General features: G+C 45.1%; 2 protein-coding genes across 3 annotated transcripts; both read right to left on the bottom strand.

Annotated features, from left to right (window-relative positions):
* Positions 1–4332: 4332 nt before the first annotated feature.
* Positions 4333–9899, bottom strand: LOC127313890 (zinc finger BED domain-containing protein RICESLEEPER 2). 2 transcript variants are annotated; one of them, XM_051344380.2, is made up of 9 exons: positions 9596–9899; positions 9509–9565; positions 8636–8749; positions 8209–8524; positions 7658–8125; positions 5754–7571; positions 5621–5676; positions 5114–5171; positions 4333–4711 (listed from the first exon to the last, which is right to left on the bottom strand). In XM_051344380.2, exons 1-8 carry the CDS (start codon positions 9803–9805, stop codon positions 5118–5120), a joined length of 3093 nt encoding a protein of 1030 aa, XP_051200340.1. In that variant the 5' UTR covers positions 9806–9899; the 3' UTR covers positions 4333–4711; positions 5114–5117. The 2 variants fall into 2 exon arrangements, with proteins under 2 accessions (XP_051200340.1, XP_051200332.1); XM_051344372.2 differs by having other exon boundaries at positions 9509–9898.
* A 13156-nt stretch (positions 9900–23055) lies between these two features.
* Positions 23056–24386, bottom strand: LOC127305617 (putative F-box/LRR-repeat protein 9). Its single transcript, XM_051336151.2, has 2 exons — positions 23874–24386; positions 23056–23786 (listed from the first exon to the last, which is right to left on the bottom strand). The coding sequence occupies exons 1-2, from the start codon at positions 24311–24313 to the stop codon at positions 23222–23224; spliced, it is 1005 nt and encodes a 334-aa protein (XP_051192111.1). The 5' UTR covers positions 24314–24386; the 3' UTR covers positions 23056–23221.
* Positions 24387–60948: the final 36562 nt, after the last annotated feature.

Genomic DNA, 60948 nt, shown 5'->3' with positions numbered 1-60948 from the left:
TCAGCATCCCTACTTGTCACCCTTATACTGGTCAACCTAGTCAACTCTAGCCATGGTGGTCAACATCAAAGTTACTCACCTTGACATGGTCTTGGATGACATGGCTTTGGTTGACCAAGTTTAGTTCAAGAAATGAGAAAGCCAGAGGGGTAAAGTAGTGAAGAAATTATTTTGGTGACAAGTGACCATTATCATATGTATGTAAGAATTTTGATTTCCTTGTGTTTGATTCTTGATCCAAAGATGCAATGGTGTTAGTTTATCATATTGAAGTATTTTACAAGCAAGGGAGCAAGCAATTATGGCCTAGGGTGAGGATTTGCAATTTGGCATATTGTGTATGTAAGTGAATTATGGGTTTTTCCCATTTTCTTCTTTTCTCCTCAATTTAGGGTTTGATGATCTTTGTTAGGGTTTAAATAACAATTGTTAATCATACTAACACTCATCATGGCAATTGCACAAAAGAAATTCACTCAAATGCATGAACCTATATGTGGCACTATATGCATAGAAAAAGTTTTTGTTAATTGCAAAATTTTGACTTTGGGGAAATTGTCTTTCTTGTTTATTATTGTTGAAACTTGGGATGTTACAGGCCATATCCTTGATTGGTGATGCAAGGCCCACCACTACCAACTCGACTGCTTCTTTTTCAGTCACACGAGCCGAATAACATCGGTTCCTAACAAGTCTGAAGCGCTGGACGTATTCTGCCACAGTTTCTCCACGCTTCTGACGTACTTGTGCTAGATCGGCAATGCCGGCCTCGGAAGCCTCTGAGTGATACTGCATGTGGAACTGCTCTTCCAACTGCTTCCACGTCCGGATTGAGTCTGGTGGCAGCGATGTGTACCACCCGAAATCCGATCCTGTGAGGGACTGTGCGAAGAACCTCACACGCAGCTCATCTGCTGCTGAGATCGTGCCCAGCTGTGCCAAATATCGGCTCACATGCTCGATGGAGCTGGAACCATCTGATCCATTAAACTTGGAGAAATCAGGGAGCCGATATTTGGGTGGTAGCGGGATCAACTCGTACTCGTTGGGGTACGGCTTGGAATAGCCGATTGTCCTCCTTTTCGGCACCATGCCGAACTGGTCTCTCAGGATGGTACTGATTTGATCCGCGGTGCTGGCTGCAGGAGTCGAACTCTGAAGATTCGCCGGAGTGGCATACTTAGCCAGCCATGCGTGCTTTTCCAGCTCTGAGCCAACTGCAGGAGCTGAGCTCTGGAGGTTTGTCGGAGTGGCATACTTAGCTAGCCACGTCTGCTTCTCAAGATCTGTTCCCGAAGTCCCTCCTGTTGTTCCAGGAGGTCCCCGTCGTTGCGATCTGGTTTGTGAGTGCCCGATTCTGCGATGGCACGTATGTGCACGTGTATCCGTGAGGGATCTCCTTCGGCGCCTCATGCAAGAACTGGTAGTCACTAGGGTAACCACCGATCTTGTAGACGACGTATGCCGGTGAACTCGGCACTTCTGGTGCTGCCAACGCGAATGGCAGCGGTGGACGGGACTGGAGTGGCATCTCTCCTTGGTAAGTCCCGAGAGCTGGTCCTGACGGAGAGTGCGATGCCTCATGATTTCCTGGATCACCCGAAGAGCGACACGCTCCAAAGTGTTCACCAGAGCTCTCGAGAATGGCGGTGTAGCGAATGAGCTACCATGAAGTTAACCTCCCGACGCGGGGACCTGGTGCGTTCTTCGACGGGCGGACAGGTCCACTCCATCGAGCGCCTTCGGGTGAGAACCCTTTCCACGATGCCATGTGAGCGGGTTACGTGAAAAGAGCCGATGAGGTCGGCTTCGAGGATCGCTTTGACCTCGTCATACTTCTTCTTGAGCTCCTCGGTCAGATCCTCGTACGTGACTGGGGTGCCGTCCGCCATCTCAGATGTAGATGGCGATGCGGTTGATGTCGAAGACTGTCCCACCGGGCGTGCCTGAATGTGTTGCGGTCAGAAACCCACCGGCGAGCAGCGACGGGCAACACAGTAGAGCCGGGAGGCTCCCAGGACTGCGGCTGGCCCTGGTCCCTCTGAGCGACGGCCCGCAAAGACTCGGCACGCACGTCCGATGCTGGTGCAAGGGCGTGCCACCTGACCTATACCTGGTCAGGAAGGTGATGGAGATGCCTCGCTTAGTTTCCTGCATGGCATACACGTAAACATTAAATACGAGCCTCGATCGGCTCTCAGGTTGTCCTGTGAATCGGCTCAAAGAGCCGATCCACCCATGATTCGCACGAGGTGTACGAATATATGGTGGTCCTGCTTGATCAATATAAAGCTAAAACGATCTACTACGATTTAGGGTTTTCACCACATAATCGAAACATCCTACTCGTGATTGAGCCTGGCGGCCACGCACGGTGATCGTAAACCGTCCCTAGACAAGGCCTAAAAACCAACACGAGGTTGATCCCCGGAACATCCTGTCTAGGGCCAGCAAACTACACCCTACGCGCCACTGGATCCTTCAATCCGTTTGTAAGGCCTAACTATGCAGATATTAAACTAATCCCTGAAGAACAAGGAGCAATCATGACGGATCGGATCTACTAAATAATGATCAAGCGGGGTGCCGCCCCTACACCTAAGATAGGCGTAAGGGCGGCTAGACGTCTCAGGGTTGCACGACGATAGCATATGATACGATGAACAATGCTAACCTTAACACGTCTAAGATAACTACGTTGCTCGCCATCAAAAAGGCTTCAGTACGAGCAACGCATGAACAGCGAATAAACGTGTACTGCCTAGATCGCAAGATGCGATCTAGGCAGCATGATGCTTACCGGGAAGAAACCCTCGAGACAAGAGAGTTGGCGATGCGCCTAGATTGGTTTGTGGTGAACGTGATTGTTGTTTATTTCATAAACCCTAGATACATATTTATAGTCCGTAGACTTTCTAACGTGGGAATAATCCCAACCGTGCACGAGCCAAACTCTAACTAACCGACACGTATCCTACTATATTACAGATACACGGGCAAACTAGCCCAAACTTTGCATATAAGGCCGATTCACGTATATTCTTCCATGTATATTCTTCAAGCCCATCTTGATCGCGGCCCACCTCTGATTCGGTCAAATTCTGGTGATACTTGTTGGCTATACTCCCTCCATGCCAAGGAACAAGGCGTAAAAATTATGGCGTGATTATTAAGAAAGACATGCAGCGATCAAGTGTTTCCTTCTTTACCCTTGCATGCACGCGCATGATCTCCTTAAATCTCTCCCGTATTAACTATCTGGCAACGGAAGTCTCCTCTTTTCGCTCCTTCCAATTTCACAATAACTTCCTTGTCTCTCCGCATGCACATGCATGGCCAGTAAAATTGCCTCAATAACTGCTCCTCAGCTGATATTTTGGCTCAGCACCCCGCATGCGTCGTGAAAGGCTAATAATAGCCACACAAATTACTTCTCCACTTCCGGTATTTAAGGGGTAGTTTTGGAAGAAACCGTGTAAACTTTACCCTGCGCCTTATCCTATGAAGAAATTTTGAAAAATTATTTACGCCCTATTCCTTGGGATGGAGGGAGTACTGTACTACTCCCTCCATGCCAAGGAACAAGGCGTAAAAATTATGGCGTGATTATTAAGAAAGACATGCAGCGATCAAGTGTTTCCTTCTTTACCCTTGCATGCACGCGCATGATCTCCTTAAATCTCTCCCGTATTAACTATCTGGCAACGGAAGTCTCCTCTTTTCTCTCCTTCCAATTTCACAATAACTTCCTTGTCTCTCCGCATGCACATGCATGGCCAGTAAAATTGCCTCAATAACTGCTCCTCAGCTGATATTTTGGCTCAGCACCCCGCATGCGTCGTGAAAGGCTAATAATAGCCACACAAATTACTTCTCCACTTCCGGTATTTAAGGGGTAGTTTTGGAAGAAACCGTGTAAACTTTACCCTGCGCCTTATCCTATGAAGAAATTTTGAAAAATTATTTACACCCTATTCCTTGGGATGGAGGGAGTAGATGACATGACATCTTGCTTATAGCCAACAACCAACTATACTATTGGGATTGGTATAAGGAGGGCAACCACACAAAGTCCCCAGAATTTCACTGTTGTCGCTAGTTTTCCGTAGCTACTCCCTCCTCTTTCAAAATAAGTGTCCCAGCTTTGTCTGTCTAGATACGGGAAACAGAGGTAGCAGCTGTCAGCCTGTAAATGGGCATGCCGTGGGTGTCCACTAGCTGTCAGCCTGTAAATGGGCATGTTCGCCTGACTAGCACAAGAGCGACGCTTGTGCTCATTTGATTCTTTAGTTTAAGCAGAGTTCATCTGCCCACTTATATCCATCAAATAGATACTGCAAAGCCATACTAGAGGCACATGTTTGACCAGCTACATTACACGACCTAATACACATGGAGAGTACACTGTTAAGCATCTGACAGTTCAACGTTTGGGAATGCCACATACACGACAACTACCAGATTCATATGCTAAGCAGTGTCAGCCTGCCCACTTAAACCCACATGAAAGAGCAACAGCTACACAAAATACATAGGAAAGAGTAGCTAGATTCATCACATAAGTACACTAGCTTCATCAAGAGTGTTAGCTCCATTGCCTTCTGTTAGTGATAACTAATAACATGCTGCAGCTTGGAAGGTGAGACATGAGCAACAGCACAAATTTGACCACAGGCTGCATGCTTGGAAGGACCAATAAAGTGATAATGGCCTGCCAATTAGCAAGTGCAAAAGAGGTAAGCTTCACAATGAATACATTGTAGATGATTTTAAAGCCATGCATGCGCACAATATCAGGATGTGAAAGTATACTATTTCCCCTCACCATAAATACTTATATCAACATTTGAAAACACAAATGACCAATATTTCATGTAAAAGCACAAGTAGACAAGAATTCTTGATGTCACAAAAGGGATATGCTAAAGAAGTGGATTTGTGTGAACAGCATTACTAAATAAGAGATGCTACTGATTGGCTATTTGCATACAAATGACAACATTTCAGCAAGCTTTGGAGCAGGACATCGTCTTGCATTTCTAAACAAAAGATTTCAGACTTCATTAGCACACCATGACACTAGCTAAAAGGTTTCAGGTATCAGAGTATTAACCATGTTATTCTTCACTCCAGTTCTTCTCACCAGCCTGAGCTTTCAGAAGTGTCATTTCCTGTTTCATGCACATAGGTAAAAAAATTAGAGCACAGCCAAGAACACAATCCACTTGTTGATCCATAAAATTGACCATGTTGCTCACTTTCATATGCAAGTGTCTAACTAATTCTTCGCTCCTCTACTATGCAAGTGTATAACAAGTGCATGGTCAGTACAAGCTGACCATGGTCTTGTCTTCTTATACATGTACAGACCATCTATCGTTTGCTACTAAATCTTCTTATACTAGTGCAATGTCAAGTAGCCTACTAAATCAAAGGCATCACAAAATAATAATTCATTGCTACACAAGTGGCAGGAAATGAACCTTCTCACGTGTGGCGGGTTAAACTAGCTGGAAACATGGAATCTCACCATGTCAAACAAGATTGAAACTACTAGCTATATACAAGAACAATCAATATTCCCATTACCATTTTTCGAAATTGTCAATAGCTCACTCACCTCATCAACGGTAGATGGCATCACATGAGGTGTGCTTGCTTTGGAAGAAGAAGATCCTGCAACAATTACAAGTCAAAATATGCCACGTGATACAAATTTATGAAATAGAGTAGATGCTGGAAAAGGTACTTACCGCTAGGTCTAATCCAATCTCCAAAACACATTAATGCCTCAACTGTTTCAGCTGCTAGGCTACTTCTGTGATCTGTAATAACTCTCCGGCACGTGCTAAACGCAGATTCAGAGGCAATACTTGAAGCTGGAACAGGTAGCACATCACGGGCAATGTTGCCAAGTGTTGGGTACCTTGCAGAGTTCACAGCCCACCATTTTAAGATGTCAAAATCTGGTGTACGAGGATGGAAGTCTTCATCAAGGTACCTTTGCAGCTCATCACGGTTTTTAGCTTTCTTAAGCTTTACATGTTCATCCCAATCTGAAAGGGCACTATCAGCCAAAGCAACTTCCTGGCCCTTTCGTTCTTGTGACAAGATATCGACATTATCTTCAAATTCAGCTGCATATTCAGTAAACAGGGCTTCGATAGCTGTCCTCACTTCTTGGATATGTTTATCCGCATCAACTCCAAAATATTGTTTCAATCGGAACTCAACATGTTGCATTTTAAACCTTGGGTCGAGTATCACCGGTATGCAGTTTGTCAGGTATGACTCCATAAAGTACATATGAAATTTCTTCTTCATTTCATTCACCATGATTCTGATTGTACCATTGTCGCTCTTTGCTTGTTCATCTAGAACAAGTTTGACACTCCAAATCTCGAGGAAATAGAGATTAGAGGTTGGGTAATTTGAGCCTGAAATAACATTGGTGGCATGGCAGAATACCTTTAGAAGCTGACAAATCTCTTCAACCATTTTCCATTCCTCATCTGAAGGACCAAATGTATAATTTGGTTCTTGTTCCTCTAATGTCTCAAAGACTTTTCTGAATGGTAATGTGGACTCGAGCATCTGGAATGTGGAGTTCCATCTTGTAGAAACATCTAGTGAAGGCTGGTGTTTACATTTTATTCCAACTTTTGCAACCATTTTGGCAAATTGTTCTTTTCTAAACTGAGAACTTCTGATGTATTTTACATTCTCTCTGATGTTGTCCACAACAGACTTCATGGTTCTCAATCCATCTTGCACTACTAAATTTAGCACATGAGCCGCACAGCGAATGTGTAACAGTTTCCCTTCATGATGGATAAGGTTTCGATCAACAAGATTTTTTCTGAGATGGCTAACCATTTTGGTGTTAACTTCTGCATTATCTGTTGTGAAGCTAAATAGCTTGTTCTCAATGTTCCAATCACGAAGGCTATTTAGTACCACACCAAACATATTCCATGCATCGTGGGGTGTTTCAACTAGGCAAAACCTTATGATTTTGTGCCTAACTTTCCATTTACTATCAATCCAGTGGCATGTGATACAAAGGTATTCAAGTTTTTGGTTCGAAGTCCACATATCACAACTTAGAGATACTCTATAATTGCAATTCTTGAAGAAACTTTCATAGGCATTTTTGTATTGATGGTAAGCGTCCATGCAATCATTTTCGATAGTTACTCTATTGACAGACTTGAACCAGGGATTCAATGATGCACAAAACTTTCTAAAACCATAATACTCGACGAATGAGAAGGGCAGCCCATGCAAGACAATTAACTTAACAAGCTCACTCCTTGCAGCTTCTTGATCAAATTTCCAATCAGGGTCTATTTCATCAGAAGTTTTTATTTGCTGAATCACCCCATCCATTGAATTTTTCACCTCACATACTTTCAAGTGTCTACCAAGTTGACTGGTACCTGAGACCCTAGAGGCTGGAAATACGTTGTTGCAATAATTGCATCGGCCTTGCATCAATACCCCATCAATATATATTGGCTCAGCATCCTTCCAAATGATAGAGGTAAGCTTGCGTTGTTTGCGTTTGGAGCCTACAAGTATGAAAAGTTTCAAATATGGTCATCTTCATAGTATTAGTGCTCGTATTTGAGAACAGTTGATAGAGGTTAAAACTTACCATTTGTAGCAGTGGGTGGTAGATCATGCATAGAAGTTGAAGTACCATTTGTAGGATCAGGTGATAGATCATGCATAGAAGTTGGAGTACAACTTGTAGCAGCGGGTGATAAATCATGCATAGAAGTTGGAGTACCATCTGTAGCATCAGGTGATAGATCATGCATAGAAGTTGGAGTACCATTTGAAGCAGCAGGTGATAATTCACTCCTTACAGCTTCTTGATCAAATTCCCAGTCAGGGACTATTTCAACAGAAGTTTTAATTTGCTTCATCACCCCATCCATTGAATTTTTCACCTCACATACCTTCAAGTGTCTACCAAGTTGACTGGTACCTGTGGCCCTAGATGCTGGAAATACATTGCCGCAATACTTGCATCGGCCTTGCATTAAGAACCTACCAACATATATTGGCTCAGCATCCTTCCAAATTGTAGAGGTAAGCCTGCGTGATTTGCGTGTGGAGCCTACAAGTATGGAAGTTTCAAATGGTCATCTTCATAGTATTAGTGCTCGTATTTGAGAACAGTAGATAGAGGTTAAAACTTGCCATTTGTAGCATCAGGAGATAGATCATGCATAGAAGTTGGAGTACCACTTGTAGCAGCGAGTGATAGATCATGCATAGAAGTTGGAGTACCATTTGTGGCATCATGTGATAGATCATGCATAGAAGTTGGAGTACCACTTGTAGCAGCAGCTGATAGATCATGCAAAGAAGGGGTCTTCGAAGTCCCGGCTAAATTTGGAGAACTTGCATGTGAGTGCGCCCTTTTTCTTGCCATCGTCATAGGAGATCTAGAGACGATTGGAGCCAATTTTCTTCCTACGGTTTTAGAACTGTTTTCCAATTGAGTCATGACAACCTGCATTTACGACAAGAAGACTACATTAGCATCACATTGTCAGTAAAAGCATAATCAATCTTTCATAAATCACTCATGGTCTTATCTAGTATAAGAAGAACACAAGCTCACCTTGGCATTCATAACTTTGGCAGACTTGCTTGCTCTTAAGCTACCACTAGCCTCTGAAAGTGGTCTTTTGCTCCCTGCAGTTGGAGATATTTTTTCTGATTGTGTGACTGTAACCTGCAGACAGGGAATTTGAGACAAAGTAAGATCAAATCCACAACAACAACACACCAAAAAGACAATTAAAGTTCATATTAGGCATACAAAATATTATAACATATACTGAACAGCTATCTTTGTTTCTCTAATAATGCACTTAACAAAGGGAAGTTGTATATTTGACATCACCAATAAAAAATGGGGGTTACGATAATGCAGGGCTGGACAGCACAGAATAAATGGGGGATCCAATAATACTAACATTCTGTCTTCTTATTAAGTTAAGACATTGATACCAGAGCAGAATACCTTCAGAGTTTACACACACCCTCTACTGAAAGAACTGGAAGCTCTGAAGACACCTCACATGTGACAAACATAGCAGAAAGAGAACAAAATGATAACTTAGTTAAATCATTTAGGGGCAGAATATGAAATGGGCTATTGGTGCAGGATCCAAAAATCAGCCAAGACATTGTATATCAAGGTGAATTAGAGAAAATGAAACAAACAATTCAATCACATTCCTTTGAAAAGTAATCATCAGATTACTTATGTATCAGTAAGTTTTGCATTAGTGTACAAAGGTTTATTTTGAATGTACGTCTGCGTGTACTGCCGGTGTGGTGCGTCAGGTCGCTATAATGTCCTCGGAGATTAAGTTGGCGATGCCAAGAATCAACAAAATTCAGGAGACTAAGACTGGAATGCATCACTAGTTTAAGACTAGAATTTGAGCAGGGCATTGCTGCTGGATGAAAAACTAGATCGATGTACCTTCTTGCGGCTCTTTTTCCGCTGGAGCTCGCTGCCGCCCTGCAACTCCCCATGGACCTCGCCGGAGGCGTGCGGCTCCCCACCGACCTCGCCGGACGCGTGCGGATCCCCAAGAACCTCGCCGAACGCCGGCTGCTCCCCACAGATCTCGCCGAACCACTCGAGGGGCGGGATGAACGCGGCCGGAGAAGAGGAGCGGAGGGGGGCAGCGGAGGCTGAGTGACGGAGACCAGAGTCAGGGCCACGGAGCCTCGATGCGGAGGGGGTGAGCGGAGGGTGCGAATTTCTTCCGGCCATGGCGCCCGTCGCCAACGCCGAAGAGCCTCGAAGCGGCGTGGCGGCCGTAGTAGCGGCCGCGCCGCGGGTGTCCGTGATTTTTGTTCGCCTGCCCACGGGTGTCCACTTAGCACAAACCTCTTCATCCTCGTCGGCCTCTTTTTCATACTCGTCGACGGGGGGGTTCGTTAGCGTGGCCATGGCGTATGAAGCCGGTGAGGATCTCGGCGCCGCCGGCAATCTACGCAACAAGTTAACTACTTTGAGTTGCCGACGGTGTCTACGATGCACATAGCACATAAAAAAGAAAGGAAACTCACCTCGTCGTCGCCCATGGACACGTCGGACGCGCTACCGAACACCTCGTGGGCACTCCTGCTCTCGTCGGTGAAGAGGTGGCGGGGGAGGCCGGTGTCGTCAGTCACGTGGCCGTCGATGCTTCCCGGGCGGCGCAGGTCAGTGACGAGTTCAGGTCGACGGGGAAGTGAAAGGCGCCGCTGCCCATCGGCGCTGAATCCAGCGAGAACGACGCGTTGGGGTCGAAGGTCATGTCGATATCGTCGCACTCGAGGGAGTAGCGGGCGCAGCCGTGCATCTGCGACAGATGCATATGCGAGAGCGACGGCCCCTCCGTGTAGTACCCCGGCGACGAGGGTGAGCTCGAGAACCCGCCGCCAAAGTTGCGGCTGGCAGGTTGATGGCTCCCTTCGGGCTGGCCACCGCCCAAGCTGAGGCACACTTCGGTAGCAGCCACCGCTTTCGCGGCTTTGAGAGCGGCGATGCAGTGCCTTCTGCAGTCGGTCATCAAGATGGAGCAGCAGCGTTTCTCCTCCTCCCACGCCTCCTGCGACATGTTCGTCGGCTTCTCCTTCGGCGCCACGGTGCGCGGCTTCGGTGGCACCTTCGCTGCCTTCACCAGAGCCTTTCTCTTCGGCGGCATGGCAGCGGCAAGGGTTATTCGGGTTGGAGCCTGGATGGGAGATGGAGCGGCGGGCGGGAGAAATGAGCGGCGAGGGGAAGGGTTTTGGTGGAAAAGATGTATATTTTTGGAATGTGTGGCTTACAGGCGGCTCCCACGCCCAAAAAATTCGTGCCGCGAGGCGCCGGCAAGCCCGATTTGCATCCTTCGCGAAGGGGCCGGCGCGGGGTTGCCGGTGCTTCTATTTGGCTCGAAATTGCGCCGACACTTTTTGGGCGCGCCGGTATGAGCCCATTTTCGATGCCGCCCCCCAAAATACTATCAGGGACGCCGGTAGAGATGCTCTTAGTTTCCCTTAAACAATGCTCATAAGTAACCTCTATGAAACCCGAGGTCAAGATGTTGTAGTCATGGAAGATTGGTGCTGCAGCGGTTGCTGAAAAGCCCCCTTCTCTAATAGTCTCACCACTAGGACATTATCCGATTGAATGATCAGACGATCGCAACCCATGTGTTGTGCTAAACACAATTCCTCTAGCATAGCATATGCTTTAGCCCATCACATCCGTCACAAAATAAATCTCCTTTATATTGTCCGCGCTGAATTTACCAGCACAACACCAACACTCCCACATCCTCCGCCCTCGCTATAAGCAGCTTCAACATTGATTTTCAAAACATGCTCAGGTGGGCAAGTTGAAGACGCATTTAAAGGAAACTTTCTAGACATACCTACTTCTGAACCCGAGATTACTGAAAGGACACGGATGTCGCCTAAAGGGGGGGTGAATAGGCGATTTAAAACTTTTATGAGATGGGCTTAACAAATGCGGAATAAAACTAGCGTTTACTTTGTCAAGCCCAAAGCCTATATACTATGGTTCACCTATGTGCACCAACAACTTATGCTAAGCAATACAAGTAACTTGTGTGATAGCAAGATATATAACTTCAAGCACGATGGCTATCACAAAGTAAAGTGCATAAGTAAAGAGCTCGGGTATAGGAATAACCGAAGTGACGCGGAGACAACGATGTATCCCGAAGTTCACACTTTTGCGAGTGCTACTCTCCGTTGGAGCGGTGTGGAGGACAAGTCACTCCAAATGCACGAGGGCCAACGTATTCTCCTCGAGAATTCCCACCAAAAGGGATGTCCTCGAACCACTATGTAACCTTAGGGAGGTTACCGAACCCGCACAAAGCTTGGGGCTATCTCCACAACTTAATTGGAGGCTCCCAACAAATTGCCACAAAGGCCTCGCCCTTGAAGAATCTCCACAACTTAATTGGAGTCCCCAAGAACACCACTAAGATGCCACAAAGGTCTTTCCCCTGGAGATTATCCACAACTTAATTGGAGTCCCCAAGAACACCACAAAGATGCCACAAAGGCCTTGCCCTTGAAGATTCTCCACAACTTAATTGGAGTCCCCAAGAACACCACAAAGATGCCACAAAGGCCACTAAGCCGTCTAGGGTCCAAAGACCCAAGAGAAACAACCTTCTTGTTTTCACCACCACGAATCACCGTGGAGAACTCAAACCTATGCACCAAATGCAATGGCAAGAACACCACAAAGATGCTCAAATCCTTCTCTCTCAAATTCCAACAAAGCTACAAAAGCTATTGGGGGAATAAGAGAGGAAGAACAAAGAGGAGAACACAAAATCCTCCAAGATCAAGATCTAGTGGGTTCCCCTCACAAAGAGAGGGATTTGATTGGTGAAGATGTAGATCTAGATCTCCTCTCTCTTTTCCCTCAAGAATATGCAAGAATCATGGGAGGAATCAAGAACTAGGGCAAGCTTTGAAGGACAACAATGGAGGGGGGAGAGAGAGAGAATGAACCCAACCAGCCCAAGGAGGAAGAAGGGGGTCTTATATACCCCCTCCCAACGAAATATGACCGTTTGGGACCTCCCATGCCGGAAAATCCGCCCCCGGGCCGGATTATCCGCCCCCCGAAAACGCCCCTGGACTCGGGCCGGATATTTGGCCGGATATTTGCCCGGAATTGGCATTTGGGCCGGATTATCCGCTCCAACGGGCATAACTTTAGCATCCGGACTCCGATTTTGATGATCTTGGGCTTGTTTTGAAGCTAGGAACAAGCTCTACAAGATCATGCAGGAAACCATCATAGTCCAACAAGGGAGGATAGAAACAAATGATGAAAGGTTTGACCTATCTAAAAAAGACATACCGGTAAAACCTCCAATCTTGAAAATGCAACAAGTTGCTCATGCAAAAACCATTCTCAATGAACTAGAGCTTGTCATGAGAATAATCACAAGCTCTAAAACATCACATGGATAAGATCCAAATAAAACCAAGAAAGATGATGAACCAAACTCGAAAACGCAACAAGTGATCTATGCGAAATCCGTTTTCGATGAACTAGAGCTTGTCATGAGAATAAACACAAGCTCTAAAACATCACATGGATAAGGTCCAAATAACAACCAAGAAAGATGATGCAAGGATGCAAAGGTTTGAGATCTCTCCGAACGATACGATCGAGTTACTTACTCGAGAGCCCTCTTGATAGAACGGCAACTAAACTATAAACCGGTCTCCAACTACACTATGAGACCGGTGAGAAAGAAACCCTATCAAGAGCAAACCTTATACTTGCGCATTCCACTTGAGCTCGATGACGACAATCTTGACCTCAACAAGATGGAACGCCTTTCTTGAATGTGCTTGCTTGACGAAGTCTTGTGGATTGCTCCCCCATAATCCACCATGGGAGAGCTTCTTCTTCGGCGCATCTTCACATATCCATGATCACCATAAGGATGGCAAGACTCAAGCAAAGGATCTCTTCGAGATGGCTCATCTTGAACTTGCACTTCATTTCTTCATTCTTCATCATGTTGATGTCTTGAAGTAACTTGAGGGCTCACTTCATCTTCATCTTCAAGACATACTTGACACTTGATATCCTTCATCAAATTCTTCTTATTGCAACCTTGAAGCCAACATATGGTTCAAGAATTGCCTATGGACAACTCCTACAAATATAACTCAATGCAAACATTAGTCCATAGGGATTGTCATTAATTACCAAAACCACACATGGGGGTTCCATGCACTTTCAATCTGCCCCATTTTGGTAATTGATGACAATCTATTTGAGAGGGTTTATATAAGGAATTGAAGTAACAAACAAGTTGAATATATAGAGCAAACTCCCCCATAATATATGCGTGTGTGAATGATCTTGACTTTCATTGCATATATTGGCATTCAAAGCCTAGTGGAGTTTCCTCTAACTATTCAACTATGCAAAGCAACAAGATGCAATGCAATAAAGGCACATGCTTAAGCACAAAGCAAAGACATAACCAAATTCCCTTAAACCCTCCAAACTTCTCCCCCATTGGCACCAATTGCCGAAATGGGTGAAAAATTTAGAAGGCCAATATAGTGAGAGTTCCTCCATAGCGTGTGCATTTCTCATAATTTGAGTGGAATCAAATGCACGTATCCAATGACGAATATTCGGAAGGAATCACACTATAGATAGGATCAAAGATTGCAAAAAGATAACAAAGACTAGAAGCTTCAACAAATGAAGCAAGCAACCAAATGAACCACAAAGAAGATACCAAAAGAAAGATAGATATTATGATAAGATCAAGAAGATTGCTCTAAATAATATGAGGAAGCTCCCCAAGGTTTGTGCATAAAACTAGACAATTTGCATTGGAGTATAAAGTGCACAAACATGGAATCATCACTCCCATAATATCATTCAAAAACAAAAGATACCAAGTGAATCAAACTCTAATGATCACCAAAAGATAGTGCTCTAAATCAAATGAGGACGCTCCCCAAGGTACATGCATAAAATAAAATGTTGCATTTGAATACAGTATGCATAACATGGAATCCTCACTCCCTCATTACTATTTAAAACACAAACATTTGCAATAGATCATAGATAGAAAATTAAGCTTAACACTTGCAATAAACAAATGATTGAGCAACAAGTAACATGCACCATAATAATAGGCTCAACCAAGAGAATATGTGAAAGGCATGACAAAGCATATTATAAGACTATTATATGGATGAGCAAAAAGCATCATCATAGTCTTCAATGAATTATATTGCTTAGCATGACCAATCAACATGCAACAAAGAAATAAGATATCAAATGGAGATGTATCATCTCTTATGTGTATAAGTTTCTCTAAGTGGACAAAATCACTAAGATATTTATCCATAAAGAAACATGCACACACAAAATAGACACACAAGACATATAGCATGATATCCAAGACGAAGTCATGCAATATACCAATAAGAATTTTTGCTTAATAGCATGGCCAAAGGCTCAATTTTGTCTTATTGTACATTCGTGAACTTCAACCACAAACATCTAAAATACATCACAAATATCAACAAGGGATAGAAGATAGTTGGGATGCATTTGAGAAAGGCAACAAGTATCACAAATGAGGATACCAAAAGAAATAACTAAATTTGCACTTTCATCTATATTGCACACGTGAGAGCCTTGAGGAATTGATATGCAATAAAATTGCTAGATAGGCATAGTTGGGATGGATGAATCATGAGCATGATTTAAAATACTTCCCAACAAATTCACTCATCTCAAATTACTCACATTCACAATAAAGAAGTTTCATAAAAACCTTTTCAAGAAGCACAATATTTGCAAATCAAGAGATTCATGCCAAGATGCAACCATAAGGTTGGATACAAGAAAAGTATGCATGAGAAGATACTTGTTACCAAGATAGCATTGGTGTGGATGTAGTAGATATGTGTTCGTTGACCATCCTAGCTTGCCTCAAGTTACCATTGAGTCACCACTTCTTTCCAAGAGTGAGACAAGCATCCAATGCATATCCATTGTACCTAACACAAAGGTAAGTACAAAATGGTCCCCAAACTAATTGGGTCCGAAGTAGTTAGACACACTACAACATATAGGACAAACTCCACAATTCTATGTGCATATAGATATGAAAATGAATTTCATGCACATCTTAGCCAAATTAGGATTTGATGGAGTTTACCCTATATATTGGATCAAAGAAAGTAACACATGCCATAAGATATACATATATTAAATATGCATGCACAATACTTTCAAGAACCAAAGGAAGATACAATTTGGACAAAACACCAAATAAATCAAGAGACAATGGTTGCCCAAATTATATCAAAGAATCAAATCAACACAAGATTGACTCCAAAGAATTATCTCATTATAAGAAGCTAATTAAACCTAAACACAAAGGAATGAGATAACCAACTCCCAAGAGAGCAAGGTTCCAACAAATAAACCAAACCCTCGAAACTTTTTATGATGACACAAAGTACCAAAAAGAAAATTTATGTCTCCCAAAACCAATTTTTTTGACAATGATCAAGAGAAGTTTAAGCATTATAACAAATATAGGAGAGCTCCCCCAAGATTAGTGCATTATCCAGGATTTAGAATATGGATACAAAATGCACAAAACTAGGATCATCACACTACCTATATCTACTAAAAATGCTAAGAAAGTTTGAATAGACAAATTAGATCCATAAGATGCAAGGAAGACACATGGGAGTCAAAGCACAACAAATTCATGGCAATAAATAAGGCAATTTGAACACAAGAGCCAATGTAAATATGATTAATAAAAATCTACCTCATAATAGATTACCAATTGTCCTTGGATAAGAGGTATTATGAAATATTTCCCGGTGGTAGTTTGTAGGTATACGAAAGATCATATTTACAACAAATAAAGCATATGGTAAAAGATAAGAGTTAACCATCATGCAAAGATAGTTTCTTGATAGCTTCATTTATTCATACCAACATGCAAAGCAATTAATAGTATTCATACCAATATGCAAAGCAATTAATAGTATTCATACCAACATGCAAAGCAATTAATAGTATGACTTGAAGCACATGGTTTTCCAAAAATGTATTGAGGGACACATTGTGAAAGACCATGCCAAGAACAACTTTCACAAATAAGATCCACAAAGATATTAGCAATGAAGCCATTTAAGCAAATTGGAACTTGTTTGAGCAAACATGCCACGTAGGAGAGAGATAATTTACGGTATCAATTCTATGTGACACAACCTCAAATGTTCACATTTCTAGGCTTGTAATATGCACAAAGCTTATTACTCCCCCATAATGTGATAAGGAATTTATTTTCACAAGAGGCAAATAAGATCCAACTAGAGATATTAATGGACATTAGAATTTGAATTTCTCATGAAGATGACATACCACATAGCGACTAGATAATCTCGCAATATCAATTCTAAGTGATATTCCTCATGTACACACATTGTTCAGGATCATGAAATTCCCAAAGGAATATCACTCCCCCAAAATGGGATAGTCCATTAATCACTCATGAGAGCCATATAAGATACAACATGATGCAAAGAGGCTCTAACACAAACACAAATACATGGTGTGCAACCCAACATGCATAGACTTGATTTCTCAAGCAAAACAATTAGGAAGCACAACATATACAAACACATGTTAGGAACAAAACTAACACATGCAAAGGGGCGAGTAACTTTTAATATAAATGAGTTGAGCACATGTTACTGCAAGGAGGAACATTGAATATATGATAGAAGCAAGATAACCAAAAGACTTGGCTTGATATAATATAAATGATGAAGATCCCTTAATTCTTCATTATGTAGCCAAGTCTCCAATGTCCTCCAACAAGCACCTATTGATCAAGTTTTGGATTGTTGGTCCCCAACTAAGTTGGGTCCTAAGAGGTTAGTCACAATAGGCTTGGCAACCCAAATGGTTCTTTTCTTGACACCACTTTGAGCACCAACATATTTGGCAAACACATTGCCACCCTCATCCTTACGAAGAGAATAAACATCATCAATGGTGATAGAGTTGGATGAGGTACCAATAGTGCAAAAGGAGGAGATGTGGCCCTTCTCACGGCATATGTAGCAAGTTCTTTTCTTCTCCTTCTTCTCACTAGATTTCTCCACAATGGGAGCATTGGCTTGATTCTTCTTGGGAAGTGGCATTTCTTCAACTTGAGGTTGAATATGAGTTTGAGCTTGAGGCCGCTTCCCTTTTTGCTTCTTCTTCAAAGGGCAATATCTAACATGATGCCCTTCAATTTTGCACTTGAAGCAAACAATCTTGGCCGGGTCTTTGACTTGTACTTGGCCCTTCTTCTTCTTCTTCTTCTTGTTGTTGTTGGACTTGTTCTTGTTGTTGGATTTGAATCCAAGTCCACTCTTATCATTGGGGGATTGTTGCACACTTAACATCGTGTCAAGTTTGCATTTCCCTTCATGACTCTTTACCAAGTCATTCTTCAAAGAAGTGACTTGGGCCTTGAGCTCTTTGATTTCCTCTACATGGTTAGTAATAACACGAGTACTAGAGGAAGTAGAACCTTCATTGTTAGAGCAACAAGGCAAGGAAAATAATTCATCACAAGATTTAGCAATACTATGAGTGGATGAATTACTAGGACTAGCACATGACAATATAGAATTTTGAGTAGTAGTGCTAGTATCCACATGAGGCTCACAAGGTGTTTCCTTTGATATGATAGCCTCATGAGCTAACTTTAGCCTATCATGGGAGGCTAGAAGATCCTCATGGGAGCTAGAAAGATTTCCATGATTTTCTTCCAACTTCCCATAATTGCTAGTTAGCAATTCAAGTTGAGCCCTTAGCTCAACATTCTCCTTCAAGATAGATGCTTCACAAGAAGTAGAGTTAGTAGCACAAGCATCATCACAAGACATATTAAGAAGAGATGGTAACATAGCATGCTCTTTTAAATAGGAAGCTTGAAGTTGCTCATGGGACTTGGTGAGGATAGAGTGTTCGCTCTCCGAGACCTTGTGGGCCTTGTCTAGATCATCTAGATCCTTAACAAGTTTATCATGACCAACACCAACTTTGGAATTTTACTTTTTAAGCATTTTTACTTGAGCTTTAGCATGGTCTCTTTCCTTAGTGAGTTTAGAAACTATTTGAAGTTGCTCTTCAAGAGAGGCTACGGTCTCTTGTTCTTCTTCAAGATCATTCTTTAGGGATGCTACATCATTGGCATACTCTCGTTCAAGAGCACCCTTTTTATTAATGGTGTTCTCATGCATCCAAATAAGTTTTTGGCTCTCAATAGCGGTAGTCAAGATTTCAAAGAATTGAGAGCTAGCAATTTTATCTTTGCAAAGAACCTTGAATACACTCTTACCCTTATCGCGTAGAGAGACAACCCAATCCTCTTCTTCATATTCATCCTCATCGTTATCATCACGAGAAGTATGAGGTTCCATGGTAGGAGATACCGTGGAACCCTTGGCCATAAGGCACATATGAGAACCGTGAGATAAAGATGAGGAGTTACTTGAGGCTTCTTTCAAGATCTTGTCTTGACCAATAGAATTTTTGGTTTCCTCTACAATGTTAGTCACACAACAACTAGAGGAAATAGAAGCACTTGTATCATGGCCACAAGACAAAGCAAGCATATCATCATTAGATTTATTCAAGCAACTTACACATGATATGCAAGGACTATCAACACAAGCATGTAAATCATTTCTAGTGCTAGATGTGTTTAGTCCAAAGATGAATCATTGCAATGAGATATAGATGAAGGATCATCAATAGTAAGCTCAATATCAACATTGCAATTTCCATCATCACTCACCATATCATTACCTTGTGTCTTGACACACATTGGTGAAGTGTATGAAGATGAGAACTCATCACGGACGGAAGTGGAAGCAATACAATCATCCTCAATAATATTGGACACATCATATTTATCTTGAAGCTTTGTCCATAATTCATGAGAGCTCCCAAAAGGCATGATTGATGAAGTAACTACATTGCTCACAACAATGGAAAACACATGAGAAGCAAGAGCATCGAGGCAAGAGTTTTTCTCATCCTCAAGAGATAAATTTTGAGGATCCTTAGGAGAAGAAAAACCCATGCCAAGAAATCGCTCCATGTCCGGGGACATACCCCGCAAGATTTTAAGCACATAAATTTTCCATAGATTAAAATTTGTGCCATCAAATATAAACAAGTTATTGTGCACTAATCCCCTAACCGACATCTTTACTCTCAAGGCGGTGAAGCCTAAGAATGAGAGACCTTGCTCTGATACCAATTGAAAGGACACGGATGTCGCCTAGAGGGGGGGGGTGAATAGGCGATTTAAAACTTTTATAAGATGGGCTTAACAAATGCGGAATAAAACTAGCGTTTACTTTGTCAAGCCCAAAGCCTATATACTATGGTTCACCTATGTGCACCAACAACTTATGCTAAGCAATACAAGTAACTTGTGTGATAGCAAGATATATAACTTCAAGCACGATGGCTATCACAAAGTAAAGTGCATAAGTAAAGAGCTCGGGTATAGGAATAACCGAAGTGACGCGGAGACAACGATGTATCCCGAAGTTCACACTTTTGCGAGTGTTACTCTCCGTTGGAGCGGTGTGGAGGACAAGTCACTCCAAATGCACGAGGGCCACCGTATTCTCCTCGAGAATTCCCACCAAAAGGGATGTCCTCGAACCACTATGTAACCTTAGGGAGGTTACCGAACCCGCACAAAGCTTGGGGCTGTCTCCACAACTTAATTGGAGGCTCCCAACAAATTGCCACAAAGGCCTCGCCCTTGAAGAATCTCCACAACTTAATTGGAGTCCCCAAGAACACCACTAAGATGCCACAAAGGCCTTTCCCCTGGAGATTATCCACAACTTAATTGGAGTCCCCAAGAACACCACAAAGATGCCACAAAGGCCTTGCCCTTGAAGATTCTCCACAACTTAATTGGAGTCCCCAAGAACACCACAAAGATGCCACAAAGGCCACTAAGCCGTCTAGGGTCCAAAGACCCAAGAGAAACAACCTTCTTGTTTTCACCACCACGAATCACCGTGGAGAACTCAAACCTATGCACCAAATGCAATGGCAAGAACACCACAAAGATGCTCAAATCCTTCTCTCTCAAATTCCAACAAAGCTACAAAAGCTATTGGGGGAATAAGAGAGGAAGAACAAAGAGGAGAACACAAAATCCTCCAAGATCAAGATCTAGTGGGTTCCCCTCACAAAGAGAGAAATTTGATTGGTGAAGATGTAGATCTAGATCTCCTCTCTCTTTTCCCTCAAGAATATGCAAGAATCATGGGAGGAATCAAGAACTAGGGCAAGCTTTGAAGGACAACAATGGAGGGGGGAGAGAGAGAATGAACCCAACCAGCCCAAGGAAGAAGAAGGGGGTCTTATATACCCCCTCCCAACGAAATATGACCGTTTGGAACCTCTCAGGCCGGAAAATCCGCCCCCGGGCCGGATTATCCGCCCCGCGAAAACGCCCCTGGACTCGGGCCGGATATTTGGCCGGATATTTGCCCGGAATTGGCATTCGGGCCGGATTATCCGCCCCCCAGAAAACTGCAGAAACACGAAAACTAAAACGGGCATAACTTTAGCATCCGGACTCCGATTTTGATAATCTTGGGCTTGTTTTGAAGCTAGGAACAAGCTCTACAAGATCATGCAGGAAACCATCATAGTACAACAAGGGAGGATAGAAACAAATGATGAAAGGTTTGACCTATCTAAAAAAGACATACCGGTAAAACCTCCAATCTCGAAAATGCAACAAGTTGCCCATGCAAAAACCATTCTCAATGAACTAGAGCTTGTCATGAGAATAAGCACAAGCTCTAAAACATCACATGGATAAGATCCAAATAAAACCAAGAAAGATGATGAACCAAACTCGAAAATGCAACAAGTGATCTATGCGAAATCCGTTTTCGATGAACTAGAGCTTGTCATGAGAATAAGCACAAGCTCTAAAACATCACATGGATAAGGTCCAAATAACAACCAAGAAAGATGATGCAAGGATGCAAAGGTTTGAGATCTCTCCGAACGATACGATCGAGTTACTTACTCGAGAGCCCTCTTGATAGAACGACAACTAAACTATAAACCGGTCTCCAACTACACTATGAGACCGGTGAGAAAGAAACCCTGTCAAGAGCAAACCTTATACTTGCGCATTCCACTTGAGCTCGATGACGACGATCTTGACCTCAACAAGATGGAACGCCTTTCTTGAATGTGCTTGCTTGACGAAGTCTTGTGGATTGCTCCCCCATAATCCACCATGGGAGAGCTTCTTCTTCGGTGCTTCTTCACATATCCATGATCACCATAAGGATGGCAAGACTCAAGCAAAGGATCTCTTCGAGATGGCTCATCTTGAACTTGCACTTCATTTCTTCATTCTTCATCATGTTGATGTCTTGAAGTAACTTGAGGGCTCACTTCATCTTCATCTTCAAGACATACTTGACACTTGATATCCTTCATCAAATTCTTCTTATTGCAACCTTGAAGCCAACATATGGTTCAAGAATTGCCTATGGACAACTCCTACAAATATAACTCAATGCAAATATTAGTCCATAGGGATTGTCATTAATTACCAAAACCACACATGGGGGTTCCATGCACTTTCAATTACTTAGTCCAAGATTAAGTTATATAGCATATCGACCCCTAAGTTACAGACAAGTTGGGAGGGAAAGTTTCCTTCATATTGTTCATTCAAAACTTGTCATTTTTACCTATGAAACATACTTTTGAATTTGGGTATGAAAATGCCACATGCACATATGTGTATCCTCTACATGCAAAATTTTGTTTGAAATTTTTAGAGGCATGGAAATACGGTTTTGGGCCTAGCCCGTTATCAGGTACTTCGGAATCCAAGCTGCCTATTTTGGCCCCTTCTTCCTCTGTATTGCACTTTGACACTTTGCATATCTGCCACAACATACATATTGTGGTTATAGGAAAAATATGAAGTAACAAAAAAGTTGAAGTGTGGCAAATCAGCAAATATTCCGGTGGTACTGTGGAGCAGCAGTATCAAGATACTGCTACTTGCGGGGAAGAAAGGTAGAGGAGGTTCGAGCGGCACACAGATAAAAAAAAGGTTCGAGCGACACAACAAGTTCTAAAAAAACATTTTTTTGCCAAACTACATGATTGGCAGAGCAGGGTGCCCGTCAGCCCGTGTTCGATTGGGTGCTGGATGGTCGCTGGAGAAACACATCGGCTTCTTAGGGGACATTCTAGGCCCAAATCAAGGCAGAGGCTTCATGCCGAGCACCAACTAAGCGGCCTAGATAATTTTCTCAGTCTTTCTATAATGTGTATTAGCTCCGTTCCAAAATAAGTGTCGCAGCTAGATGCATTTTAATGTGTAGATACATCCTGACACCTATTTTAAAACAGATGAAGTACACCATAAATTCACCTTTTATAATGACAAATCACAGATATCTTCACCAATGTACTATGACAATTAACAAAGGCAGCAGGAGGACGACAATTGTAATTTAGAAAAGAAGAAGAAAGCTATTAAGAACGGTTATATAGATAGATAGCAGCATCCATAGACAAATCGCATCACATCCAGACCTCAGATCTCCAATAAACTAAATTACGATGAAATTCAGTGGCCTGAAAGGTGAAAGCATCAGCGCATGTATCATTATCTTCATAGGAACAGAGCTCCAGCTTCTTGATCCTGGCACACTTTGCTCGCAGGGCGTCGGGGACTTCGAGGTTACAGCAGTCAATCAAACAGAGATGCTCCAGGTGAGGACAGCCGTCGACGACGGCATCCAGTTCCTGGGCATCGATGTCGCTCCCGACGAGTGTAAGCTCCCGCAGCTCGCGCATGGTCTCGATTCTGAGCTCGTACTCGCTCCTTACATACCTCCGGCAGATCCACGTGCCCATGGTAAAGGACAGTGGAGAATGGGAAGAACTCCGTTTCCGTTTGTACAGGACAAGGCGCTTGAGCTGCGGGCATGCCCCTGCGGCGACCGGGCAAGCAATGTCCTCGATGTTATCACAGCCCATTACCGTGAGGTCTTCTAGCAGAGGAGACCTGTCTAGCAGCTCGGTGAATCCTTCGATGGAGACGTCGATGCATGATATCAATCCAAGGCACTTCAGAGAAGGCGATCTGCAAAGATCCAAATTTAATTATCGCTCTACTCTGGGCTACTGACGAAGGCAGTTGCAAGTAAAATCAAGTGCATGCAGCGTTTACCTTTCCCCGATATACTTAAGGAGATCATCCGTGACAAACCCCTCCCCCGTGAATGCCTCCAGCTGCCCACTAGAGCGGTCTACGGCCACCTTGGCCATTGCACACTCCTCCACCAACAGCTTGTAGCACGGCTTGTGAGAATGAGACATGTCAACTTCGCGCCAAAGACACGGCGATTTTGCTGTCTCCAGCCATGACTGGCACACGAGGCCTGCACCCATGAGAATATCCACAGCGCTGAGCTTGGCGAAGAGCAAAGTGAGCGCGGGGAGGGGGATCTCTGACCAGTCCCTAGCATGTAGTTCTGACGCAGGTAGGGCGTCCATCTCGAGGGAAGGAAAATAGTGAAACCGATGCCTACAACTGCATTCAGAAGCAAACAAGAATACAGTGAAGAGTGACAAGATCATACAGCTAGCTATTTGATCTTTTGATCCCATACCTTTGCTGGCACAGTACTGTCGGCCGGAAGATAGGCAGCTCTATCTGAAGTTCTGAACCGATCCTTCCGCCTTTCCCAGTGCATTGTCCTCCACTAGCTTATTGTCCTAGGAAATGGTAGAATTTTAGTGACAACCAAGCCAATGCACTGTCACTTAAGTGTTGTATCCAAGGGGTGTTTCAATCAATTGCTTTGCGGATGTCTACCATTGTAGTCTAGTTGTGGCATGAACTAATCTGATCCATTTTGTTTTTACAAAATGAAGATATGTACTCCCTCCGATTCATATTAATTGACTTCAATATGGAGTATTTAAAGTTTAACAATGTTCATGCAAGAAGTACCAACATATTATCATTACATGAACGTAAATCATTTTCCCAAACCTTCCCAAACTTGGAAGTGATGACAAGGATACAAGCATACCCTAACAAGCATCATATGGTTGACAGAGATATTCTCCGGCAATGGACTAAGATGGAACAGACGTGGACCTTGACCTTGCTTCCAAAGTACCTGGGGTCTGAAGACATGAAAGACTTGAAATCCTGAAATCGTCGAAATTTTCTCTATATATGCTCAGCATCCATATATGTAAACATAATTTGCTGCTAAATTGCCAGTATACAGAGCAACTACACATATACTACATAACTAAATGTATAGAATCAACAGAGCAGAGGTGCTGTTATCAAATTACCACTGATTGGCGCGGGCAGAGTGCGGCTGATGGGACAGTCAGAAGGCTACAGGGGACGGCGCAGTTGGGAAAACTCGGCATCAGCGTGACCGCAGCGGAGTGGAAGCGTCGGGGTAGATGGGGTCGGAGGAGATGAAACTCGGCGACGGCGTGTGGCTGGAGAGGGCGACGGAGTGGAGGTGGCGGTGGTGGTGGCGGAGTGGATCGAGAGACGGCCGGCTGGAGCCAGCGGGGTAGATAGGCCAGGGGAGACCAAACTCGGCGGCGGCGTGGGGCTCAAAGGGGCGACGTACTGCATGCGGCGGTGGAGCTGCCCAGGGGGTGATGCGGTACACCCTCCATTCCGATGAATAATCCGTGCACCGCTGCACGCTTCTTTAATACTCACCATATCTAGGAAAAAGATCACACCATATATAGATAATATTTAATATAGAATTTCTATTATTAGATAATGTTTTAGTAGTATGAATCTTACAGCACTAATAATGTACTATATATTCAAGATGCTCAATTATTTCTATCAGATTTTGAAGTGCATCGTGTGCCTTATTTCATACGAACATACTATGAAGTAGTGAAAACAAACGTTAAACACAATCACGGGGTAGCGAAAGGAGGAACAAAAGCACCGATCCTAAGAAAAAAAGAAAAGGCTTTTTAAAATAAGCTTGAGCAGTTGATTTTGAAAAAAAAAGTTAATAATGAATTAAAGCATGAATCTCGAAGAAAAAATAAGAATGAACAGCTTCAATAAGATAGACACACCCACATACTTGCAATATATAATTACTTTTTCAAGGATTTGTGTGGAAGCCAATTCCCTCATACATATAATTACTTTATCAAACGAAGTCTCATAAACTATCTTTTTTTTAGAAACACAATACAAACGCAAACGCTCACCGACGAATTGGATCTTGAAATTGACGAACTCATCACAGACGCCTCGCTGTCGACGGAAACGTCGCCTCCCACTGAATGAATATTTCAAGTTTATGATACACATAGATGTTAAATCTTAGGTTTGAACCACATGGGTGCAGGCCTCGTGTGCCAGTCATTTTGTGAGAACCAACCACCTGACCTGAGGTTAGGTGGCTTCCTACCTGTAGGAAAAGTGTGGAAATCAAAATCACTCGGGCCTGTCTCAGAGTCCGGCCCCAGGGCCCATGGGCCACGCAGCACGAGCATAGAGATTATGGGACACCCACCAACCGAGATTACGCTGGCCAGTGGCAGGGGCACACGCAGCGCAATGGGCGGCCTGGCCCCGCAGCATATCACCTCCGCCCCATCCAACAAGCGGACAAGCGGTCAGTCCATGGAAGAGAGTACACAGTACCTGCCTGCTACATCGCGGATCAACCACAGCACAGCACAGCACAGGCACAGGACGATCAGGACGACGGGCTGCTGCTGCTGGTGGTGCCTCGAGCGAGCGGTGTGGTCCAGGCCACTCGCGGCCGCAGCGACGATCGCCCGAGCTCGTCCGGCCGAGAGCTCGTCGGCTTTGTTTCCGCGTGGAAGCATCTTTGTTCGGGACATCTCTACCGGGCCCACGTAAACGGAGGTGGAGGACCGTGCACTCGAAAAATGCGTTTGTACTCGATCCTAGCGGTTCAATGCATACTGATTGGCCTGTCTGCCTAGATATAAACGGGACGCTGCGTGGTTAGCATGCGCGCTCCGCACGCTACTCGTATGGGTTTACCTGGCAGCGATCCTGATGCTTCATCTTCAGCGCGTCAGAACTAACGGGCCAACACATTGTAGCTTTCTGTGTCACGTTAATAGCGCACCTCGCCGTTCGTGCGCCTGCGCTGGTGGACGGCGTCGCAACGTCTTGAATGGCAGGGCGTTGAAGGCGAGGTGGCATGCGAGCCTTTTTAAGGGCCGTTGGCCGAGCCATCTTGCCGCCAGATTTGCGCGACGATCCGGCGTTCATGCTGACCTCGTACAACTGGATCTTGTTCAGGGCGCGCGATTTCGACGCGCGCCGCTAAGCGACATACCTCGGCGATGTCAACTTCTTCAACCGCGAGCTCGAGGAAGAAGAGGACGACAACAAGGACGAGTACGAGTACTAGGACGAGGACAAAGACGATAAGGGCGAGGCTGAGGATGACGCCAAGGCAGAGGACACAGACGACGTTCATGTCCTCAGAGCCAGTGTTCATGCCCAACCACCGGACATCGGCGAGGAGGAGACCATTGCCATCGCAATTCCAACAGCGAGCTTGACCAGCTCGCTATGTGGGATGGCATCGGCGTCCAGCTTCGTGAATCCTGGCTGGTGCTGGGGACGCTGGCGACTCCTCCGGCCACGCCAACATGCACCCACGCGCGTGTCGTCTCCTTTTCCATCCACGGGCTAGGATCCGTGGTCGCCGTCACCGCAGGCTCTCCTTCCTCCTCCACCGCCGGTCTACCAACTACCATTGCATACGCCGGAGATCATCGACATGTCAGTGACGATGAACAGTACTCCATTGCTAGGTTTTGGCAGGCCTATAGCCATTTTAATTTTTAAGCTTTTTCTATACTTTTATAATTATGTAAATTATGGGCTTTTAATGAATGAATTTTTTTCACTTTTTATGCGTCAGACCACTGGAAATACCCCTAGACGCAAACGGACGTGCGGTCGATTTCGACCATTTGGACCGACGTAAACTGTCGCAGGCGATCGCTTTTAGTGTGGGAATTGCGGTTGGTCCAGTGGAGATGGCCTTGCACCTAAGAGCATTACATATGCCGGACACGTTTGGGACGCGCCAACGACAATGCCAAAAGTTTTGGGGAGAGGTTCCCACACCGATGCTCAACCCCAATAGAAAAAAAGAGACAGATGTGGGTACGAGATCCTATGGCGGTAAAGGAGACCTTTCAAATACAATAAATGCTCAATGTATCAGCACAGGGTCAAAGAAGCCTGCTAGGTGCCATAGGATGTGCCAAAATGCCTACCGCGCGCATTACTTAGAACAACTAGGAAAGTAAGATAAGATAAGAAAGAAATCAAAATATTCGGAATAGTGGAATAAGAAATGCAAAAATGAAGAGAAGGGAACCTAATCTCACCTCCTTCTGTACCATAAAGAAAAGAACCTTATATTTTTACCCACCCTTATCTAAAAAGAAAAAGAAGTGTCTCTATTTAGCATTCGGAGCTAGGAGCAGAGAAGAGAACAACAGATATGTAGGATAACGTTGCATAGAAAACAAAAATTTTCCTACCGCGAACACGCAATCCAAGCCAAGATGCAATCTAGAAGACGGTAGCAACGAGGGGGTATCGAGTCTCACCCTTGAAGAGATTCCAAAGCCTACAAGATGAGGCTCTTGTTGCTGCGGTAGACGTTCACTTGCCGCTTGCAAAAGCGCGTAGAAGATCTTGATCACGATCGCTTCCGGCGCCACGAACGGGCAGCACCTCCGTACTCGGTCACACGTTCGGTTGTTGATGAAGACGACGTCCACCTCCCCGTTCCAGCGGGCAGCGGAAGTAGTAGCTCCTCTTGAATCCGACAGCACGACGGCGTGGTGTCGGTGGTGGTGGAGAAATCCGGCGGAGCTTCGCTTAAGCGTGCGGGATGTGGTGGAGGAGAGAGACCGCTAGGGTTTGGGGAGAGAGGGGGAGGCTAGGGCGCCGGCCAAGGGCAGCCCTAGGTGGTGCGGCCAAGAGTGGGCAGCCCCCTCCCTCTCCTCCTCATTATATAGGTGGAAATCCCCAAGTGTTGGTATCCAAGTCTTCGAATAAGACCCCAACAATGAAACCTCCCATATGTAGGGAAACCTACCCAAGGTGGGAATCCCACTTGGGGTGGGATTCCCCCTTTCCATGAGGGGGGTTGGCCGGCCACCCTAGAGGAGTCCACCTTGGACTCCTCCCCTTTAGGGTTGGCTGGTCATGCAAGGTGGAGTCCCTCCGGGACTCTACTTTCCATGATGATTTCTTCCGGACTTTTCTAGAACCTTCTAGAACCTGCCATAAATGCACCGGATCATTTCCAAACTTGGAATATGACTTCCTATATATGAATCTTATTCTCCGGACCATTCCGGAACTCCTCGTGATGTCCGGGATCTCATCCGGGACTCCGAACAAATATTCGAACTCCATTCCATATTCAAGTTCTACCATTTCAACATCCAACTTTAAGTGTGTCACCCTACGGTTCGTGAACTATGCGGACATGGTTGAGTACTCACTCCGACCAATAACCAATAGCGGGATCTGGAGATCCATAATGGCTCCCACATATTCAACGATGACTTTAGTGATCGAATGAACCATTCACATACGATACCAATTCCCTTTGTCATGCGATATTTTACTTGTCCGAGGTTTGATCTTCGGTATCACTCTATACCTTGTTCAACCTCGTCTCCTGACAAGTACTCTTTACTCGTACCGTGGTATGTGGTCTCTTATGAACTTATTCATATGCTTGCAAGACATTAGACGGCATTCCACCGAGAGGGCCCAGAGTATATCTATCCGTCATTGGGATGGACAAATCCCACTGTTGATCCATATGCCTCAACTCATACTTTTCGGATACTTAATCCCACCTTTATAACCACCCATTTACGCAGTGGCGTTTGGTGTAATCAAAGTACATTTCCGGTATAAGTGATTTACATGATCTCATGGTCATAAGGACTAGGTAACTATGTATCGAAAGCTTATAGCAAATAACTTAATGACGAGATCTTATGCTATGCTTAATTGAGTGTGTCCATTACATCATTCATATAATGATATAACCTTGTTATTAATAACATCCAATGTTCATGATTATGAAACTAATCATCTATTAATCAACAAGCTAGTTAAGAGGCATACTAGGGACTTCTTTGTTGTCTACATATCACACATGTACTAATGTTTCGGTTAATACAATTATAGCATGATATATAAACATTTATCATAAACATAAAGATATAAATAATAACCACTTTATTATTGCCTCTAGGGCATATCTCCTTCAGTCTCCCACTTGCACTAGAGTCAATAATCTAGTTTACATTTGTAAAGATATAACACCTTGGCCTTCCGGTGCTTTATCATGTTTTGCTCACGGGAGAGGTTTTAGTCAACGGATCTGACACGTTCAGAAACGTATGTATTTTGTAATTCATTTGCGTCTCAACGCATCACTCATTTCCAAATGAGTCGGCATTAAATATGTTTGGTCTTCTGGTGGAACCTTAATTCCGCGGTCTGAAATATGTCACTAATATTGTCACACACAATATAGCTTCAAAGTTCTGACACTATCGGAACTACACCAAGTTCTCAAAGAACTTCTTGACTTAACATCCTTTGTCATTGTCAAAACAATGACATACTCTGCCTTCTTTTGTAGAATCCGTCACAATATTTAGAACTCTTCTAAATCTAGCATAGACAACTTCTAGCTCATTGTGCTACCTTTTAAACAACACTTAGTCTAATTTGAGATTTGAAATTTTATTTTCATATGTGACAAAATTAGTATCGGTGCAACACCTTACAGCGATTTGTTTTGTCATTTCTCCATATAAAACTATATATATATACTTGGTTCTTCTTAAGTACTCAAGAATATTCTTACTGTTTTTCAGTGATCATCACATGAATCATGCTCATAACACTCTTAGAGCATATGATATCTGATTGTGTACATATTATTCGTGATCTATAATCACTCATGTGTTTTTACTCATTGAGTGTGAGATACACTCAAGTCTTGTTAAAAATTCACATGACAAGAACATCTTCTTAATATTTCTATATTGAACTATTTCAATATCCATTCTATGTACTTTGACTTAAACTTATTTTGTGTTTCAATCTATCTTCATAGATCTTGACACTAAATTTGTTTCAGTCCATATCTTTTCATTGAAGTTAATTTCTCAATGAAACCTTTTTAATCAAGTATATAATTACATTATTTATAACCAACTATATGTCACCTACATAAAGTATTATAAATATGTCTTAGCGCTCCCACTTAATTTCTTGCAAATGCAAGCCTCTTCATCGTCTCTGATGAAATCAAAAACTCTTTGACTATTTCATCTGGTGAAGATTCAAACTCCGCGATACTCACTTCATCAAATTGAAGTTTGTATACCTATCTAATATTCCACGGACCAGCAAAACTCTTGGTTGTATCTTGTATACACCTTTAATACATACTTCTGATAAGTAATGTATTTTGCCATCCTACTAGAATAATCCATATAGACTATAAGCATTTATACGGAAGATCTAATCTTATCGTAGTCAACTCTTTGAACTTTGTCGTAAACAATTTTTTGACAAGTCGAGCTTCTTCAAGGATATTTCATCCAAGTCTATAGATCCATTTACTTTCAAAAAGTATTCATCTATTATGGATTTCATGGCGCATGGCCATTTTAACGGAGTCAGGGCCCATCATAACTTCTTTGTTTGTAGTTGGTTTATCATTGTTCAAAATCAATCCTTTGTCCACAAATCATTTATTTGATCACAAAGTAAACCATACCTACAAGGTTCAATATGTACTTCGATCTCCATGACTAAAACACTTTGTAGTCATGGGAGCCATGATCGTTGTGGCCGCTTCCGAAACCAATTCCGATGCTGCGCTACTCTGATCATTATGCTCGTGTGCATAAACCTGATCACAGTATATTGTCCTCCCACTCAAATACATCACTAGAAACAAATTCTCGGAAATAAGAAACATTGACAAACACTTTTGTCTTTGTCTCGTGGGAAGAATTCCCAATCAAATCTCTGGGATAACCAACAAAGACATTCATCCGATTTTGGTTGTAAACTTATTTACTTATGCTATGCATACCAAAATTTAAGAAAAGACTATCAGGTTTCTTACCTATGCCATAACTCGTATGGTGTCATTTCAACGGATCATGATGATGCTCTATTTAGTGTAAAAGCGGTAGTCACTAAAGCATAATCCACAAAAATATAATGGCGTCATAATATTTTTATCTCATCATTAATCCAACAAGGTTTGGATACATATCTTGAATACTATATCATCATTATGATACTCCAAGAAATGTGAGTTGTAGAACAATTTCATAACTCTCTTAGATGTTCGCTAAAACTCGTAATTCAAATATTTCCATCATGATCCAATCATAGATATTTGACTTTTCTATTACGATGATTTCCACTTCATGCTGAAATTTATTTGAATCCATTCAAATGTTTCAAACTTCTTCCTTATTGAATATATCCACATATATATACTCAATTAATTGTTGAAAGTTTTCATGAAGTAGAAGAATCTCCCGCACACAACTATGCCCAGTGAACCACATACATCATCATGTATTTTTCCACTAAGTTAGTTGCCCGTTCAACTTTTGGCCTATGAACGGTATTTTAATCATTCTCTTTAGAAAAGATTTGCAAGCGCCAAATGATTCAAAAATCAAATGACTCAAAAAATCCATTTGCATAGAGTTCCTTCATGTGTTCCTTTCTAACATGACCTAAATGGCGGTTCCATAAATAAGTGGAATTCAAATCATTTGCCTTATGGCATTTTTAGCGTCAGTGTTATGTATGTGTGTTTCACCATTAAGATTTATAATAACTTATCCATTGTATATGGAGTAATATCATAATTTAAACAACTCATTGTTTTCATTTGACCAGAGCAAAATAACAATTATTAAGTTCTTTATTATAAATTCTAAGGGCTAGATAGAATGCTAACGACGAACACAATAACACTTTATTTTGTTCCAGACGTGCATTCCTATCATATTCCTTGTTAGTTACTTAGGCCATTGTATTCTTGTATTGCGTTGTTTTGTATGACACTTCATACCAACCAATATGGTACTTATACCCAAGAATTTCATTGTGTGACTTAACTAGGAATACAACAATAACATGTATATCATTTATATACACCTGAGCTAGACTTTCTAGTCTTTTCTTTTCTTTTTGCCAAAATATCTTTTGCAGTTTCTCTTTTAGCTTTCCTCATTATTCAGAAAAACACTTCAACATCAATAACTTCTAGGTTTGTTGGTCAAATACCAATAACCTTTGAGGTTCTTACTTTGAAGTTGATCATCATATGACAAGTATTCCGGATTTCACTATTAGTAATCTTGTAATATGATGAACAATTTCACTCATAATTTTATCCATTGTATCATGATGACTTTTTGAGACCATGTCTGTACATGCTAGGCTCATAAAGTTTTAACCTTGGTATTCGCATGTGCAAATCTGGCTTGCACCCGTTGTATGCACACGTAGAATCTATAACACCCGATCATCACGTGATGCTTCGATACGACGAGTCTTAGCAACAGTGCATACTAAGGATGATAACTTCATGGATATACGAATATTGTTAGTGCCCCAATAGTTGGAGGATTGGGACGCCTTGCGTCTTCAACCTTCGTACATTCCCATAAAAATTATGAGTTTATGTAGTCTCACCAAATTATATTCTGTCATCTTGCAATAAGGTCTTAGATATCACATATATCTCATACCTTGATTATTTCTGAAAAATAAATTTTTCAGCTCCTTATTTTCAAACAGATTTGAATTTCAAGTTTGACGGAGACAAGATAACTTTAGGTACTAATTGAAACCTTAGCTCTTTGAATCAACAATGTGAGGTTTACTAAAAGTTTGCAATAGGACTTAATCAATTCTTGATTCTTTAACAATACGGTACCAATCCGTAAAGTTTCTTGTCAGATTTTAACAGTATTTCTATCTCAATTACAAGACTTAGCGTATGGTAGAAAAACGGATGCCAATACTACAAAATTAATTCAAAATACTACTCAGACTATGTTTATGATAATTAGTTCATGTTTTAATCTAATTACTAATGAACTCCCACTTAATACAACATCCCTCATAGTTGTTAAGTGGTACACGATCCACATCCACTACACCAAAACCGATCATCACGTGAGATGATGTAGCTTCAATGGTGAACATCAACATGTTGATCATATCATCCATATGACTCGTGTTCAACCTTTCGGTTTCCGTTGTCCCGAGGCAATGTCTGTACATGCTAGGCTCGTCAAGCAAACCCAAGTATTCCGCGTGTGCAACATGGCTTACACCCGTTGTATATGAACGTTGAGTCTATCACATCCGATCATCACGAGATGCTTCGAAACGACGAACCTTGGCAACGGTGCATACGAGGGGAGAACACTTTATTATCTTGATATTAATGTGAGGGGTCATCTTATAATGCTACCATCGCGATCTAAGCAAAATAAGATGCATAAAGGATTAACATCACATGCAATTCATATGTGATATGATATGGCCCTTTAGTCTTTGCGCCTTCGATCTTCATCACCAAAGCACGGACATGATCTCCATCATCAACGGGCATGATCTCCATCATCGTCGGCGTAGCGTCAAGGTTCATGGCGCCGTCTTCATGGTTGTTCACCTCATGTAGCAACTATTACAACTAATTTGAAATACTACTCAACATGAAATTTAAAGACAACCATAAGGCTCCTGCCGGTTGCCACAATACAATAATGATCATCTCATACATATTCATCATCACATTATGGCCATATCACATCACCAAACCCTGCAAAAACAAGTTAGACGTCTCTAATTTGGTTTGCATATTTTACGTGGTTTAGGGTTTTCGAGAGAGATCTAATCTACCTACGAACATGAACCACAACGGTGATACTAGTGTTGTCAATAGAAGAGTAAATTGAATCTTCACTATAGTAGGAGAGACAGACACCCGCAAAGCCTCTTATGCAATACAAGTTGCATGTCGAACGAGGAACAAGTCTCATGAACGCGGTCATGTAAAGTTAGTCCGAGCCGCTTCATCCCACTATGCCACAAAGATGCAAAGTACTCAAACTAAAGACAACATAAGCATCAACGCCCACAAACCATTGTGTTCTACTCGTGCAACCATCTATGCATAGACACGGCTCTGATACCACTGTAGGATAACGTTGCATAGAAAACAAAAAAATTTCTACCGCGAACACGCAATCCAAGCCAAGATGCAATCTAGAAGACGGTAGCAACGAGGGGGTATCGAGTCTCACCCTTGAAGAGATTCCAAAGCCTACAAGATGAGGCTCTTGTTGCTGCGGTAGACGTTCACTTGCCGCTTGCAAAAGCGCGTAGAAGATCTTGATCACGATCGCTTCCGGCGCCACGAACGGGCAGCACCTCCGTACTCGGTCACACGTTCGGTTGTTGATGAAGACGACGTCCACCTCCCCGTTCCAGCGGGCAGCGGAAGTAGTAGCTCCTCTTGAATCCGACAGCACGACGGCGTGGTGTCGGTGGTGGTGGAGAAATCCGGCGGAGCTTCGCTTAAGCGTGCGGGATGTGGTGGAGGAGAGAGACCGCTAGGGTTTGGGGAGAGAGGGGGAGGCTAGGGCGCCGGCCAAGGGCAGCCCTAGGTGGTGCGGCCAAGAGTGGGCAGCCCCCTCCCTCTCCTCCTCATTATATAGGTGGAAATCCCCAAGTGTTGGTATCCAAGTCTTCGAATAAGACCCCAACAATGAAACCTCCCATATGTAGGGAAACCTACCCAAGGTGGGAATCCCACTTGGGGTGGGATTCCCCCTTTTCATGAGGGCGGATGGCCGGCCACCCTAGAGGAGTCCACCTTGGACTCCTCCCCTTTAGGGTTGGCTGGTCATGCAAGGTGGAGTCCCTCCGGGACTCTACTTTCCATGATGATTTCTTCCGGACTTTTCTAGAACCTTCTAGAACCTGCCATAAATGCACCGGATCATTTCCAAACTTGGAATATGACTTCCTATATATGAATCTTATTCTCCGGACCATTCCGGAACTCCTCGTGATGTCCGGGATCTCATCCGGGACTCCGAACAAATATTCGAACTCCATTCCATATTCAAGTTCTACCATTTCAACATCCAACTTTAAGTGTGTCACCCTACGGTTCGTGAACTATGCGGACATGGTTGAGTACTCACTCCGACCAATAACCAATAGCGGGATCTGGAGATCCATAATGGCTCCCACATATTCAACGATGACTTTAGTGATCGAATGAACCATTCACATACGATACCAATTCCCTTTGTCATGCGATATTTTACTTGTCCGAGGTTTGATCTTCGGTATCACTCTATACCTTGTTCAACCTCGTCTCCTGACAAGTACTCTTTACTCGTACCGTGGTATGTGGTCTCTTATGAACTTATTCATATGCTTGCAAGACATTAGACGGCATTCCACCGAGAGGGCCCAGAGTATATCTATCCGTCATTGGGATGGACAAATCCCACTGTTGATCCATATGCCTCAACTCATACTTTCCGGATACTTAATCCCACCTTTATAACCACCCATTTACGCAGTGGCGTTTGGTGTAATCAAAGTACATTTCCGGTATAAGTGATTTACATGATCTCATGGTCATAAGGACTAGGTAACTATGTATCGAAAGCTTATAGCAAATAACTTAATGACGAGATCTTATGCTATGCTTAATTGGGTGTGTCCATTACATCATTCATATAATGATATAACCTTGTTATTAATAACATCCAATGTTCATGATTATGAAACTAATCATCTATTAATCAACAAGCTAGTTAAGAGGCATACTAGGGACTTCTTTGTTGTCTACATATCACACATGTACTAATGTTTCGGTTAATACAATTATAGCATGATATATAAACATTTATCATAAACATAAAGATATAAATAATAACCACTTTATTATTGCCTCTAGGGCATATCTCCTTCAAGATATACATTGGAATGAAATGAAAGAGGGAGGAGCTGATGCATCGGCTAAAAATGGCATACGTAGACAAAGCTGCTCGATGCAGGAGCCCGCGAGCGAGGCCAAGCTCGGTAGGCACATACGGCTATAAGTTGCTCGAGGCAAGAGCTCGCGGGCGCGGGCGAGGTGGGAGGTGTGGGCGAGGTCTCGGAGGCCAGATACAGGAGACACGGGCGAGGTCTCGACGGCCAGAGGCGGGAGGCGTGGGTGGCGTCCTAGGGCAGCGTCGATGGGAAAACGAAAGTGGGGAGAGAGAGAGAGAAAAATGAGGAGACAAAGGTGTAGGTGGGGAGATGGGAGAGTGACCAGCGGGCCATGCCAGGGGAATCCGACGTGGAGTTGTTGCTCTCCTCGCGTGAGCTCGGCTGATAAAAACCCTCACATAGGGTTCGTTTGAGCCTTTGAGGCGCCAACAATTTTATTGACCTCGAGATGACGTGAACTTTGTATTCGTAATTTTCTTCTTTACAATCCTAAGGGCATCTACAGCGGGGCGATGCATTTCGAACGTGTCGGCCTAAATGGTCGAAATCGACTGCGCGCCCGATTGCGTCGGGGGTGGCTCCAGCGGCACGACGCATTTTTTTCCATTTATAAAAATCATAATTTACATTAATAAAAAACATAAAAAGACTTTAAAAAGGCCATAAAGGTGTTGAAAGTATAGAGATGGTAAACCTAGAGGGGGGGGGTGAATAGGTTTCTACAAGTTTTAATTCTTTCTTTGCAATATTAGGCTTTGCGGAATATAAAGATGAGCCTAATGCAAACTAGGTGAAGCAACCTATATGAGGATACAACTAACTCGAGCACGAAGGCTCTCACAGGCAGTTAAATCACAAGTAAGGAGTTCGGTTAGAGATAACCGATAGCACGCGGAGACGAGGATGTATTCCCGTGTTCCCTTGCTTTGCAACAAGGTACGTCACGTTTGGAGGAGTGGAGGTCCCACGAAGGATTCCCCGCGCCACGAAGGCTCACCCTATTCTCCGGAGCCTATCCCACGAAGGAATAGCTCACTCACTTGTGGTAGACTTTGAGGTAGCCTCCAAACCTTCACAATCTTGCCCGGAGCAAATCCACAGCCCGGATGCTTCCGGACTCCTCTTGCCTACCTAGGGATTCCAAGGAACCCTAGGAAGCAAGCTTCTCAATGAATACAAGGGGGAATGAGATTTGGCTTGGTAGAACAGTAGATCGAGTCCTCCTCTAATGATTCCCCGGAGGGATTTGAGTTTGGGTGGAGGAGGAGGGAGATCGGAGGCTTTTGGTGTTTCTAGCAATGGAGTAAGAGAGAGAGAGCTCAAGAACAGCTTGTAGTGTAGTGCCTAACTATTCAGAGGTAGGAGAAGGGCTACTTATAGTGTCACTTGTAATATGGCCGTTGCTCACTTGACACATCAACTTTCTCCCGAGAAACCCGGTCAACCGGACCACAGACCGGACAGCCTAGCGCGAGGGCAGTCCGACGGACCAGGGACCGGACCCGCTGGTCCAAACCGGACGACAGACCGGAAGCTGACCGGACCCTTGAAGTGACGCGCAGTACTCCCTCCGGTTGCAGTCAGCGCAGAGCCCGGTTGGCGCCGGGGGCGCCCGGTCGGTAGCCCGGTCGGACCGGGCCAGGGACCGGACCCGCCGGTCCAAACCGGGCGGCAGACCGGACCTTGACCGGGGACTTCTTCATGTCTTGCAGTACGTCGCCCGGTTGCCATCAGCGCAGGAGCCGGTTGGCGCCGGAGCGCCCGGCCCAGCCTTGATCGGCCGGACGGCAAGCCGGAAGCTGCCGGCGCACGGGCGGTCGAACCGGACCTATGACCGGCGGCCTCTTTGGAGAACCCCTTTTGATTGTAGTCGAAGTGGGGGTCTCCTTTAGCCTTCTTGTTCCTTGATACACCATTTATGCCTCTTTGGCTAATACCTGGGATTATCTTTATAAACATGTATTAGGCCAAATACTCTAGCACGGTGTCATTGTAACCAAAACAATGGATAAGGGTGAAATACCCTTACAATCTCCCCCTTTTTGGTATACGATGACAAACCGAGCTAGAGTCACATATAGATATTATGATAAGCTCTAAACCTTGATTCCATATAAGATATTACGACAGCTCCCCCATAATGTGTGCACTTGGAGAAATTGTGTTTGAATACAAAGTGCACCATTTGTGGAGTATGAGAAGCTCCCCCAATATCTTTAGGAAACAAGCATGATATGGACAAGTATATCAAGATATATAGGCATAATGCATGATCATCCTAATAGAGTGATTAAGCATACAAATAGTCGTCCATACACGAATTATTCGAAGTAGCAAATGGTTCTTGAGAAATGAAAGCAAATAAGCACAAGCCATATAAGAATCAAATAAAGCAACACCCATGGCTTGTGACAACCAAAGAACCCCGTGGTCCTAGACTCTACTCTCTTCTCCCCCTTTGGCATCGGAACACCAAAAAGGTGAAGAAAAGAGAAGACATGCTATCGCACCCATCAGTAGAACTCATGCCCAGTGGAATAGGAGCTCTCGCCAGCGCGCTCGGCATCATCATCCTCATCACCTTCATCCTCTTCCTCGTCATCATCAGCAGCATCAGTAGGGGCACGAGCAGTCCTAGGAGGAAGACCACCATGAGCATACATGGAGAAGTCGAAGTTCTGGAACATCTCATCGGTGAGGGGAGGCATCTCCCACTGTGGTGCTATCACAGGCTCCATCTCAGGTCCAGAAGGAGGAACAGAGGCATTCCTTGAAGCCATGAGCTCATTCTGTCGCCTCCTTGTCTCCTGGTTCAAAGCAAGACTCTGATGGGCAACATCATTGGTGTTCTTGCACATTTGCCACAAGTTGGAGAAGAAACGAGCGACACCGCGCTTGGGGCGCCGAGAGTAGCTGGAACTAGCATCATGATCATGGTGTTCCTTGGAACGGCGCTCAGAAGGCATCATGGAGGGGATTTCTGGACGTGTGTCCTGAAGAGGGAACTTGAATGTATCCATGATGATCCGTTCCTCTAGCGTGTTGAGAGGAGGAGGAACTATGTAGTTGATGAGCCACTGAACATACTGAGCATAGTTGGGAGTCATGCGGCCCAAAACTGAACGCTTCAGTTCACAGTGAATGAAATCACAGCCATCAATCTTCCTTATCCTGTCAGGATGGCAATAGTACATCAGATTAAAGTGGTAGTTCCTGACTTCACTGGTGTCGCCTGACTTGCTGATGAGATTCTCACGGAACATCTTGGCAAGGACATAGTAAGAGTAGTACATCCCTGAGATAGTGGGAGGCCCAGCTGTAGGGTTCGAGGGATAGCAAAAGGAGATGTCACCTTTAGCAAGCTTAGGGCGAGAATGAATCTTGAACCCTTGAGCAAGGCCACCACCAAAGCCCATGGCTTCAGAGAACTGAGAGTAGGTGCATGAGTACTTCTCCTTGCCAGTCATCCAAGTCATAGTGCGATCCTCATCATCATGGAAGAATACTGTGCAGTGGAACTGACGGACTAGAAGTGGACAATAGATGCTTTCCTTTTGGGCATCATCGGGCTTCAGGCACACAAGCTCATATAGACCCAAACCCTGCAAGGTATCAACCACAAAGCGGTACTTTGTGGCGGCATACAAGTTAAGCTCGTCGGGGTTGATGGCCTTGGGCATCACCACAGCACCATTCTTCATACATTCTCTAGTGTTATAGAAATCTTCCCAAAGTTGTGCTTGAGTCTTGGTCCAGAAGAACTTGTCCCCTCCAGTGTAAGTCCGGTGCTCAAAGTGATATGGGTTCTCCATCCTCACACTTTGCCAATCACCACGATGTGCTGTTCCCACATTAAAGGCTGGCACTATCTCATCACCCTCTTGGGGGACATGCTTGTCCTTCCTCTTACCACTCTTGCTTCTTCCCCCAGCTGAGCTGGCAGTGTCAGTAGTCTGAGGTGCTTTAGAAGGCATGCGGCCACTAGAACGGCGTGGTGGATGCACCGTGGGCCTTCCTCGCTTGGCAGCAGTGCCACGGGCGTCACCACTCCAACTATCTGTGATTGAGAAAATAAAGCGAGGATAGCAGTGGGGTAAGTGTACATGTCATCAGTAAGTAGGGAAGCCAAAAAGCATAGCATATATTCAAGTGTTTTGATGAGGTCATGCGAAGAACTGGGCGATCCGGCGCACAGGCCGGTCCAACCGGACGGCAGACCGGACGAGCCGGTTGCCAATCCGGTTGACCGGGCCGCACGCCGGGCCGGCCGGTTGAGCGGCCGGTCGACCGGGCTGGTGACCGGGTCTGTCGATTTGTGATGTTTGCCCAGATTTTCTACCACAAAGTCATGCAAAAACTCGAAAAACTTGAGTACATGCTATAGCAATAGAGTGGAGTATGTGCTGTGTGTTGAGAGACACTCTAAAGGCATGAGGACTTGCAAACCCTAAACCTAACCCTAAGATTTCCTCAAATTTTGGCAAGAACTTGCAATGTGTGGGGAGGACTAGAGATTAGGGAGGAAAGGAGAGTACATTACCCGAAGACATTGTCCTTCTCGATCAAAAGAGCAAGAAGAACACGAGGGAGGGCTTGAAAACGAAGAACTTCAAAAATTTCCAAACAAGTTGGAGAGGGACCAAATCCTTCGGTGGAGATGTTCCAAGGGGCCCGATCTATGGTGTGGTGGAGTTTGGGGAAGTTCTTGTGGTGGGAAGTGCCTAGAGCATGTGGGAGGTGATGGGGGCGGCGGCCATGGAGGTTTGGGAGATGGGGAAGAATGAGGAAGAAGATCCCCAAGGGTATCCTCTCCAAGACATAACAGCCCGCACGGCCGGTCGGGCGCCCGGTCGACCGGGCCAGACGCCGGACGACCCGGCGCAAAGGCCGGTCCGGCCAAGACGATGACCAGCCAGAGTCAATTCGCCCAAAAATGTGTCATTTTGCCTCGTTTTGCCCCTATTCTTTGTGTAAATGTGTGTGAGAGCTCAAATGATGACATGTACATATAGATAGATAGATGATGATGAGATGAGCATAGACATGGGGTTGGAAACACAAAGTTCTCTAGGCATACCCATTGGAGAGAAAATCCAAACAAGATGACAATAGCAACAATGGGCATGATTCGAAGTGTATATCAAGAATCATAAGTCATTTATTTTGTTTGGAAATGATGCTCGCACTAAAATCATTGGGCCTTATATAGTCAAATCAATTTGTAATGAAGGCTCAATGAGGGGCGGGGGATTACTCCCCCTATGTGAAAGCGCAAATGTCATGTGACCGCGAAGAGACATGCTTGGGTCCACATAATGACATTGGGTCTATTTATGTTGCACACATAGGTATGCATCATACCAAGACATGGTAAGATGACTATCCCTATATGTGCTATGCCTCTAAGCTAGATAGCAAGATAAATGCAAGAATGTAGTGCAAGAAGTTAATCAATCCAAGTTTTTAGGATCAAGAATACCAAGTTCTCCTCTCAAGTTAACAAAGCGGGCTTCATCCAAAGGCTTAGTGAAAATATCCGCCAATTGGTAGGTCGTTCCCACATGAGTGAGATCAATATCCTTATTGGCAACATGATCACGTAGGAAGTGATGGCGAATGTCAATATGTTTGGTGCGACAATGTTGAACCGGGTTATTGGCGATCTTTATTGCACTTTCATTGTCACAAAGAAGAGGCACCGTACCAAGAGACACACCATAGTCTTTCAAGGTTTGCTTCATCCATAACAATTGAGTGCAACAAGATGCCGCGGATATGTATTCGGCTTCGGCGGTGGATAGGGCGGTGGAGTTTTGTTTCTTGGATGACCAACTCACCAATGACCGGCCAATAAATTGGCAAGCCCCGGAGGTAGACTTCCGATCAACCTTATCACCGGCCCAATCGGAATCCGAATAGCCAATGAGTTCAAAGGTTGACCCCTTTGGATACCATAGCCCGAGAGTAGGAGTGAGAACAAGGTATCTTAGTATCCGTTTGACCGCCATTAAATGGCTCTCCTTGGGAGCGGATTGAAAACGAGCACACATCCCTACACTTAGCATGATATCCGGCCTAGAGGCACAAAGGTAGAGCAAGGATCCTATCATGGAGCGGTATACCTTTATGTCCACATCCTTCTCACCGTCACATGAACCAAGTTGCCCCTTTACGGGCATGGGTGTCTTCATTGGACTTGCATTGGTCATGTTGAATTTCTTGAGCATGTCCTTCACATACTTTTCTTGAGAGATGAAGGTGCCTTTCGCAAGTTGCCTCACTTGGAAGCCTAGAAAGAACTTCAACTCTCCCATCATGGACATCTCAAATTTCCTAGTCATCAATAGCTCAAAAGCTTTGTTATGATTGGGGTTAGTTCCACCAAAAATAATATCATCAACATATATTTGACATATAAAGAGGCCACCCCCTTTAACCCTCTTGGTGAAAAGGGTGGAATCGACCGTACCCATGCAAAACCCATCATGTAGTAAGAAATCCCTAAGGAACTCATACCAAGCACGTGGAGCTTGCTTGAGACCGTAGAGTGCCTTATGGAGTAAATACACGTGGTTGGGTCGGCATGGGTCTTAACCAGGGGTTGAGCCACATATGCGGTTTCTTTTAGGGGACCATTCAAAAATGCACTTTTCACATCCATTTGATATAATTTGAAATTGTGGAAAGATGCAAATGCAAGCAAAAGACGAATAGCTTCAAGACGGGCTACCGGCGCAAAGGTATCCTCAAAATCCATACCTTCTATTTGGGCAAACCCTTGCGCCACTAACCTTGCTTTGTTTCGTATAACAATGCCATTCTCATCTTGCTTGTTCTTGAATACCCATTTGGTCCCAATGACATTGATGCGATGATCCTTGGGTCTCTCAACTAGAGACCATACTTCATTACGAGTGAAACACTCCAATTCTTCTTGCATGGCAATTACCCAATCCGGATCGACCAAGGCTTCATGTACCTTAAGTGGTTCAAAACTAGACACAAAAGCATGATGTTGACAATAAGTGATAAGTAATGCATGGTGTCTACGAGTTACCACTCCTCTTGAGATGCTACCAAGGACTTGATCCACTTTCATGTCACTTGCCCTTGTAGCGGCCTTGATCTTCCGAACGGTTCCTTCATGATCAATGAATTCATCTCTTGCTAGTACTTGATCATGAGGGACCACTTGAGCTTGATCATGAGTTGAGGATGTTTCTTGATTGTCATCATGATCTTGCTCCATGGAATGAGGATCTTCTTCTTGTTCTTCGGATTGCGACTCATCTTGAGTAGAGGATGGTTCTTGAGTTGCACTTGATGGTTCGGCTTGAGTTGTGCTAGGCTCCACTTGTGGCGTGCTTGAGACATCTACTCCATCATCTTGATCATTATTATGAATCTCCATGGGCCGGATGTGTCCAATGCCCATATGCTTGATGGCACTAGATGGATCATCATCATTACCTGCAACACATGGAACAACTTGCTCCACTTGGGAGCCATTATCCTCCAAGAACACCACGTCACAAGATACTTCAATAGTCCCGGAGGACAGGTTGTAGTATCTATAGGCATGAGAGTTCTCCGCATATCCAACAAATATACCCTCTATGGTTCTAGTTTCAAATTTACCGAGCTTTCCTTTGTTGTTCTTAACAAGGCATTTGCATCCAAAGACACGAATGTACATGACATTAGGCTTGTTACCGGTAAGGAGCTCATATGGGGTTTTGTTGTGGAGGGGACGGAGGAAGAGCCGGTTGGAGTAGTGGACGGCCATAGAGATGGCTTCTCCCCAAAAATTGTGGGGTGAGTTGAATTCACTCAACATGGTTCTTGCCATCTCAATGATAGTCCGGTTCTTCCTTTCAACAACACCGTTTTGTTGAGGGGTGTATGGCGCCGAAAACTCATGCTTGATGCCCTCATCATCCACAAACTCTTGCATAGTGTAGTTCTTGAACTCGGTGCCATTGTCGGTCCTAATTGCCTTGATCTCGGATTCATACATACGTTGAGCTTTCTTGGCGAAGGTGATGAACTCTCTATGAGTCTCGTCCTTAGACTTAAGGAGAAAGACCCAAGAGTATCTTGAGTAATCATCAACAATAACAAGTCCATACTTGCTCCCACCAAGAGTATCATAATGTGATGGCCCAAAGAGGTCCAAATGAAGGAGCTCCAAAGGCCTAGATGTGGTAACAATACTCTTGATGGGATGCTTCTTCTTGAGTTGCTTTCCGGCTACACATGCACTACAAACACGATCTTTCTCAAAAGAAACGCCGGTTAGTCCCACAATATGCTCACCCTTTAGGAGTTGTTTAAGATTCCTCATGTTAACATGACCAAGGCGGCGATGCCACAACCATCCTTCGTCGTGCTTGGCCGCCATTAGACATGTGGAGAAGGAAGGGCTCTCTTTCGAGAGGTCAACCACGTAAAGGTTGTTCTCCACATATCCAACAAGGACCAATTTGAGATTGTCACTCCTAAAGACTTGCACATAATATTTAGTGAAATATGAATTGTAACCGGCATCGGCAAGATGAAATATAGAAAGTAAGTTATAGCCAAGGTGTTCAACAAGCATAACCGTCTCAAGGCACAAGTCCTTAGAGATTGCTACCTTGCCATACCCAAGTACCTTTCCCTTTGAGTTGTCACCAAAGGTAATGCTTGACTTCTTGTTGATATCTTCAATGAATTGATCAAGCACCCCTTTTCCTCCGGTCATATGATTGGTGCATCCACTATCAAACACCCATTTTGGACCACCGGAGGAATACCCCTACAAAATCAAGTAGAGGATTTAGGAACCCATCGATTAATGGGTTCCTTTGCAATGGCAACAATATCTTTTGGTACCCAAATTGAGTACTCTCTATAAGCATAGCCATTAGGAGGGCCAACATAGTTAGCATAGACATCACCATAATAATCAACAAATAATGCATAGTGATCGTTTGGCCCCGTGCGGTCACCACTAGTGGCTTTGCCCTTTGAGGCTTTGCCATTGTTAGTGACCTTCTTGTTCTTATCTTGAGCGGGTTTCTCCTTCTTGTAGTTGTTCTTCTTGTGGGACTTGGGAGTATATCCAAGTCCATACTTTTGATTGTTTGACCTTTGCTTACTCAAGAGGTCATCCAATCCCATCTTGTTCTTGGCGGTGGTGAACTTTGCAAGTTCCTTTGTTAGCCTAACATTTTCCTCAAGAATAGATGCTTGCTCACAAGAAGATTCATTAGGATGATAGTCAAGACCATATTTGGTCACCAAGGACTCAAGATATGCATTGGTCTCAACATGCAAAGAAAGTTCCTCTTGTAAACGAACATGTTCCTCAACAAGTTTAGCATGCTCACTAGTAAAGGAAATGGAGGAACAAGCAAGGTTTTCAACATCAATGGGATCCTTCATTGATCCAAGGGCCCTTTTGTAGGATTCTTGAAGTAGATCATGGTTTTCTCCAAGTTTCTTGAGCTCATCCTTGACAAGCTTGTTAGCTCTTTCAAGGTGGTCAAGATCCCTAGTGAGAGAAGCATGAGCAACTTCAAGTTCCTCCTTTGAGGTATTGAGCTCTTGGGTCAATAATTGAGCCCTATCAATAGTTTCTAGGTCCTTAACTTTATCAAGTTCATAAGTTTCAATTTGTTGCTTAAGGCCTTGAGATATGCATCTTTCGGTTTTTAGCTCTTGTCTTAGGAGATTGAATCTCCGTTCCTTCTCATTCAATTGATATTCTAATTCCTCAATGGACTCATCCTTTTCTTTGAGTGAGTCCATCAAGAAATCAAACTTGACAAGAGCTTCACCACGAAGGGTGCATCTAACATCATAGAGTTCCTTAAGCACTATTAATTCTTCTAGATCTTCGTTTTCATCATCAAGAACACTAGATAGGGAAGGTGGAGGTTCCATTACCTTGGTTTCCCTTGCCATAAGACAAGAGCCAATGATTGGAGAGGAGGGAGAGTCATCGGAGTCATCATCTTGAGTTGTTCTTGCCATGAAGGAAGAGCCAACATCATTCTCCGTGGAGTAATCTTTGGAGAAGTCATATGTGAAGAGTGACCCGGGCTTAGAGTAAGCCAAACCGGCCACTCCGGCCTCCTTCTCCTCATCTTCCTCTTCTTCATCTGACAAGTACTCGGCCCCAACAAAAGCTCTTCCCTTGTTCTTCTTGTACCGATCGTTGATTGGGTTCGGCTTCAATCTTGGCTTGACCCCTTTGATGAACTTTGGCTTGTCTACCCTTTTCTCATAAGGGCACTCATTTGCAAAGTGGTTATCTTCATCACAATTGTAGCAAGTTCTCTTCTTCTTCTTGTCATTGAGGAGCATTGGGAACTTTGCCTTGTACTTCTTGGCAAAGAAAGCAAAGTCGGTAGCAATGTCACTAGTTGAAGTCATCTCTTCATCTTCCTCAATTTCATAGTCTTCTTTGCTTCCATGGTCGGCTCTAGCTTTGAGAGCAAGGTTGTGTGACGCTTCATGGTTGTGTGAGGCTTCATCAACACGGTTCATTGCCTTGAGCCTCTTTCCGGCTTTGGCCATGCTTTCATTGGCGGCCACATAAGAGACTAGATCATCGGAGTTGAGATCGGCACTCTTGGTCATGATTTGCAAGTTGAGTGCAAGGTTGGTGTCTTCTTGTTTGACGGCAATCATAGCAATGACCTTGGATTTTATGAAGGCTTCGTTCATCTCGAAGCCGTCATTGTACTTCTCAGCACCAAGTCCCTTGACCCTCACTTTTAGAGCACCAAGCCTAGCATAGGCATCGGATACGGATTCTCCATCTCGAATCATGAACTGGTGGGCCTCTTGCTTTGCGGTCTCATAGAGAGCTGATTGGATCAAATCGGTTCCCTCTTGGAGTACTACGATCCGATCCCACAACTCTTTAGCGGAGACAATGTCATCGACTTGATCAAGAAGCTTGCGGTTGATGCCACTTCTAATCTTGTCACGTGCGGATGCATTGAGTTGACGGTTGTAGAACTCAGTGGAGGTCAATCGAGTAGGATCTTGTGGCTCCCGATGTCCATGAACAATGAGCTCCCATAGCTCCACACTGCAGCTGCGAATATGAGATTCCATAGCAGATTTCCAATGTGGAAAGTGAGTTCCATCATAATGGGGAACGGTCCCGCTATGATTTATATGAGGCATGGGTGAAGTGTTTTTGGGATAGTCATGGTTAACCTCATGGTAGGTTTCCTTAGAGGCCGAAGCCCCACTAGGAGTTCCACCCGCAGTTAGGTTCTTAAGCATGGCAGACATTTCTGTCATTTGGTTTTGTAACTCATCCTCCTTTTTCTTCTTCTCGGCCTCATATGCCAAGAATCTAGATTTCATCTCTTTAACCGAAAGGTTAGAGTCGTCATCTAGACCCTCGAAGAGTTTATCCATCTCACTCTTAAGGCGGTGAAGCCCTTAATAAGAGTCCAGGCTCTGATACCAATTGAAAGTATAGAGATGGTAAACCTAGAGGGGGGGGGTGAATAGGTTTCTACAAGTTTTAATTCTTTCTTTGCAATATTAGGCTTTGCGGAATATAAAGATGAGCCTAATGCAAACTAGGTGAAGCAACCTATATGAGGATACAACTAACTCGAGCACGAAGGCTCTCACAGGCAGTTAAATCACAAGTAAGGAGTTCGGTTAGAGATAACCGATAGCACGCGGAGACGAGGATGTATTCCCGTGTTCCCTTGCTTTGCAACAAGGTACGTCACGTTTGGAGGAGTGGAGGTCCCACGAAGGCTCACCCTATTCTCCGGAGCCTATCCCACGAAGGAATAGCTCACTCACTTGTGGTAGACTTTGAGGTAGCCTCCAAACCTTCACAATCTTGCCGGAGCAAATCCACGGCCGGATGCTTCCGGACTCCTCGAGCCTACCTAGGGATTCCCAGGAACCCTAGGAAGCAAGCGTCTCACTGAATACCAGGGGGAATGAGATTTGGCTTGGTAGAACAGTAGATCGAGTCCTCCTCTAATGATTCCCCGGAGGGATTTGAGTTTGGGTGGAGGAGGAGGGAGATCGGAGGCTTTTGGTGTTTCTAGCAATGGAGTAAGAGAGAGAGAGCTCAAGAACAGCTTGTAGTGTAGTGCCTAACTATTCAGAGGTAGGAGAAGGGCTACTTATAGTGTCACTTGTAATATGGCCGTTGCTCACTTGACACATCAGCTTTCTCCCGAGAAACCCGGTCAGCGGACCACGAGGCCGGACAGCCTAGCGCGAGGGCGGTCCGACCGGACCGAGGACCGGACCCGCTGGTCCAAACCGGACGACAGGCCCGGAAGCTGACCGGACCCTTGAAGTGACGCGCAGTACTCCCTCCGGTTGCGATCAGCGCGAGCCCGGTTGGCGCCGGGGCGCCGGTCGGACCGGGCCGAGGGACCGGACCCGCCGGTCCAAACCGGGCGACGACCAGGACCTTGACCGAGGACTTCTTCATGTCTTGCGATGCGTCGCCCGGTTGCCATCAGCGCAGGAGCCGGTTGGCGCCGGAGCGCCCGACCAGCGCCCGATCGACCGGACGGCAAACCGGAAGCTGCCGGCGCACGGGCGGTCGAACCGGACCTATGACGGCGGCTCTTTGGAGAACCCCTTTTGATTGTAGTCGAAGTGGGGGGGTCTCCTTTAGCCTTCTTGTTCCTTGATACACCATTTAAGCCTCTTTGGCTAATACCTGGGATTATCTTTATAAACATGTATTAGGCCAAATACTCTAGCACGGTGTCATTGTAACCAAAACAATGGATAAGGGTGAAATACCCTTACAGGTGTGCTAAAACCTAACTACTGCTCATTAGAGGAACTCCAGCGTTGGCCATGGAAGCTGGTACGCCGGCGGTGGAGGAGGAAGGGCAGACTGCGGCAACTGTGGCTAGGCCATCGCCTGCGTAGGCGGCTGTGGTGAAGATAGCCACGGATCACAGGCCAGAGCAGAAGCCGGCGCGTCGTCGTTGGAACGGGTCAGCGTGGCCGGAGGAGTCGTCGGCCTCCCCTGCACGAGCGCTGACTCGCGGAGCTGGATTGCGATCCCGTCCCACATAGCGAGCTCGTTGAGCTCGTAAAGCTCGCTATTGGCTAGTGTCGTGGCAATGGCCTCCTCCTCGGTAATGTACGGTGGCTGGGTCTCCGGATCCCACGCTGGCCCGCTGTCGTCGTGGTCGTAGTCTGTGCTCCGCCTGCTCGTCCTCGTCCACGTCATAGTCGTCGTTCTCCTCTTCTTCCGTGGCGATCTCGCAATCGAAGTAGTCGAGGTCGCCAAGGTAGCCAGCGCGGTGGCGCGCGTCGAACTCCCATGTTCCGAAATCCAGTTGTAGGAGTTGAGCGAGTACGCCGGATCTTCTCGTAGATCGGCCGGCAAAATCGCTCGGCGGCGGCGCACCTCGTCCCGACGCTCTCGGCCCTCGCACGGCACGAGGGAACCAGCACGCGCCTGGAGTTGAGGTACCAGTCTCCTCTAGGCAGGTTTGCATCCGGCTATGGCACCGGTAGGTTTTCCTCCGAAAGGCGGCGCGCGAAACTCGATGTGGACGTACCGCCCGACCCGTGGCTTCTTGCCGGACCGCGAGACGCTAGCCTCGTGGTCGTTCTTGGTCTTGCGGAACGGCCATCATTTCTTCCACATGGCGTCGGTCAGGTGAATAGGGTGGGCTCTAGCAATGGTATGGTCGGGGAAATGGGGGCCGCCAGCGTTCATGTCGTTGCCTAATTGACGGTACCTCGGAGGAGGGATCCTCACGAGGGGAAGAAGAAGTAGGGGCCATAGGGCGGAGAGTCCTCGGGACGGTGGTACGCGATTTACCCAGCTTCGGAACACCTGCTCGAAGACAGGGCCTACTGCTGCTTGTTTGGAATTATCTAGGCGCTTTCGCGTTGTTACAATGAGTTGTGGTTGTGCCTCTAGGGCTCCCAGGATCCGGCTTATAAAGGCGCACGCATCTAGGGTTTACATTTGGAGAGTCCTAGCCGGAATACAAGTATCTTGCCGGTACGTCAAGGATCCGCCTTCCATCAAGGTCGTACTGGATCCGGATACTTCATGGGCCTTCATGGATTCGGCCTCCTTCGTAGGTCGGTTGAGATCCGGCTCCTTGCTCCTGGGCTGGACGTCATCCATCATGATCTACAGTAACTGGTGTAGGGATTCGTTGCATAGAAAACAAAAAATTTCCTACCGCGAGAACGCAATCCAAGCCAAGATGCAATCTAGAAGACGGGAGCAACGAGGGGATGAACGAGTCTCACCCTTGAAGATTTCCAAAGCCTACAAGATGAGGCTCTTGTTACTGCGGTAGATGATCACTTCCCGCTTTCAAAAACGCGTAGAAGATCTTGACGGTGCCACAATCGGGCAGGACCTCCGTACTCGGTCACACGTTCGGTGTTGATGAAGACGACGTCCTTCTCCCCGTTCCAGCGGGCAGCGAAAGTAGTAGCTCCTCCTTGAATCCGGCAGCACGACGGCGTGGTGGCGGTGTCGATGGAGATCTCCGGCGAAGCTTCGCTAAGCGTTGCGGGAGAGGTGGAGGAGGTGGGGCGGCTAGGGTTTGGGAGAGGGGGTGGTGGCCGGCCACTATGGGGGGTGCGGCCAACTGTGGCTTGGTGTGGCCGGCCCCCTCCCCTTGTCCCTCTTTTTATAGGTGGAACACCCAAGAGTTAGTCTACAAGTCTTCGAATAAGACCCCAAACCAAAACATTCCATATGACATGAAACCTACCCAAGGTGGGATTCCCACTTGAGGTGGGATTCCCACCTTTCCTTGGGAGGGGGTGGCCGGCCACGTTAGGTGGAGTCCACTTGGGACTCCACCCCTAGGGTTGGCCGGCCATGGGTGGTGGAGTCCCTCCGGGACTCCGCCTTCCAAAGTGATTTCTTCCGGACTTTTCTAGAACCTTCTAGAACCTTCCATAAATGCACCGGATCATTTCCAAACTTGGAATATGACTTCCTATATATGAATCTTATTCTCCGGACCATTCCGGAACTCCTCGTGATGTCCGGGTGACATAGGAATCCCCAATGGGCCTGCCGAAGATAGTACCCGGGGTTTACTGAAGGCCCACGTATCGAAGAATAAGAAGATTCGGAGCCCCAAGATGTAGTTATGGAAAGCTAGAGTTGTAAAAGGAAGTGTAAATTGTAATCTTGCGGGACGGGTCAGAAACCCTCCCGGACTCTGTAAACTTGTGTATTACGAATCCCTCGGCTCCGCCTCCTATATAAGGGGGAGTCGAGGGACAAAGAGAGGATCGAATCGTTGTTTTCCCAAACCCTAGCTTTTACATCGTCGAGTACTTTTCGGTTGAAACCTTCGAGATCTACTTGCCCTCTACATCCAACGAAACCCTAGTCTACTACTTGTAGGCATTGACAAGTTAATACCTTGTCAATTGGCGCCGTCTGTGGGATTTAGAGGCGACAAGGAGCTGATCTCGATGGCACGTTCAAGATCGTCGACTTCGTCGATAGCAAGCAACATCATGGACAGAGGTAAACAGATCGAACCTGGTCTCGTTGATTTTGTTCCTCACCCGCCCTCCCGTTTGGATGCATGTGCGTATCTGGAGGAGCCCATGGAGATGACGTTCGGAAGGTTTCACTTCCGCGTCGAGAAAGAAGGAACGTACCGTCTCGAAGTTCCGATCTCGTCGGGATTATCGGCGGTCGATCCCGATTTTTCAAGCTCAGCATCATCCGTCGAGTCAGGCGATGAGGAGATTTCGTCGCCACCCTTCATCAGCACCAGGGCAAGCAAAAAACTCACCAAGATCTTCAACGACATATCCTTCGAGTCATCTGCGGACTCCTATATAAGCGATGACTCGAGTAGCATCGATAGCTTCGACTTCATCGACAAGTCCATTACTGTGGGAAAGGTCTTCACCAATCTCTATGATGGTGTCACCAAAACCAGCAAGGTGCGGAATCCAAAATATCATCAAATCTATGCCATTGGAGAAGCAAGTCGCGATCAGGAGGAAACGTCGGAGGCTTTCGACGATTTGGGAAATCCATATGTCGATCCCTCTGACCTAAGGCGAGGTTTAGGCACCAAATACGTCGGGCCTACACCACGTGTTAGAGTTCAACTACCACAATCAGCATGGGATAGGGCCGCAAGAGCTATGGATGGTTCAGAACCAATGGTGACAACTGCTACGACTGAAGAATTGCAGGCTTACCAATATAGGCTCGCTCGAGCTGCAAGAGAGTTGGAAAAACTGACATCGGCTCTGAATAGGAGAAGGGAGGCAGCTTCCGCGTCAAACAGGCGAAGAGCGGATTTGAGTCGACAATCAGGAACTTCGGGAGATAGTCACAGAGAAGCTCGGAGGAGACCAAGATCTCAGCTGCAAAATATACCTGAAGCTGAAAGAGAGACTTTAGTTCAAAACCTCGACATGTCTTTTATGTCGATAGATACGAGAGGGAACATTATTCCCAAAACACCAGAAGCTAAGTATATGGCGACACAAGCCTTTATCCTCGCGTCTAGGCCACCTCCCGGAGATCCAAGAGAGGCGTTGTACAACATGGCCATGGCAGGATGTGGAGCCATGGGAGCAGCATTCGCAGCCACACCTCCCGAAGAACCTGCAAGACAAAATAGCCCGAGACCTACTGCAGCAGTGCAAGATCCACCAGGAGCAAGTGGTGCCAGAGATACGGCGGCCCAGGCCAGGGTAGATAGAGCGCGACAAGAGAGAAGAGAACATCGGCGTTCACCAGAACTTGCCGAAGAAGATATGTGTGGACTCCCGTGTTTTACGCGACGGGTCCAAAAAACTCGAGTCCCATCAGGATTCAAGTTACCCGATAACTTCAAAAAGTTTGACGGCCTTCAAGATCCAGAGGATTGGTTAATCGATTACCTCGAGACGGTGAAGCTGATAGGAGGAACCAGAGCAACAGCCATGCAAAGTATCCAAGTACACCTGAGTGGAGCTGCGAGGTCTTGGATAAAGAAACTTGCCCCAGGCTCCATCGACAGCTGGGACAGTTTTGAGGACGTGTTTGTTCAGAACTTCCGATCAACCTGCAAAAAGCCTGCGACACTCGAGGAATTGAGATCATGTCGACAGAAGCATGATGAATCAATGAGGAAGTACATTCAAAGGTGGAACATCATCAAAAACTCGGTAGAAAACATATCTGACGAGAGAGCGATAGACGTGTTTGTTGCAGGAGTTCGACGAGGAGATTTTGTGGAGGACTTGGGAAGAACTAACCCAAGGACAGTATCAGCATTAATGGAAATAGCAAACAGATGGGCAGATGGCGAGGACGCTGTGCATAATAAATGACACAGGTCACCAGAGGAGGACCGCAGTCGAAATTTTCAAAATAGACGACGATTTTCTCGACTATTTTCGAGATATGATGCACCTGGTCAAATTTCGGCTGGGTTTCGAGCAAGCGCTGGAGGAAACAATAAAGATGAGTATCAAAGGAGCAACGAGCAGCGAGGCGACAATAGAGACGATTCCCGAAACAACAGGCCAAACAACGGGCCTAGGTTTCAGAGACCCTTCGTATCCCCTGAGGATATGATGAACGGCCCGTGCCAGATGCATTTCTATGTCGACAATAACGGGAAGAGGCAGTCGGGGCATTTGCAGAAGGATTGCCGAAACTTTCAAGCAATGTTGAGATTCGCCGGACAAGCCAATGCTCAGGCAGCGAGTCGAAACCCTCAGGGACCTAGGAGTGAGATCCACCTACCACCTCCTGCCGCGATTACGGACGAAAATCGACATCAGCTCAGAATTGCGGCAGCACCAGCACCACCACCTTACGTTGATCCCAACTCCCATGGAGCGGTCTCGATGATTCAGAAAGGCAGGCCATCCAACAGAGCGCAGAAGGTAATCTCGCGACAGGTGTTCATGGCAGAGAAGATGCCTCCACCAACAGTCGAGTACCTTAATTGGTCGGGACAAGATATTGGCTTCACAATTGCAGATCACCCGCAGCAAGTTCCTCGACCAGGGCAGTCAGCACTTATCCTACCAGCAGTAATTGTAGGATTCGATGTATCTCGAGTATTCATTGATGGAGGCAGTAGTCTAAACCTTATGTACGCAGATACACTAAGGAAGATGAACATATCCTTGGCAAACCTGAAGCCAACGGACACACATTTCCACGGCATCACACCAGAAAAACCAAGTTACCCATTGAGGGAGATCAATCTCGATGTTCAGTTTGGCACTCGAGAAAACTACAGGATAGAGAGGTTGGAGTTTATAGTCGTGGATTTTCCGTCACAGTACCACGCTTTGTTGGGGCGCCCAGCATATGCCAGATTTATGGCGGTACCACATTACACATACTTGTTGTGGAGGATGCCTGGACCTCAGGGGCCAATCACAGTGAAAGGAAGCTTCGCGCTAGCCGATAAATGTGACAAGGATTTTCATCGACTCTCAGAAACTTTCGGGATGCAAGCAGAATACATGGAGTCAAGGCTTATGACAGATTACGACGTACTGCCAGATGTAGGAAGGCCTAATAAGGAATCAACCTTTAATACTGCAAAGGACTCAAAGGAAGTACAGATTCACCCGATAGATCCGAAGAAGACGACGTCCATCGCAACAAATATGGACCTCGCATAGGAAAGCGCGCTCGTCGAGTTCCTCCGTGAGCACTAGAAAATCTTCGCATGGTGTCCAGCTGACATGCCAGGAGTACCCAGGGAACTTGCCGAGCACCACCTAAACTTGGATCCAATAGCGAGACCAATCAAACAACCTTTGCGGCGTTTTTCGGAACCAAACCGCAAGGCTATGCTGTCGGAAATTGACAGACTTAGAGAAGCTGGTTTCATCAAGGAATTACATACAGAAGCCACATGGGTAGCTAACCCAGTGCTGGTGCCAAAGAAAAACACAAAAGTCCTTCGCATGTGCGTCGACTTCACGTGTCTCAATAAACATTGTCCAAAGGATCACTTTCCCCTCCCGAGGATCGATCAAATTATCGACTCCACGGCAGGATGCGAACGTCTTTCCTTCCTGGATGCTTACTCTGGTTATAACCAGATCAGATTTAAAGAAGAAGACGGGGTCAAAACAGCGTTCATCACACCTTACGACGTGTTCTGTTATCGAACAATGCCATTCGGTTTGAAAAACGCGGGAGCAACATATCAGCGGATGATGCAGAAGTGCCTAGCAACACAGATCGGGAAAAACATACAAGTATACATCGATGACGTCGTCAGAACGTCAAAAAAGGGGGACACGCTAATTGAGGACATGAAGGAAACTTTCGACAATCTCGATAAATTCTGTCTCAAGCTGAACCCGACAAAGTGTTCTTTCGGCGTTCCTGCAGGAGAACTTCTCGGGTTCCTAGTCTCAGCAAGAGGGATTGAAGCAAATCCTAAAAAAATCCATGCCATCGTAACAATGAGAAAGCCAACAAAGTTGAAAGAAATACAACAGTTAACCGGGTGAGTCGCAGCTTTAAGCAGATTCGTCGCCAGGTTGGGGGAAAAGGCGTTACCGTTTTACGCCTTGATCAAACAGGGAGAGAAGTTCCAGTGGAACGAAGAAGCAGACAGAGCCTTTGAGGATCTCAAACGCAAAATCTCGACACCGCCAATCTTGGTGGCGCCGAAAGAGAAGGAACCTCTGTTGTTATACATTGCGGGCACACCTCAGGTGGTAAGCACAGTACTTGTCGTTGAAAGAGAGGAAGAAGGAAAATTTCATGGAGTGCAGAGGCCAGTATACTTCGTCAGCGAAGTTTTATCGCCTTCAAAACAGAGGTATCCTCAGTATCAAAAGCTAGCATATGGAGTGTTTACAACCGCAAGAAAATTGCGGCACTATTTTTCGGCACACCCGATAATAGTGGTCAATGAGGCGCCCTTGTCTAATATACTCAACAATCCAGAAGCTACGGGTCGTGTCTTCCTTTGGGGAATAGAACTTTCCCCTCGGGACATCACGTATGAAAAAAGAAAGGCAATAAAATCGCAGATTCTACCAGACTTCATCGCAGAGTGGATGGAGTTACAAAATACAGGACCACCGAATTTATCGAGAACTTGGACTATGAACTTCGACGGGTCCAAGAGATTAGAGGGAGCTGGAGCATGCGTGATATTAATATCACATGAGGGCAACAAGCTGAACTATGTCTTGAGGATGACGTTCCCAAACGCATCTAACAATGAGGCAGAGTACGAAGCTCTCATACACGGGATGAAGATGGCGAATGCTTGTGGCACAACTTGACTAAAAATCTTTGGCGACTCGCAGTTGGTGGCTCAGCAAGTCATGAACCAATGCGATGCAGTCAATGACAGTATGATAGCATACAAGGAAGTGTACAATGAGCTTGAGAAGTTGTTTGATGGATGCGAAGTAAACCACATCAGCAGGCTGAGCAATGATGAAGCCGATGTTCTCGCAAACATCGGGTCACAATGCCTCGCAATTCCACCAGGCGTATTCTGGGAAGAGATAGCAGAGAGATCTACGAAGTCGACAAAACTAGAAAAGAAGGAGAAAGACAAGAAACCCTCGGGGGCTACCAAAGAAGTACCAGAGGAAGAAGAAGAAGAGGAACAGGACTTGGTGATGATGGTGCAGATACCTTGGATGCAGGTCTATATATCATACATCCTAAAGCAAGAGATACCCGACGATCCAGTAGAAGCAAGGCGAGTTATTAGGTGATCGAAGGCTTTTACTGTGGTTAAAGGGGAGTTGTACAAACGAACTATTTCGGGAGTACTACAAAGATGTGTTACACCCGAAGAAGGAAGGATGATGTTGAAGGATGTACACGAAGGAATCTGCGGCCATCACGCAAGCAGTCGAGCTATTGCAGCCAAGGTTTTGAGGCAGTTCTCTTGGTTGACAGCAATAGAGGATGCAAAGGAGATAGTACGAACTTGTGACGCATGCCAGAGATTCGCCTCGAAACTTCATTCTCCGGCAGCAGAACTGATGCCAATACCATTGTCTTGGCCTTTTGCTCAATGGGGCCTCGATATGGTGGGGAAGTTACATAAAGCTTCGGCATGAGGATACGAGTATATGCTCGTCGCTGTCGATAAATTCACAAAATGGATAGAAGCCAAGCCGATAAATTCACCAGATGGAGCATCTGCCATCAAGTTTGTGAAAAGCATCGTCTTCAGGTTTGGAGTGCCTCATAGCATCGTCACGGACAATGGTAGCAACTTCACATCCAAAGAATTCAAGGAATATTGTGTAGAGGTAGGCATCAAACTACACTTTGCATCAGTTGCGCACCCGCAAACCAATGGCCAAGTCGAAAAAGCCAATGGTATCATCTGCAACGGTATCAAGAAGCGCTTGTTAGGACCACTGGAAAAAGCTCGACACACCTGGCCAGAGGAGTTGCCGAGTGTATTATGGAGTATCCGAACAACACCAAATACATCGACACAGGAAACTCTGTTTTTTCTGGTCCATGGAGCTGAGGCAGTGCTGCCAATTGAAATAGAGCATGATTCCCCGAGAGTCATAGAATATGACGAGGAAACTTCAAGACAAGCATTGGAGGATGATGTCGATGCACTAGATGAAGCTCGAGATGAAGTATTATCACGAGTCACCAAATATCAGCAAGACTTGAAAAATTATCATAGTCGACGCTTGAGACCAAGGTCCTTTCAGGTGGGAGATCTAGTTCTACGACTCAACCAACAGGGTACCGAAAAACTCGAGTCACCATGGCTTGGTCCTTACATCGTCACAGAAGTCATCGAAGGAGGAGCATACAGAATCGAAGACAAGAAGTCGGGGGCTCCCGAGAAAAACCCCTGGAACGTGGCACAGCTAAGGCGTTTTTACGCTTAGTATCGAAATATAGTCCTCCCTGTAAAAATACAATGTACTGAAACACCCGCGAGTTTTCAGACGCACTCTTTTCCTTTTTCGGGGCACCGAGTGGGGCCGGGAAAGGTTTTTAATGAGGCGGGCTCGCGGGGCTGCAATATAATAAAGATAGTTGAGATATATATTTCTTCGACAGGCCCGGGGGCTTGTGCTTAAGACCTGCAATATATATTTCCAAAAAATATTTCGCCTTGGTGCACAAACACCTCGCAAAATAAACAAAGATACAAGATAGCGATCAACAACAAGGCACGGGGGCTCGTACCCGCAAATATAGCATATTCAATATAATTTAGTTGCCTTGGTTCAAAACCTCGCACATACAATAAAGAAAATCGCCAACGAGACACTCGGGGGCTTGATGAGGAAAAATAAAAACATTTATTGGCTTTACAATATAGAACATGTTTACAACATACAAGAGACAATTCTCGAGAAAAATTCAACGTGACAAGAGAAAAAGAAAAATCAAGTATGGCCTAGTATATTGTCTATGGTCATCCGGTTTGAAGTACGAGTACTGTGTTCGGCATAGCTGCCTTTCACGAAGAATTCAGAATCCATCCGAAGAAGTTCATCCATCATATCTTCTGCTACAGGGGTTACATAATCATAAATTTTGCCAACATCCCTCTTCCTTTTCGCCATCTTCGCCAGACACTTGGTAACAATTTGGCTCATATCAAACTTGGGATGGCAGATTTTGATCATCATCATAGCAAACCTGGCGCCAGCAGAAAGTTGCGCCCGAACAAAGCCATGGATTTTTGGAGCATCTCGAAATTTCTCCATCAAGCCAAGAAGAGTATCGGGTGCCTCGTTCCGAGGAAACATCATTTTGTAAACCAAAGATAATGTTCTAGTACAGAAATCCAGGAAATCACGAACCTGACAGGCGCGGTCTTGAAATCTGACAATTTGTCGGGTCCGTTCTGGAGTGGCCCAGAACAGGCAACCATGGTCAAGGGAAAGATTGACGAGCATGTTGGTCCTCGTATTTACCCTTTCATCTTCAGCCGCAGCATCGAGAAAGGAACCTATTTGACGGCAGCACAAAAATCTCAAAAAAGATACAACAGAAAGATAGAAGGAGCTTTGGTTCGAAGTAAAATACCGGATATATCGGCAGCGGCCTCATTCATCAATTCAAGCATGGAATTCTCTCGAGCAGTTGCTTTCTCAGCTTCAGAAACGGCGGCTTCTTTGGTAGCCATGGCCTCTTGAGCTTGTTGAAGTGCAATTTTTTCTGCTTCGAAGGCCTTGCGAGATTTTTCCATCATCACAAGTGTTTGCCTCTTCGCATACTGAAGCTGTTGCCGAAGTTCTTCCAAGTCTTGCGACAAATTCTCACTCGAGGAATTTTCACCAAGTTCAGTATTAACGAGAACTTTCCTCGAGTGAGAAGAAGTAGGCAAAATATCGGAAGGAGCATGAGTTGGAGTATAGTTATCAAATATCAACTGAAATTAAAAAGAGTCGACATCAATCATCAAGCAAAATAGAATTCCATTGATTTTCAGAATAATTACAAGACATTACAATGGATCTAGTGGGAAAGGTGTCGCCAAAAGCTACTTTGGCGACAGCATCAAAAGGAAGAAAGGAAAGGAGGAAAAAAGGGGAGGAAAGACAAGGCGGTCTACTGGACCTCCGGTTTGGATGAACTTGGAGCCGGAGTTGGCTTGCACCCAAGATAGGCGAGGACCTTCTTCGAGTTTGGTTTTGCAGCCTTGATCAGCGACTGCCACTTTTTGGTCTCCATCTCTTGCGTGTCGCCAACCTTGGTCCAGTCGATATCCTGTTGGCTATCGGCAATTAAGGCGATGGTACCCTCCACGCCAACCTTCAAACTTTCTTGGCGAAGCTTGAGCCCAAGGTTTTTGGCAGTATTGAAGCACTTGGCAAGGGCAAGGAAACGGCGTGGGTTGCTCCTTTTTCGGGAAGAAGTAGGGATAAAGTCGCGACAACCCCGCCTCAGCTTCGGCAAGGCCGTCGCGTGCCTCGTCTCCATGAATCTCCAGAAGAGAAAGCACGTCAAGAAGGGGATCATTTTCGGGATCACTGATGTCTACGTTCCCCCTCCTTTCCTGTAGACAGTGTTGGGCCTCCAAGAGCAGAGGTTTGTAGAACAGCAGCAAGTTTTCCCTTAAGTGGATCACCCAAGGTTTATCGAACTCAGGGAGGAAGAGGTCAAAGATATCCCTCTTATGCAACC

The sequence above is a fragment of the Lolium perenne genome, chromosome 1 (assembly GCF_019359855.2).
Source record: "Lolium perenne isolate Kyuss_39 chromosome 1, Kyuss_2.0, whole genome shotgun sequence".
In the NCBI taxonomy this organism is placed as follows: Eukaryota; Viridiplantae; Streptophyta; class Magnoliopsida; order Poales; family Poaceae; genus Lolium; species Lolium perenne.
Note: the sequence above shows the minus strand (reverse complement) of the source record. Positions and strands in the feature narration are given on the sequence as shown.

What these genes read in the sequence shown, in the direction of transcription:
- LOC127313890 (XM_051344372.2), bottom strand. Translation starts at nt 9,805, where the DNA reads ATGGCCGGAAGAAATTCGCACCCTCCGCTCACCCCCTCCGCATCGAGG. An exon ending in CCAAAGTTATGAATGCCAAG is followed by an intron (nt 8,525 to 8,635) that starts GTGAGCTTGTGT and finishes TCGTAAATGCAG; the next exon opens with GTTGTCATGACTCAATTGGA. An exon ending in ACCACCCACTGCTACAAATG is followed by an intron (nt 7,572 to 7,657) that starts GTAAGTTTTAAC and finishes TCATACTTGTAG; the next exon opens with GCTCCAAACGCAAACAACGC.
- LOC127305617 (XM_051336151.2), bottom strand. Translation starts at nt 24,313, where the DNA reads ATGGGATCAAAAGATCAAATAGCTAGCTGTATGATCTTGTCACTCTTC. An exon ending in CTTAAGTATATCGGGGAAAG is followed by an intron (nt 23,787 to 23,873) that starts GTAAACGCTGCA and finishes GGATCTTTGCAG; the next exon opens with ATCGCCTTCTCTGAAGTGCC.